This window comes from Dama dama, chromosome X, assembly GCF_033118175.1.
Source record: "Dama dama isolate Ldn47 chromosome X, ASM3311817v1, whole genome shotgun sequence".
Classification (NCBI taxonomy): domain Eukaryota; kingdom Metazoa; phylum Chordata; class Mammalia; order Artiodactyla; family Cervidae; genus Dama; species Dama dama.
This window is the reverse complement of record NC_083714.1, coordinates 125,435,852-125,507,940: the sequence shown is the minus strand read 5'-3', so window position 1 is coordinate 125,507,940 and position 72,089 is coordinate 125,435,852.

The following is a 72,089-nucleotide window of genomic DNA, read 5'->3' as shown; positions in this document are numbered from 1 at the left end:
GGAATCTCCATACCATCTTCCATAGTGGCTGTATCAGTTTACATTCCCATCAACAGTGCAAGAGTGTTCCTTTTCTCCGCACGCTCTCCAGCATTTATAGTTTGTAGACTTTTTGTTGATGGCCATTCTGACTGGTGTGAGGTGATATCTCATTATATATTTGATTTGCATTTCTCTAATAATGAGCAATTTTGAGCATCTTTTCATGTGTTTGTTAGCCATCTGTAGGTCTTCTTTGGAAAAATGTTTGTTTAGGTCTTTTTACCACTTTTTAATTGGACTATTTGTTTCTCTGGCATTGAGTTGTATGAGCTGCTTGTATATTTTGGAAATTAATCCCTTGTCAGTTGTTTCATTTGCTATTATTTTCTCCCATTCTGAGGGTTGTCTTTTCACCTTGCTTATAGTTTGCTTTGCTGTGCAAAAGCTTTTAAGTGTAATCAGGTCCCACTTGTTTACTTTTGCTTTTATTTCCTTTACTCTAGGAGGTGGGTCATAGAGGATCTTGCTTTGATTTATGTCATCAAGTGTTCTGCTGGTGTTTTCCTCTAAGAGTTTTATAGTTCCTGGTCTTACATTTAGGTCTTTTATCCATTTTGAATTTATCTTTGTGTATGGTGTTAGGAATTGTTCCAGTTTCATTCTTGTACATGTAGCTGTCCAGTTTTCCCAGAACTATTTATTGAAGAGGCTGTCTTTGCCCCATTGTATATTCTTGTGTCCTTTGTCAAAAATAAGGTACCCATTAGGTGCATGGGTTTATTTCTGGGCATACTACCTTGTTTCATTGGTCTATATTTCTGTCTTTGTGCCAGTACCATACTGTCTTGATGACTGTAGCTTTGTAGTATAATCTGAAGTCAGGAAGGTTGATTCCTCCAGCTCCATTCTTCTTTCTTAGGACTTCTTTGGCTATTCGGGGTCTTTTGTGTTTTCATATGAATTGTGAAACTTTTTGTTCTAGTTCTGTGGAAAATGCCATTGGTAATTTGAGGGGGATCGCATTGAATCTGTAGATTGCACTTGGTAGTATAGTCATTTTCACAATATTGATTCTTCCTACCCAGGAAAAAGGAATATCTCTTCACCTGTTTATGTCATCTTTGATTTCTTTCATTAGTGTTTATAATTTTCTGTTTACAGTTCTTTTGTCTCCTTAGGTAAGTTTATTCCTAGGTATTTAAATCTTTTTGTTGCAATGGTGAATGGGATTGATTCTTTAATTTCCCTTTCTGATTTTTCATTGTTAGTATATAGAAATGCAAGTTATTTCTGTGTATTGATTTTATATCTTGCAACTTTGATAAATTCACTGATTAGCTCTAGTAATTTTCTGATGGGATAAGACATCTTGAGAGAAGATCATCTAAATGAAAAAGGAGAAATATGTAAATGGCTGCAATAAAAAGCCAAAAGTTGAACTCTGAGATGGACTAGACTAGTGGATTCCAAGAGGTTGGTAGAGTAAAATTTTTCAGTTATGCAGCACTTATTGAGTAAACTAGGATGTCAATGTTCTTAGTAATGCTGTTGACAGTTCTGGCTGCTGCTGCTGCTGCTAAGTCACATCAGTCGTGTCCGACTCTGTGCGACCCCATAGACAGCAGCCCACCAGGCTCCCATCCCTGGGATTCTCCAGGCAAGAATACTGGAGTGGGTTGCCATTTCCTTCTCCAGTGCATGAAAGTGAAAAGTGAAAGTGAAGTTGCTCAATCTTGTTCAACTCTTCACGATCCCATGGACTGTAGCCTACCAGGTTCCTCCGTCCATGGGATTTCCCAGGCAAGAGTACTGGAGTGGGTTGCCATTGCTTTCTCCAACAGTTCTGGCTACATTTCATTTAAGGACATGCATGACCCAAACACTTGGCCAGACTTCCGTAGTAGTCCAGACAGCATTTTTCCCAAGGAGATTTATATCCCATACATAGTCTTGCTGTGGTGAGGAGTTCCTGGAAGTTTACACAAAGTCACTGAACTTCAGCTAGGAAGTCTTCTTTCAGATCTTGGAGCACAGGGTCAGCTACAAGATAACCTAGAGTTCCAATAAGGGAATGGGTAGTGAGGTTTAAGTTCTTAGTGACTCCAAGTCAGGTAGCAGGGAGAAAAATTAGAAATCTTGGTTTAGAAGATTATAATCAGATATTGATAGAAACATGAAGAGTTGAAAATCTGGTAAGGTTTGACAATTTGGGCAAGGTAACAGAATATAGTCAAATTTGCAGCTAGATACTAAAACTGAGTTTTTCCATGGTGAAGTGAAGTGAAGTTGCTCAGTCGTGCCCGACTCTTTGTGACCCCGCGGACTGTAGCCTACCGGGCTCCTCCATCCATGGGATTTTCCAGGCAAGAGTACTGGAGTGGGTTGCCATTTCCTTCTGCAGAGGATCTTCCCAACCCAGGGATTGAACCCAGGTCTCCTGCATTGTAGGCAGATGCTTTACCGTCTGAGCCCCAAGAGAAAGTCAATACAGTCTCTACCAGGCAAGACACTTAAGTATCCATTAGTTACCACAATTTACAAAAAGGAGCAAAACAGATCAAAGACAATGCATATGACTGAAATAGGTTAACTCAGAAGGATCTGATACAGATAATGCATAGTTTCCCACTGAAACACAAAGTTTCTCTCTATAATCTCCACTTTTTTCATCAAAAGTAATCGCAAAGAAAGATTACTCTTCTTTTTTTGTTTGTTTTGGCTGCACCACACACCTTGTGAAATCCTAGATCCCCGACTAGGGATCAAACCCAGGTCCTTGGCAGTGAAAGTGTGGAGTTCTAACCACTGGATCGCCAGAGAATTCCCAAAGAAAGATTATTCTTTTTTTTAAATTTTATTTATTTTTGGAGGGGCTGTGTCTTCATTGCTGATTGAACTTTTCTCTAGTTGTGGAGCTACTCTTTAGTTGTGGCACATGGGTTTCTCATTGTGGTGGCTTCTCTTGTTGTGGAGCAAGAACTCTAGGGCACTCAAGCTTCAGTAGTTGTGTCTCATGGGCTGAGTTGCTGTGTGGCATGTGGGATCTTCCCAGATCAGGGATCAAAACTGTGTCCCCTGCACTGGCAGGCAGATACTTTGCCACTGAGCCACCAGGGAAGCCCAGAAAGATTATTCTTAACCATAAAGTAAGATTGGTCTCATTAGATTTGGCCTAATTGCTTACACAGGTGAAGCAAGAATGTTCATTTACCCTATAGGTCTTTTAAAGTTTTTTTTTTCTGGAAATATTCATAATTTATTTTGACTGGATTTTATTGAAACTCAGATTGGATTTTTCTCCCCCATTTTACTGAGAAATAATTGACATATATCACAATATAAAATGAAGGTGTACATCATGATGATTCTATTTACATGTATTGTGAAATGATTACCATAGTAGGTTCAGCTAATATACATATTCTTGTAATGATACAATAAAAATAAAAGGAAAAAAAGGGAAAAAAATTTTTTCCTTCTGATGGGAACTCAGGATTACTCTCTTAACAACTTTTCTTTATACGATACAGCAGTGGTAGCTATAGTCACCATGTTGTACATTACATTTCTAGTGCTTATTTGTCTTATAACTGAAAGTTTATACCTTTTCACCACCTTACTCCAGTTCTCCCTCTCCCACCCTACACCCCTGTTAACCACAAGACTGATCTCTTTTTCTGTGAGTTCACTTTTTTTAAAGTGGGTTTCTTTGTTTGTTTCTAAATTCTACATGTAACTGAGATCATACAGTATTTACCTTTCTCTGACTTATTTTATTTAGCATAATAACTTCAAGGTCCATCTATATTATTACGAACAGTAGGATTTCTTCATTCTTATGACTGAATGATATTCCTGTGTGTGTGTGTGTGTATGTGTGTGTGTGTGTGTCAGATACCACAACTTATGTTTTATTGGATTGTACTTTTTCAAAGCCTTGAGACAGAGAAGCCAAGACAAGAACTCACAATAAGGATCCACCTGTAGTAATATAGATTTGGGCAAATTCTTCCCTTCTGTTTCCTGGGCCTGCCAGGAAGTGACCCTCCTTCTTTACCAGTAACCTTAAAAACCCTGTAAGCCAGGCATCAGACTAGTTTCTCAGGAGGGCTTTGTAAGTATTGGTTCCATAAAGTCAATGTTATTTCATCACAAGTGTCTAGTCATATTTTATTATGTAAGTATCACTCTTGACTATGACATTCTAGGTAAGATCTAGGTTGGATAACCAATGTTTCCAATTATATCCTATTTCTGTGTAATATCAAACCAAGAAGTATTAAGACCTTGATAAGTAGAAATGTTCTATAGACAGTCAGGGTATTGAAAATTTTATAGAATTCTCTAGGAACTTCCCATACTGCATATCCTTGCTGAAATATTATTAACAGTCTACCTATACATATTTACTATAGAGAAGGCTAAGCATCCCTTCTGATTTGACAATGCTTCCTGGGCAACTCATCAATCAAATAAATCAATAGTTAGCTATCAAACCTCATAAACCTAATTACATTGAGTACCTTTCCAGGGTGAAAGAGCAAATCCATTTTGATTTTCTAGGGGCGCACAGGCAATGAATAGTATGTCTGAAAAACATCAATTAGGATTCCATTTTGGGAAGGCAAAAGTAACAAAAGGTATTAAGATAGGATCATATGCTATTAAGAAAAAATACTTAGATGTCTGTTCAAACCAAAGTGATGAATATTTGAAAAATAAACAGAAGAGGTAAAGAACCTTAGCTCTTTCCTAAGTGAGAAACCTTCGTTTCTTAAATAATCAAGAATTTAATAAAACCAACACAAACAATAAAAGATTATTCTGTGAAGACACAGAATCTTTGCTGTCTTGACAGACTATATAAAAGATAAAGAATAATATCTTACACCAAGCTCACAGAGAACAGATTGGCAGTTGCCAGAAGCAAGGATTGGGAGTCAGAGAAATGGATGAAGGGGATCAGAACACAAAAACTTGCAGTTATAAAATAATTAAATGATAGGCATGTAATGTATAGCATGGTGACTATAGTTAATAGTGTATTGCACATTTGAAAGTTGCTAGGAGAGTAGATCTTAAAAGTCTTCATTGCAAGAAAAAAAGGTTTTGTAATGATGTACGGTGATGGGTGTTAGCTAGACTTCTTGCGATCCTTTCACAATACATGCAAATGTCAAATCATTATGCTGTACACCTGAAACTAACATAATGTTATGTGTCAATTATGTCACAATAAAAAATAACTATTTTAAAAGAATATTTTACAACCTCTTATTAAGAGCAGACTAATGATCCAAGACAATTTTATCATCTTAACAGAAAGAAAATCAAATTCCAATCTTGTGTCAGTATAATATTTGATGTGAAAGCTCTTTTTGAATATATTCTTTAAAAAACCCATCATATCTTGGCTAGCTTTAACCACAACAGATAAAATTCCTTTTCTGAAAATCTCCTACAATTGTTTATATACATAAATTTCCCTTATACACTATCTTCTCAAAATGGCAGTGATGAATCTGTTCATTAGTAGATGCAAATGTCTATAATCTCAGTATAGCATATATAAATAAGAGAAAAGTATATAAATTAAATTATGTTAACTAATCATCTTCACAGTATTTCATTTTACTCAAGAATTATCTGGATACCTAATGAACATCTATTAATTAGTTCAATTTAGTATCAGTACAAGATTTTAAATTACCTAAATCTTGGAAATTATGTTGAAGTTAAAATAACACAAAACATAATTGCTGTTGAAATACAGTGTGTCAAAATAATGATACGATTTGGGTAAATACAATTTACTTCTCTTAAACATTTTCTTAAACATTATCTTAAACATTTGATAGAAGCAATTCTAGCTTCATAAAATAGATAAGCCACACAGATTTTCTGTATAGCACAGGGAATTATAGTCAATATTTTTAATAACCTATAATAGAATATGATCTGAAAAAATAACTGAATCATTTTGTTGTATATCTGAAAGTAACACAATATTGTAAATCAAATATACTTCAACTAAGGAAAAGAAGTAATGCTAGCTTATCTGATCAGTAAGCTTGTATAATTTCAGGAACATCAAACCCAAGCAGAATAACAATACATAGGTATATTATACTTAACACTGACAAATCAGAGAAGATATAATTTTTTATTAAACCAAAAATGTAAAGCTAGTCTCATTTGCTGAAGATTTACCTAAATTATGTAAATTTGAATTCTTAATGCATTTCTGAGTTGATTTCTATAAGGAAATTTTACCTTTAAAAAATTTTTAATATATATATTTTATTGATGCATAGTTGACTTAAAATGTTTCAGGTGCACACAGCAAGGTGATTCAGTTATATATATTATATATAATTTTTCATATTATTTTCCATTATAAGTCATTAGAAGATATTGACTATAGTTCTTGTGCTATAGAGTAAACTTTTGTTGCTTGTTGTGTATCTTTTTTTTTTTTAATTAGAAATCTAGCATTCTATTCATACTAAGTTAAACAGGCAGAATCAAAATGTCAATTTTTTAGCTAGGCAAAAATTAATGTTTTGTATAATATGTACATACTATTCATATATATGCATACAAAAGCTTTTATACTATGCTTGATAAAGGCTTGAGAAAGAACATTAAAAAAAAGAAGAGATAGAGAAATTGGAAAACATAAACTAAATGAAATGGCAGCACTGAATATGAAATAGAAAAAGTGAAACTAGATAAAAGTAAAAGATCATCATATAGTCCAGTTGTTTTTAAACATGGCTGCTCACTAGAAACATATCTGGAGCTTTGGAGGAAGAAAGCAGTACCTGGGCATTTGCAGTTTTCAAAACATTCCAAGATAATTCTGATATGCATATGGATTTTAAAAAGTGATTATAGGCTTTTCTATTAAATGGCAGCTTTGGTGATATAGAATTCTATTATTTTCTGTTGACCAATCATGATACAGTGGTATTAAGTGAATAATAGCTACATAATCACAATAGTAAAAGATGTTGATCAGTTTTCACAATTAACAACCAGACAAAAAATAAAAGATAATTGCAATTGCAAGTCATAATGGAAACATGATTAACCTAACAATGTAAAATAATTACAAACAATTTGGGGGGGTTCAGTAGAGTGATGTGGTAAGTGGAAGTACATACATACACATGTTTTCATCCACCCAGCCAGTCTTTTGGTTGGTGCATTTAATCCACTTACATTTAAGGTAATTATCTATATGTATGACCCTATTATCGTTTTCTTAATTGTTTTGAGTTTATTTTCTTTAGGTAGGGCTTTCTTTTTCTTGTGCTTCCTGCCTACAGAAGTTCCTTCAGCATTTGTTGTAAAGCTGTTTTGGTGGTGCTGAATTCCCTTAACTTTTGCTTGTCTGAAAACCTTTTGGTTTTTCTATCAAATCTGAACAAGAGTCTTGCTAGGTAGAGTATTCTTGGTTGTAGGTTCTTCTCTTTCATCACTTTAAATATGTTGTGCCATTTTTCCATAAGGAAACTAGTTTTGTTTATTTATTTATTATTGATACTATCTAGAGGTAGGGATATATTATACACACAATAAGGGGTAAATTATATGAGTTACAGACACACAAACATGTAGACAGACACAAAGAAAGCATAGCTTCAAATCTAAAATTCCAGCCAAAGATCAAGCATTAACACAGAATCATAAACCTTATCAGTCTAGGTATCCACTTTCTGGTGGACAGGGAACTCTTCATTGACTTGGACTCAACACAGTCAAAAAAACAAATAGAAAACACTAACAAACCAGATTTATGTCATCTTTCACCCAACAGAGACAAAATCTCTATAAATCAGTAATTCATTTACATAGATCTCAAATGGTCAGAGCATGAAACCAAACGAAGCCAGCATCAGAAATCAAACAATAATCAAAAAGAATCAAAAACAAATCTTCACAGCAGACAAGAAAGCAGAGCACAGGAAAAGGAATCAGACTCATCCTGTGTCTCAGATTGCCAAAACTCAGAAACGGATTACAAAGGGGTCTAAGAAGCCTTTATATTTGGGTGGAGTAAATGAGGATGCAATGTCTAATTCCATATGGTCTTGGTACTAAACTTTGAAAGACAAAATGAAGTGTACAATTAAGGGGATTATTTTATTCAGGCTACCGTAATAGAGAGCACATTCATTAATGAGGAACATCTCAAAGAAATAGAAGGAAATCTAGGTTTATGGAGACAGGTAAACAAGGAAGTCATCAGTAGATCTTATGGGAGCTATCAAGAAGGATGGAGATAGGTCTCATATTCCTCATTAAGGAAGAGAAGGAGTAAATGTTATCTCAGATATTCAGGTGCAGTGTGGTCCTTTAAAGGTGTATCAGAAAACAAAACGGTGGGGAGATCTCTCAACCATTCCTGCTTTGGGGAAATAAAAGTAAAGTTCAGCATTGTCACTTTAAACCTCTGCAGCTTATTAAAATTAAATCATATAAACATGGATTACTTAGACTTATAATTTGGTTTGTAATTATCATTGAATGTCTATATCTATTTGTAATTATCATTGAATGTCCATATCTCTATCAGACTAGGAAGTGCTACCTAGTGTAAAACTACAAATCCCTTAATATCATGTCATGTACATAGTATAAGTTTAAGAAATACTATAAGCTTACCCATGGGCTAAACTCTTCAGTTTCTTCTTACTTCTTTAATTAGAAGTTGTGATCAACTTTGACCACTTTTCAGATTTTCAATTCCATAAATTGACTGATTGGTTATTTTATTGTTAATAGAAACCACACTTTAATACATGTACATAGATATAGATATAATGCTGCTGCTACTGCTAAGTCACTTCAGTCGTGTCCGACTCTGTGTGACCCCATAGACGTCAGCCCACCAGGCTCCCCCGTCTCTGGGATTCTCCAGGCAAGAACACTGGAGTGGGCTGCCATTTCCTTCTCCAATGAGTGAAAGTGAAGAGTGAAAGTGAAGTCAATTAGTTGTGTCCTACTCTTAGCGACCCCATGGACCGCAGCCTACCAGGCTCCTCCATCCATGGGATTTTCCAGGCAAGAGTACTGGAGTGGGGTGCCATTGCCTTCTCCGAGATATAATGCTAGAAAACCCCTATTTTGGTTTTATGGCAAAGAAAAACCAAAGTTATTGTCTCATAGCAGGAAATCATTCTATGGAAACTTAAAATTTAAGTTGGCAGGTCAGAGATGTATATATAGTTTCTTCCTCCTTGCACTTATTAATATTGTGCTAAATTACGAGCAAGTATCTTTTCCAGCCAATTACTTTATAATTTGCCTGCTACCCAAGAAGAGAGTATTTGTCCCCACTCCATAAACTTTAAGAAATCATCTAAGATGAAATGCTGCCCTAAGAGGAGATCTCAGTCTTTTCAAAACCAGCAATTTATTCTGGTTCCTAATTACAGGACACCATTAAGTCCAAGAAAAGAAAAATGCTGGAGGGCATTTTTTATACCTATACATATATCATTAAAATTAGTTGAATTAATTTTATTTTTTAAATAGTTTATTTGACAAATTTTCTTTATGTGTAAGTATAAGGAAGGATGATGAAAAGTAAGAAAGTAGAGGGTCAAAGACATGCAAAATGTAAGTTGTCAGTCCTTGAAAAAATAAGGATCCACATAACCAAAACTCTTCAATTATTTTCCAGCTCTTCAAATAGTAATTATCTTTGTGAAAATCTGTTTTATTATGAGTCCTCCAATTGACTCTACATGAATTAATTAATTCAATTTCTGATTTGTTTGATTGCAGAAAAATTAGTTTAATAACAATTTATTATTTTTAAAGTTCCCCAAGATGTTTTCAAGATAGATGAATTAGGAATTTACAACATTATATTATCTTAAATATAAATATATTTTATAAGCTTCAGTTGAATATAAAGATTTATAATAAAGCTCCACAGCATGAATATTTTGTTAAAAATCTTTTCAACATTTTAAATGATAAATTAAATGTAAGACTCATGTGTGGATACAGTTTTTTTTTAATGCATACGTACAATACATATTTTATACCCATATTAGAATTTGTCTTTTAGTAAAAAAATATACAATAGAGTGATATTTTACTTCATTTTCTTTTAACTTATATGAGAAAATGTTCCCTAGGAATCTTCTTAGAGATGATAGCCAACCTTAATGTGTTCTTTCAGGACATAACGGACAGTATAAGGTAAGTCACAAAACTCCCAAGAACTTATCTTTTTCATGACTGTGATTTATGCCTTTGCATTAATAAACTTTGCCTTTGAAATTTCTGAGTGAATAGAGAGTTTTACCCCTCCCAACTAACCTAATGAGTTAATTTAAAATTTTCTCACCTCTTTAGCATAGTGGCCAAGATCCATAAATTTTGTGGTGATGTGATTTAATCCAATTAAAAGGTCCCTTCTTTCCTACTGTGAGGTAAGCTGCACCTCTTTTTTGTTCCAATTTTCTGGTATTCTTCCCAAAGGGTGCCAGCCCTAGATTAATTAACAACTTTGTAAGGCCTTCCTACACTGAAGTGACTTCAGGACAGCATACTGAGTCTTTCTAAGGTCAAAGGACTAAGAGTTTCAATCTTTTTTTTTTTTGCCACATTGAAATGTTAAAGTTATATGTGGGTGTTTTTCCCTGGTCATTAGACATCATAAGTCTGTACATGAAGATTATTAAAATGTGTCATGGAATACCTTTCCTAATATGCCACTAAACTTATTTAATAATATTGTGAGCCAATTATGGTTTATGATGATGAAAGAGGATCTTATCAGGAAGTTATAGGGCAATATTTCATCTACACTAATTTGTTAAGTTGTAACTTTGATGATAAAAGTCTTTTATCATTTGACAATTCAAGAATGTAGTTGTCAACGGTGATCAATTCATTCTAACTGAATGGAAGATATAGCTCTACAAAGCACAAGATTTAAACAGTTGCTAAGTATCTGCTTCTTAGAAATGTATCATCTTCCCTAAAGTGATAGTCCTTAGACAAGGATGAGGACTTCCTCAAGTCTTGTCAAGGGTGAGCGAGTGAGTGAGTGAGTGTGTGTGTGTGCACGCCCAGTTGCTAAGTTGTGTCTGACTCTTCTGTGACCCCATGGACTGTCACCCACCAGGCTCCTCAGTCCATGGGATTTCTCAGGCAAGAGTACTGGAGTGGGTTGTCATTTCCTTCTCCAGGGGGTCATCCTGACCCAGGGATGGAACCCACATCTCCTGCATTGGCAGGTGGATTCTTTCCCATTGCACCACCTGGGAAGCCCTGTCAAGGCAAGGGTGAGAGTGTTTTACATAATTATCCCCTACTCATGGTGTTAAAGTTAATGGTTTATGTTTATTTGATAATGTTCAGAAAAAGGTAAAATCACAACTCTGAAATGGATATAAAAATGACCACATGGTAAAGATTTTCTCATGTGAGGGAATCAGATGTTATAACTAGCTCAAAGGAAAAGTCAAAAAGCACAAATTTATATGGGGCAGTGATCCCCAACCTTTTTGGCACCAAGGGCAGATTTCGTGGAAGACAATTTTTCCACTGACTGGGGGTGGGGGTATGGTTGCGGGATGACTCAAGGGCATTACATTTACTGTGCACTTTATTTCTAATCTAATGCCACCGCTGATCTGACAGGAGGTACTGGTCCGTGGCGCAGAGGTTGGGGACCCCTGGTGTAGAGGAATTGAACTGCAAGTGAAGGCAAAACTATAGTTTTTACAGGGCTGAGGGTATGGATATGTGTGGTGACGATGAAGATGGGACTTAAATCTCCATCACAGAGGCTAAATTGTACACATACATTTGTATCTATAGCTTAAAAGCCTGTAAAATGGCTGAAAGGTAAGGAATAAGGCTAGAATCCAATAACCTAGAAGTATGTATAGTTTTCCATGGAAAGATAACATTTTTTTCTACAGTAACTTCCTGATCCTATTTTCCTTTGATAATTTTTTACTGGATTTATATATCATGCTCCACTTATTGGAGTTAGAGTGAAAAGCAAGAATTACATATTCAATACTGGGCTCTAATCCCCTATGTTACATATTAAACCAAAAAAAGGAGAGCTGTTTCCAGTGATTAGGAAAATTCCTCAACAAATCTTTCAAAAAAAAGGATTAATATTATTAAGATATTATTGAGCAAAAGAAACATGACATAAAGGAACATATTCAACATGATTTCATTTTTACAGTTCTAAAAACAGGTGGAACTATTTTGTTTATGAATGTAATCCTATGAAATTTAATACAAAGACAGCTAAGGATATCAGTATCATAAAACCCACACATAAGAAAAGTTTCTATTTTTGAGAAGTTCTTATTTGAAATAAAATTTTGTGCTGATAAATTATTATTTTTTAAATAGTACATCAAACTGGAGTGGCATATGAACAGCATAGACATACTGCTTCCCATTCCCATATCCAGGTACCATGGTCTAATTTCATGTTTTTATGTTATTTTATATCCCGTGCATGCCTGATGCTTCTTTGTTTATTTGTAGGGATAGAAGAGATGTTTTTTACCCAGTCAAGAAGTATTCTAATGGCTTCTTCTTTCCTCACACATTCCATGCTACCATTTTAACAGAAATCATGCAGTAACAGATGCACTCAAGCCTGGCCCTAAAGCTCTGTGCTATAGAGTTTTACTCCACAAGGAGCAGAGGCTTAAATTCAACTATAAAAGTAAGAGTATTATCATACACATTAAGAGAAGACCAGCTGCACTCTAGATTTAAAACTCACTGGATTCTGCGGAAGAATTGAGCCCAGTAGGTTATTTAGAATTTCTCAATGGGGGTGCTATTGACATTTTTTGAGCAGGACAGTTCTGTAATATGAATCATCTGTGTTCTAAATATTGCATGATATTTAGCATCCTTGCCAGTTGGGCACAAAATGCCAGTAGCACCCAAGTCACTGTGACATCCAAAAACCTCCGCACGGTTCCAGGTGCCCTTGAGGGATGTGCTACCTCTGGCTGAAAATACTACCATCTATATAGCAGTTTAATTCATGATAGTCAAAAGGTGGAAGCAACCCAAACGTCCATCAGCAGATGAACAGATAAACAAAAAAGGCCATATACATACAATGGAATGTTACTCAGTTTTAAAATGAAAGGAAATTCTGATACAGACTTTGGATGAATCTTGAGGACATTACACTAAGTGAAATAAGCCAGTCACAAAAAAACAAATATAGTATGATGCCACTTATATGAGTTATCTAGAATACAGGCATCCCTCATTTTATTGCACTTCAAAAATATTGGGGTTTTTTTTTTGGTTACAAATTGAAGGTTTGCGGCAACCTTGTATTGTCAGATGATGTTCAGCATTTTTTAGTAATAAAGTGTTTTTAATTAAGGTATGTACACCGCTTTAGATGTAACGCTATTGAACACTCCAAAGACTACAATATAGTGTAAACATAACTTTTATAGGCACTGGGAAACCAAAAAACTGTGTGACTTGCTTTATTGCGATATTTACTTTATTGCAGTGGTCTAGAGACAAACCTACAATATCTCCAAGATAGCCCTGTGGTCAAACTCACAGCCACAGATAAGTAGAATGGTGGTTGTCAGGGGCTAGCAGAGGGGGAAATGAGGAGTTGTTTAATGATAAAGAGTTTCCATTTAGCAAGATGATAAGGTTCTTGCAATTGATTGCATGACAAAGTAAAGATAATTAACACTACTGAATTGTATACTTCAACTTGATTTAGATGATAAAATTTATGTTATGTGTGTTTTATCACAATTTAAAAAATACTACCACCAATCTGAAATTTTAAGGAAAACATTTTTTGATATATATGATATTATATAGCATCATGTAACATATCACCAAAATAGTGACTTTTTATGAATGAATTATAACTTTACAATCTGCAAAGGAAAATGATTTCTCATACTTTTCAATATTTAAGGAAAACACTTTTAAATATATTCTTTACAGTATCAGTTCTCCACTTTCTGGAGTGGCCTGGAAAAATATTTCATAAAGTCCTAGGAGTTTTTGATACAAGTCATTTTATAGAACTTTGGCCACCTGAATGCATTCAGGGCTAGATCTGGACAAAAATGCGAAGTCATATTAAAATACTATGCAGTCCATGGAATTCTGCAAGCCAGAATGCTGGAGTGGGTAGCTGTTCCCTTCTCCAGGAATCTTCCCAAACCAGGGACTGAACCCAGGTCTCCTACATTACAGGCATATTCCTTACCAGCTGAGCCACCAGGGAAGCCCAAGAATACTGGAGTGAGTAGCCTATCCCTTCTCCAGTGGATCTTCCCAAACTAGGAATTGAACCAGGATCTCCTGCATTGCAGGTGGATTCTTTACCAGCTGAGCTACCAGGGAAGTCCCAAATTAAAATCTATTAATAGAATTTTCAGAACTTAAAAGAATTATTAACAAGGTTTTATACTCCAGAGAGCCTTGGATAATTTTTTTCATGCCTCAGGTCTTATCACAGGTTGTTCTATGTTCTTACAAGCCAGCTCTGCATGTGTCATACTGCTTGTATAGAAACATGCTGTGGTCAGTCGCTTCAGTTGTGTCCGACTCTTTGAAACCCTGTAGACTGAAGCCCGCCAGGCTCCTCTGTCCATGGGAATCTCCTGGCAAGAATACTGGAGTAGGTTACCATGTCCATCTCCAGGGGATCTTACCCACCCAGGGATTGAACCTGCGTCCCCTACGGTTCTTGCACTGCAGGCAGATTGTTTACCCACTGAGCCATCTGGGAAGCCCAGAAACTTCCTAAGGAGTGATATTTCTTCAGAATGGAACTTCTTCCTCAATTCATGGTCAGGTCTCCCAAATAGTATTTCATTTAACCAAATGATGTCAAATCTTGAGTTTTCTAGATGTCACATTAAGAGAAAAACAGAGCATATTTAAAAAATAATATACCTGCCTCAAGGGATTCAAGTTTACTTCAGTAAGATTAGGTTGTGTGTTCAGTCACTCAGTTGTGTCTGACTCTCTGTGACCCCACATACTGCAGCCCACCAGGCTCCTCTGTCCACGGGATTTTTCAGGAAAGAATACCAGAATGGGCTGCAATTTCTTCCTCCCGGGGATCTTCTTGACCCACAAATCAAACCCACGTCTCCTGTGTCTTCTGCATTGCAGATGGATTCTTTACCTGCTGAGCCATCACGGAAGCCCAGGATTAGGTTAACATTTAGGCTAAAAGCAAATTAAAGGCTCACCTAAGATGTCAGTGTCTGAGAAAGACCCAAGATAACCCCATCGTGTCCAATTTTGATATATGAACTTGGCCCTATGCTGTGCCATGCTAAGTCGTGTCCGACTCTTTGCGACCCTATGGACTGTAGCCTGCCAGATTCTTCTGAATTTGGCCCTAACATAGTACTAAAATGTATACTAGGTTTTCTGAGGGAAATTTTTTATTTGACATATCTGGTTCCTATCCTCCACTGATGCTTAGACTATCCTTCATGTCTACTGATTCTTTCTTTTGCTATATTCCTATCTTCAAGGAGTGGTGCAAAAATGCAGATGTAGGGGAAAGAGGGTTACGATCATAAATGTCGTTATTTATTTATAAGAAATCATCGAGTTAAAAACAGATAGCCAGTGTGGTGTCAAATAAAAAAAAAAAACAAATGTGAACTTAGGTAAGGAGAGATTCTATTTGAAAGACTTGCAACAAGAGGAGGGCAACTATTGCAATAGGGAAAATATTGACCAAATGATCTGTAAGTATCTCAAATGGGAGGCACATGGCTTTTCTTTTACATGGAGGAAGAAACAAGTCTAGAAAGAGCTGGGTGTGGGGATATGGAATAAGCAGGAGGAACAATGGTGCAGTTAAGCAGGAAATGTTTCTCTGGAGGTCAGCTGATTCCCTGGAAGGGACCATGAAGTGTAGTGGGTTACACATTCAATGCTTGCTTAAGTTCAAAGGTGGGCCAAAGTTCAGGGACCTCTGGAAGAAGAAGAAAGGCTTAACTAGAGTTTGGTCTTGTCAAGTTATTAAGTACTCGTCCATTTGTCAGTGGGGACAAACAGTTCAGCTGACCATTTATGAAACAAAGAGTGGGAAATTGGAGGGCCTGTGGCTGGTCTTGTTATAGGTAAACAAAGGGGGCATTTGGGGTCTTATCTTAGTCTTATGGAGAAGAGTGGTTCTGTGTAGTAATTCTTTCTCAGGGTTACTTAACTGTCAGTTTTCCAAGAGCAGAGGGTTCAGGGAAAGCTCAATACTGTCAGTAACATAGAGGAATACACACAGATTGTTAAGCAAATCACTGAATTGAAGTCTTAGTTCTCCTACCAACTGGGAAATTTTCTAATAGTCTTTATGGGCTTAACGGTAGCAGATGTCACCCGTGGATTAAGTATTAATGTTCATTCCCTTAAAATGTGCTTTAACTTCACTTAAGGTGCTTGCTACCCTCTGGTTTTTGGTCCAATCTAGTCTTGTAACTCTTCACCATGCAGATGAAATAGGCAAAGGTCTTTTCCTCATTCACAATTACACTCCCGAAATGTCAGCTGACAGTTCCTGCTGCTGCTGCTGCTAAGTCGCTTCAGTCGTGTCCGACTCCATGCGACCCCAAAGACGGCAGCCCACCAGGCTCCTCCGTCCCTGGGATTCTCCAGGCAAGAACACTGGAGTGGGTTGCCATTTCCTTCTCCAATGCGTGCATGCATGCTAAGTCGCCTCAGTCGTGTCCGACTCTGTGCGACCCTATGGACAGCAACCCACCAGGCTCCTCCATCCACAGGATTCTCCAGGCAAGCATACTGGAGTGGGCATAGTTCCTGCTAACTGGGCCTTATTGAGGTCTGGTATTGTTTATAACACTATAAATTGCATCCCAGATAATATAAATTGCATACTATAAATTGCAGCTGAAACAGATCAACCTCAGAAATATCAGTGTTGGGCTCAGGCCAATCGCCATCATTGTTACCTGACTTCTTCCTTGTATTTCATATACTCTGGATGGATGGATCCTGCCTAATCTACCTATCTCTGGGCCTCATTCTCACTAAAGATAATGATACCTGCTCGGCTTAATTCCACAATTGTTGCAAGGATCAAATGAAAAGAACAGGAGATGCATTTTGATAGGCTAAATGTAGTTGCTACTCAGGCCTTTTATGGTGTAATCTTCCTGGTTATCCTTTACGCCTGAAAAAATCAACTCTCACATGTTCAAATTCTATACTGCTGCTATGAAACCCAATCCAGACATCATTATTATAGATTATCATTGTTTTGGCTTATAATTTTTACTTGTTTACTGTGCAGTGAAACTCTTAGAGGGCCATAAAAACTGATAGGACTGATTTTTTAATATTCATCCATTTATTCAATTATCATACTTTCATTGATTCTGAAGAGAAAAGCTCCTAGACACACAGGAGAGAATTGAGCTCAGTATGTCATTGGTTAGGGAAGAAAGTGCAGTATTAGAGGTTAATAATGAGACTTCACCATGTCCTCACCCACATGATAGAGTTATGTAAATATTTTTACATAGGATTTACAGTACAGCACATAAACGGAAGCACTGTAATGATTTTGGAGATGAAAATATCTAAGGCCATAATATATGTTATAATAAAATTGATACTTATCAAACTTTAAAGTAAAAATTAGCTTGTTTTCTCTGCAGAACTGATAACATTTCACTAATCAATATGTTGAGAACTTACTTCAGTGCTATAAACGTTCATAGCCCAGTATATCTTGGGTCATTGGGGCCCTTCCTTTTCTTTCCTATCAGTAAGTACCAATATAGTTCTTGAACTTATTATTGGCAGGCACTACATTTTATGGAAACCTGGTAATGAAGGGCAGCTGAATATGCCTACCCAAAGTATGCCACTTTGCCATATTATTATTTTGAAACGAAGACATTTGAGGAAAAGCAGATATAAGAAAAGCTCTCTGCCCTCCTTTTATTTGCCTAAAGCAAGACATAAATTTGTGAAGATGTCCTTTCTCCCTTCACTGCCAGGAAATAGACAAGTTAATGACCAGAGACAACTCTAGACCTTTGTCAGCCCAGAGATAACATCAGAGGAATGCTTATAACAAACTTTGCTAAAACTAGCCCTTCTCTACCATTATTTTTCCCATATATTTGCCTTCCAACGATTTGCCACCCTTAGAAGCTCAAAGTCCTTTTACTTTGTCTAGTCACATCTCTACAAAATTATTTTTCTTTGATAAGATGCTAAAGAAGCTCAAGTTCTAATGATCCAGTTGAGTTACTCATCACAGCATATTACCATGTATACATGTCTTGCATTCTTTTAAAAATTTCTGTGTGTTTTTCTTTGTTCATCTTTTTTTCAGTCTAATTTTCAGGGCTCCAGCCAATAATCCTAAGATGAATAGAGGAAAAATACATATATTTCCTCCCCTACAGCAGAAAGAGAGCTTAGAAAAATGAAAAAAAGTTATCTATCATGTGATCATGACATACTGGAGCACTTCTAGCCTTCACTACTGAATCAGCCACTCTAGGAAAATTCTTCTTTAGACTTCCTTAGATCTTGAATCATCAGCTCTTCCCAGAGGGGTTGGTCTCTCTTTTATTCCTATGATTCATGCATAAAACCTAGTGCTGGCTTCTCCCTGCTCAACTCCATCCCAAGAAATGAGAAGGCATTTTGTTCTAAATCTTAATATGACCTTTTCTGTACTGTGACCAAGATGAAATAAAATTACAGCTTCAAAAAGAGTAAAAGGAAAAGCAAGTCCATTCCAAACATCTTGCCTTACCCAGCATGGTTCCTATGGTTCATTATTACAATTGCTCCTTAAAAAATGCTACCAACTCCTTTGGACTCTCTCACTGTTTTAATTACTCACTTGGCAGAGTGATCTCTAATCTTTGACTATTTTCACCCAGGCAGCTTAAAATTTCCAGGAAAAAAATAAAATCCACACAACTTTGCTGACCATTCCTACTTTAAATGTATAACAGCAATCCAAGAAAGCCTAATACACTGAAGCTTAATATAATTTTCTAGGGAGTTTATTTTCCCACTTTCCAAAATGGCCAGTTTACAGCTCCTTCACTCTTTAAATCTCCTACTCTCACCACCCACCACATTCTCGGCTGCTGAGTCTGCCTCCTACTTCATGAGTGAAAGGGAAGCAATCAGACGGTTATCTTTTTCATCCTCCACACTGATGAATATCTCAGTGTCTTCACTCTTTTTACAAGGCAACAGCACCTCTGCTCCCACCCAAAGCCACCACTTGCAGTTGAGCTCTGAGTGCCATCCTTTCTGCCTTCTCAAGATCAATCCCTCCAAGGTCAATCACATCAACGTAAAAAACACTTTCACATCTCCCTATTTATAAAATGGAAGAATTCTCTATCTTATATCCTCCTCCAACCAACACTCATTTCCCCTGCTCTTCTTCAGATAAAGACTTTTCAAACACATTGTGATTTTGGATACCTCCACTTTCTCACTGCCCATCCCACCAGCTCATCAAGACTACATTTGTCAAGGCTAACAGCTTCCATATTGCCTTATCCAAAGGTTCTCATCTTATTCAACTTCTTCATATTTCTTAACTCTACTGACTTTCAATCCTTCTTAAAACACTTTCCTCTGTGGAATCCAGACTCTTAGCTTTATATCATTGTTTAAAATATCATGTTTGTTTGCTTCACACCCCTTTTCTGTTCTCACCCATTCTCTACCTCCACATAATGGAGTGGTCCAGAGCACAGCCTATCTACTCTCTCAGTGGTTCTCAAACCTGGCTGCTCTTTCAAATAAGTTCGAGAGATTTTAAAAATATGGTACAGGGACTATCTCCTCAAATAGTCTAATTTAGTTGGCTTGAGACAAAGCATGGGTTCTGTATTTTTAAAAATCTTCCTAGATGAGTCAATAGCACAATCAGTATTGAGGAACACTGTCCTAGAAAATATTGAGGCTCATAGCTTTAAACATCAATTATATGCTGATGATTCCAAAGAAACCACCATCTCAGACCTTTCCCGTGAACTTTAGACTCTAGCTACCTATTTGATATCTCCACTCAGACATCTCCACAAGCATCTCCAAAGAAACATTCAAAATGGAACTTGATGTCTTATTTATCTTCAATCCTGCTTCAATCCTATACGGCTAATTAATCGAGTATCACTGACCTCCTATCCAAAAGATATCTTGAATGTATCCTTTTTTTTTCCATTTCCACTACCATTTCCCTACTTCAAGGTGCCCTGACTTCATGCCTTGATTACTACCACAGCCTTTCAACTGTCCTAGCTCCCATATCCCACTTCTCTCCATTCTCCATACAGTAAGTAGACTCTATTAATGTCAATCAAATTAGGTATCTTTTTTGTTTTAATGTCCTCTAATTGCTTTGTATAGCTCTGACAATAAAATACAAACTTCTTAACTATGGTTTAACAAGGCCCTATATGATATACTCCAAGGTGATTCCCAAAGCAAGTTTTACGTGCCAGTTTTAGTTACTCACTACAATCCAACTCTACTACCTTCTGTTCTCCAAGCATATCATGAGTTTTCTTGTCTGAAGACCTTTGTACTTGCTGTTATCTCTGATCTCTAATTTGCCCCTTCCTTTGAACCTCATCTGTCTACAGTGAGGCAACACATCATTTCCTCAAAAATAACATAATGATTGATAACACTGTTTCTGCATCAAACTACATAGGCTAAAATCCCATCTTCATAATTTCTTAATAGTGTAGTCTTCAAAGAGTAAAGTAGACAATGTATCTCAGGATCTGCATATTTAAAATTATGATGATAACAGTACCTGTACCATTAGTTTGTGAAATAGCCTCATCTGTGTGATGGTCAACAGAGAAGTATTTGGTACATGATAAGTATTCAATAAATGTTAAGTATTATAATTTCAACCTTATATAAAATGTAACACCTAGTCTATAAGGTATCTACTCTATTCCCCTGTTTTCTTCACTTCAAAAAACTTTTCATCTCCATTTTCTCAATTAATTCTTTAAGTAACTTTATAAGTTTTTCTTTTCTATCTTCACAAACCACACCTACCACTAACTCAGGCCCTGCTAGATCTTAAGTTCCATGAAGGCAGGAATCTTATCTGATTACACAGAACATACAACAAGAACCAGCACTAACTATGCAGAACATAGATAACAACCCGGCACAGGGTATGCACTTAGTAAATGTTTATTAAATGAATGGTTGGTATAAATAGAGTGTATTTTTAATTTATGTTCTTTTTAAGGGAGGGTTATGTAGGAATACAAATCAGTAAACATCAGTAAATATATTCTAAAGATCAATGGCTAGTTTGTTGAGTATAAATCTGACTGCCTACCTATTTCTAAGGCAAGACTTTCAGTCACTCAGAAGTGGCATATGACACATTACCTCCATAGGAAAAAAAAAATCAGTTTTTCAAGAACTTGCTATACATTTTCCACAAAGATGGTAAAACCAATTGTACTTTATTTAAAGGGCACTGTGTTAAAATAAATTTAATTTTTGGTAGTCAAAAGGAAGTATTGTAAAGTAATATTTTTAACTAAAAGTTGTGAGGTCAATTCATTTTGGAGACAAATATGTTCATGCAATCCACAATAATTTCATTGGAAGAGAATGACCTATAGCTTTTGTTGTTTACAATATCAAGACAAATACAATCTTTAAATTTCTTCATAAGTCATTTTTTAAAAATAATGTCAATTTATCTTGATTACTACTTCACCATAGAAACCATATTTTCTGCTTAGAAAAGGATATGAACAGTATAAGGCAAGTTCAAAGACTCTCAAATGAACAGAGAATCAGTCACATTGAAGGGGGTGCACATTTCAAAATGAGTTTTCAAGAGACACCATATTCTTCACTGTATTCCCACCAGTTTGAGTGGATTCTGAAAAATCATATGGGAATTTCAAAAACAAATGTCCCTTTTATTACCTAGTAAAAACCCCATAGGTTCATTCCAAAACATCATTCTATATTTTTATTGAACTTGAAAAAGTGAAATGAAAGAATACAAATTTCTTTGTTCTGTGCTATTATTTCAGAACTAGGTTTATAAATTGTCACCACACTTCAGCAGTGTGTGCTGCTATACAAAGACTAATGAATCTCTGCTCTCCTCAGTTCACTCTGTGAAATCAGGTTGAATGGCGAAGTAGTCTGAATTGCTCATTTATTTGAATCACGATAGCTGCCTAAGAAAATCCTAAGTAAAGGTAGGTTGATGCATAGGTTTTCTGTTCCCATACTGTTTTCTTAGACACCAGTGCTACAGTAATTTCTGCCAAGAGGAAAGTGCAAAAAGAGTTTGAATCACATTGCAGATTTAATTTCAAGGACTTGGATCTCACCAAAAACCATACAGTCTTACCTTACCATTAGTTTTCTATTTCTAATGATCTGTGAAAGATGAATTACCCACTTTGTACACATATGAAATTATTCTCTTTATCAAAATTGTTTTTGAAAGCTTTTAGGACACCAGACTTTACTGCAATGGATTGATGACAATTGGGAAGAGACTAGTTCACACAGTTTGAGGTATTAATTGTCCAACAGTAACAAATACATGTTATTTTGGAACAACTCATATGTTAGAATAATTTATGAGTGGGTTACCTTTTTAAACAGTGTGTTGAGAAGAAAAATAGCATTTTTAAACAACAATTAAAAATTTTATAATTATATAAAAATATTTGCAGGAGAATATATCATTCACCTGATTCTAAATACAGGTGATACTTGAACAACGCAGGTTTGAATTGTAGGGGTCTACTTATACACAGATTTTTTTCACTAAATATGCTTGGTTGAATCTGCAAATGTGAAACCACAGATATGGACAGCCACCTATAAAGTTCTACACCCCGAATCCACATGCTGTTCAAGGGGCAACTGTAATAATTCAACAAGTTCCTCTCCAACTTCTCCCCACTTGGTCCATCTATTATTTAGTAACTGTATGCTTGAATATCAATATTAAAATGCATGCATGCATGCTCATTTGCTAAGTTGTGTCTGACTCTTTTGCGACCCCATGAACTGTAGCCTGCCAAGCTCCTCTGTCCATGGGATTTCCCAGGCAAGAATATTGGAGTGGGTTGCCATTTCCTCCTCCAGGGGATCTTCCTGACCCAGGGATCAAGGTCGCATCTCCTGCATTAGCAGGTGGGTTCTTTACCACTGAGCCACCTGGGAAGCCCATCAATATTAAAATAGAAGAAGTTAATCCATAGCAGGCTTTATGTGTGAGCAGACTTAATGGAAACATGCCAAAAGACACTCTGCCTCCAAAGATATCACCCATTTTACCTCATCTGAAGTGGGAATTATTGATTATTTAATTGAGCACCATCTATAGAAGAACTTGTTTACCTCCATATATTGCCGTTTGGAATCACGATGATTTATTACTTTAACAAAAGTACATTTCTCAAATTAATTAATCTGAAAATCCAGGGAACCAATCCAAAAGATGTGATATTAGAACAGAGACGTTTCTATGCATCGTGTGAATAGCATGTAGGAAGTTTCTCTTGTTATTGGTTTAAATAGAGCTTTGATTCAAGAAAGAAAACAGAATGGAACATTCCAGACCATGCTGGAATTTAGAGGTTTACAAGAGTCACTTCTTTGACCTAATTAGAAAAGTCAGTTACCCGATACATAGTAGGAACAAGTATACACGCAGGAAGAAGGAAACAAACAACAAAGGAGAGAAAGCTTGGGTGGGAGGAGGGAATAAAAAGAAACTAGCTGGAAGAGTCCAGAAAGAGCTGTTTCTGGAAAAGGCTAGAAAAAGTAGAAATCTTGGTGACATTGAATTTCAGCCATTCTACTTTTGAATATTTGGGTATATGTCTCCTGCTAGGGAGAAGAATTTTGAGAAGGACAAAGCTATTCAGAGAATTTTATATATAAAGCTAAAATAGTGTTTCCCACCATTTAGACTGTGGGCTCTTGGATGGCTTTGAGTTATCTCCCCAATAACTGAATCCTAAAATCTACACCATATCAATTGGGAAGCCGTGAACAATTTTGATATTAAGAACAAAAATCTGCACAATAAAAAATGTCAGAAGGCAACTGCCATGGTAGACAATCAAACACTAAATCCCAACCCTTAAGTTCTGTTCTCAAAATCCAAGCCCAAGGGTGATGCATATCTAACACACAGTAGCAGAGTGCTTTTTTCTTAGAAGCCAAAAAGGGGATTTCTAAAGGAACATGGCAAAAATAAAGGCTGGGTTGATGTGCTTGTACATACACAGTAGAATAGGTGCTACAGATATTTGAGTTAATGGCCCAGAGACACAATAATATCTTGAAGAAAGTCAATGTATTTGCTTGCAATGGCTAAAATAATCAAACTGTACCTTTGTTATGGGTTGAATCATGTCTTTCCACAAGAGATGTTGAAGTCATCACTCCGATTGCCTCAGAATGTGACCTTATTTGGAAATAGGGTCATTGAGGATACAATTAGCTATGATGATACTAGAATAGGGTAGGTCCCTAATCCAATATAACTGTCCTTATAAGCAAATGTAATCTGGGGACTTCCCTGTTGAAAAGATGCTTGCTCCTTGAAAGAAAAGCTATGACCAACCTAGAGAACATATTAAAAAGTAGAGATATTACTTTGCTGACAAAGGTCTGTCTAGTCAAAACTATGGTTTTTCCAGTAGTCATATATGGATGTGAGCATTGGACTATAAAGAAAGCTGAGCACCGAAGAATTGATGCTTTTGAACTGTGGTGTTGGAGAAGACTCTTTAGAGTCCGTTGGACTGCAAGGAGATCCAACCAGTCCATCCTAAAGGAGATCAGTCCTGGGTGTTCATTGGAAGGACTGATGCTGAGTCTGAAGCTCCAATACTTTGGCCACCTGATGTGAAGAATTGACTCCTTGGAAAAGGTTCTGATGCTGGCAAAGATTGAAGGCAGGAGGAGAAGGGGATGACAGAGGATGAGATGGTTGGATGGCATCACCGACTGGATGGACATGAGTTTGAGCAAGCTCCAGGAGTTGGTGACGGACAGGGAAGCCTGGAATGCTGCAGTCCATGGAATTGCAAAGAGTCGGACACGACTGAGCGACTGAACTGAACTGAACTGTTGGTCCAGTGGCTAAGACTCTACACTCCCAATAAGGACCTGGGTTATATCCCTGGTCAGGGAACTAGATACCGCATACAGCAACAAAGCACGTGCAATGTAACAGAGACCCAGAGCAACCAAAATAAGAAAAGAAAATAAATTTTAAAAGAAAAAAATAAAACGTCACCTGAAGACAAGAGACCAATAGGGAATAATCCCATGTAACAACACAGGCAGAGACTGGAGCTATGCAGGTACAAACCAAGGAATGCCAAGGACTGCCAGCACACCCAGGAGGTAGGGAGATGGGAGGAATGATTCTCCGCTGCAGGTTTCAGACACAACATGGCCCTGTCAACATCTTAATTTCAGACTTCTGGCCTCCAGAGCTGTGAGACAATAAATTGATCCTGTCCTAAGACACCCCAGTGTGTGGTTCTTTGGTAAAGCAGCCCTAGGAAAGGAAAGCAGCCACCTATGCTGGAGAAGAAGTCTTTAGGCCCTCGGCTCCTACCTTAGTTTGTCTTCCAGATCCTGTTCACAGTGTGCTTGAGGCTCTAAGAAAATTAAAAGTTTCAGGAAGTTATCTTAGGTCATCATTTTCTAGGTCTCATCTTGCCTAACTCACTTTATGCTCCAAAAATTCCTCTCTACCTCTGGGTCCTGAACTCATGATGTTCCTTCATACTTTTCACCTTCATGCATATTCATCCCTCTAAATGAAATGCCCTCTGCATCCACCTAGGTCTCCCTTCCCCAATCTTACCACAACTAAGTCTTCCCTTGAGGCTCCTTTCTTCATAGCATTTGTTGAATGAATAAATGAATTTATTCCATCAAAATCTACAGTACATAATATAAGCAATACAAAAAATAGTTGAAAATAGTTGAAGATTGTAAACATATTAGGAAGCCTCATACAATTGTCTCGTCATTATTTAAGTAAAAACTAAGTAAGCTGTAAAATATTAAACTTTGAGGGAAAAAAAATCTATGGTATTTACATAGAAAGCCTCATAGTTAAATATTCACTGCTTATGATACAACAAAATTAGATATAAGTTGGAAGGTGACTAAAATAAATACTTTAAATTTAAGAAAAAATGGAAAGGAAAAAGAGAAATTAAAAAACTATCTTAAAGGAAAAGAAAAGAAAAACACTCCATATAAAAATAAATGAGTCATCTAAAGTTGTACTCTCTTTCTCTATGTGTATATGTAAATACACATGTATATATATTATATATCCTTAATATCCTTAAATGCTTCTGTTACTATTATTAAATTTCAATAATATTCCATTATTATTGAAAAATAATTTTTAAAGGACAAGTAATACTCATGGAAAGAAACTAAAAACATAAAGGAAACACTAGGAAAAGGAAATTAGCATAGATAAAATATAGTTAAGAGCTTAAATTAATTAAAAACAGGATAAAGAAATTTAGAAAAGCAGAATCTTAACAAAGATTTTCTTTTTGCCTTATAAGTCTACATAGGGAAATCATAGAAAATCATTGTATGTAAATTTAAGAATAAGAACTGGTGATGTAACAAGCATAGATGATAATTAAAATAATGATAATTTTATAACACATATAGTTCTATGGCACCAACTTTGAAAGTCTAGAGGAAGTCAAAAAAACTTTAAAAAAGGAAAAATAATAAGAAGATAAAATTATTTTTACAATAATACAAAGAATTCATTTGTCTTTTTCACTCTGCTTCTTCCATGAACATACAGGAGATTTTGTGGCAGATTGCAGAGGCCACGTGACATATTTTATTACAACAGACTCATTGCAGAAGCCCAGGTGAGAATAAAGCTGTTTCCTATTCCCTAGACCTTAAAGTGATTTGCAAATATATGAAACAAAGCCAGCCCCAAATTGGTTTTGTTTTATAATTTTTTCATAAAAGATATGTCATTTATATTAACTTGCATTGGCTTCATTAGTGTTATTTTTAACAAAGTTTAAAACTTTCTGGTTCAGTTTTTAACATGGTTAATATTGATGAATATAACCTACATAAACAAAAATTCTTTGGGCATTCTTAGTTTTTAAGAATGTAGATAGATCCTGTGACTAAAATATTTGAGAACTGTTGGGGCAGAATTTTGTTTCCAAATGTTTGAGAAATGCAGTTTTAAAGTCATTATTTGCAGACAACAGCAAACCATACTAAGTTATTCACTTCCAACCATATTGGTCATTTCTTTTTCACTGAACTGCTTCCTCTAGGAGTGCTCGGAAATAGTGTGTCTGAGTAATAAGTGTTACGGACATTTTCTTCCCTTTTTTTTATACTATTAAATTTATATATTTCAGTGGAGGTAAAATTCTAGGTTCAGTTTTTTTCTTGAATTTTTTATTATTGTCTCCTTTCACCTACCATTTTTTTTGTAAAGTTTGATATCAACCTAAATCTTGATTCTTTAAAAACTTACAACTTAGAACTGTAACAACTTAGAACTGTAACAACTTAGAACTGAAAAAAGTGGTCTTAATATTTTGAAAATATGGAGATAATTATGTATATGTAAAATATGGAGAGAAAACACAAAGTTATTACAAGTTTTGTCTCCAGCTGGGATGAGTATATGAATTTTCATTTTCTTAAGCTTTTCTGTATTCTAAATTTATGAATATAAATTTCTTTTATAATCAGAAAAATCAATTTCTCTACAACCTCCCTGAATAAGGGCAGGAAAAGGGAAGAGGAGGAAACAAGCATGATTTACTGGGTAGCTACCATGTATCACATGCTCTCTACTGGATCCTTTTAAATTTTACATCATTTGATCATCACATGAACATTGTGAAACAGGCCTTACTAAACAACAGCACTGTCATTTTGTACTTGGGCTTTTGTAGGCTTCTGATGCAAAGTATGTATTTTCCCTTTCACCCACAACATGAAAAATCTAATTTTGGAAATTTTTTTTAAAACAGGTTTTTAGCAATAGTTATTCAGATAATGATAATTTTAGAGATTGTGTTCCCTCCTTTGCATTTCTCTTAATGTATCACTATTGTTTCCAGTGAATCATGATAATGTATATTCATATCCCAAAATGGAAATTTTAAAATACTTTGAAAATGACAAGGATGGAACTGTTAAACACCATTTTGTGTCCCTTAACCTATAACTGTCATTGTGTAACTAAAAGGAAAAAGAATCAGAAAAAAAAAGATCTATAACCCCACCAATGTAAAGAGAACTTTATCAAAATTTTTTTAAAAAACAGCAAAGAGTGACAAAAGCGGGGAGGGATGTTAAGCTTTCAGTCTGCAGTTATGGACCATATTATGTTGGTTTATATATATAGGATCATAAGATTGACAAAGAAAGTGATTACAGCAGCAAAAATACAGAGAAAACTTCTCACATGTCAAAGCAAACTTAGGAAATTAGCAGCTCATAAGACAGAAATGAAGGTTGGTAGAATCTTGAAGAGCAATCTTTACATGATAATTAGGCAGTGAAATACATACAGAAGAGGAACACAATCAGAAAATAAATCTTCACTCAAGTGTCAATGTATATTGCACATTACTAAAGAAAGTACAGGGAAAAGAATAATTTCTTGGAGTAAAATTGAGCAGCCTTAAATCCAGAGCTCATGTTCTATTCCTGCTAGGAACCTGAGTCATTGTTTTATCACAAGCAAGTAAGTCATTTTGCTTCTCTTTGCCTCAAATTACTCATCTATAAAAAGCTATACTTTCAGCTTTCTTACAGGCCATCCCATCACGCCTCTTCTTTATCCACAGAGTGCCGGATATCTACCCGGGAAGCAAATTTAGGAATTAATTCAGAAATAAAAGCTCCAACTCCGAAACATAAAAATAAAGATGGAACATAATGAACAAGCAAACTCCGAAAGTTCTCAGTTGTATATTTCATTTTAGTTCATGGATATGACTGACATAACCTTTAAAAAGTATTATTTACTGTTGTTCAGATTTAATATCACTTATGTTGAAACTAGACTACAGATATAGAGAGAGCCCACATTATCATCATACTACCCTAGGGAAAACTATTATATATTTGGTTCTAAAGAATTTCATAATTTTGTTTTTGTTATTATTATTTTACAAAAAGCAATGAATCCTAGTCTGGTATATGTAAACTCAAGCCTTTTTCTTCAAGTTGTGCTTTTTATCAATGGAAAAAAAAGATTTTTAATATAATGGGAATAACCATTCAGAAAAAGAAGTACAAAACCACAATGAGATATCACCTCACACCTGTTAGTATAACTATTATAAAAAAAAATTAAAAAAAATTAAGTGTTGGCAAGGATGTGGAGACATTGGAACCTTTGTAGACTATTGTAGAATGTAAAATGGTATAGCCTCTATGAAAAACAGTATGGAGGCTCCTTTAAAAAATTAAAAATAACCACTTTACAATACATGTAAGTCATTATGCTATATACCTTAGACTTACACAGTGCTGGATGTCAATTATATCACAATAAAACTGAAAGAAAAAAAGCAATTCCAAATTCTCTTTAAAAAAATAAAATACAAGGGAAAAAAAGAGACGGGAGAGAACCTGGAAATAGTAACTAATCACAATACTTTATTTGGACTCTGATTCAAACAAAATGCAAAAGAAAATCATTTTTAACAGCATTTGTGTTAGATTAATTATATTAGTAAGCTCAATGAATGGCTTTCCTGAATTAAAAGAATTTTAAAACAGGAATATCATACGATCCAATGATCTGCCTTCTGGGTATATCTCCAAAAGAATTGAAATCACAATCTTGAAGAGATATCTGCACTCCCAAGTTCATTGCAGCATTATTCACAACAGCCAAGACATGGAAACAACTCAGGTGTCCATCAGTGGATAAATGGATGAAGAAACTGTGATACATGTATATATACACACACAAATTGGAGAAGGAAATGGCAACCCATTCCAGTATCCTTGCCTAGAAAATTACATGAACAGAGGAGCCTGGTGGGATACAGTCCTTGGGGTCACACAGAGTTGGACATGACTGAACATGCACGCATGGCACACACATGAAGTGTGATACATCTATCTATCTATCTATCTATACATACATACATATATATATATATATATACACACATTATTCAGCCTTTAAAAAAAAGAAGGAAATCCTGCCATAAGGGAAAACATATGAACCAGGAAGACACTATGCTAAGTGAAATAAATCTGTCACAGAAGGACAAATACTGCATGATTCCACTCACATGGGGTATCTTAAAAACACAAGCTTTTAGAAAGAGAACAGAATGGTAGTTGCCAAGGACTGAGGAGGGATCAATGGGGAGTTACGCATGTATGAAGTTTCAGTTATACAAGGTGATTAAGTTCTAGTAATCTGTTATACAATGTATTGCCTAGAATTGATAATATTGTATTGAACACTTAAAAATTCATTAAGAGAGTAGATCTCATGTTAAATATTCTTACCACAATGAAAAGCACACACAAAATGATGCTGGAAGGAATTACTGCCTAGCAATGTTAAATTTATTAAAAGACTAAATAATAAAGTGAAACTACTTCTGGACTTATTTTCCCTAGTCTCATTGTCAGGAAGATGGCAATGACCAGAGTGCACTTGGATGCAACATACCAAGGACGGAATCTCCCTAATAGCTCTAGATCACTCACTTCCAAATGGTCCTGTATGAAAGAGATCATTACCTGGTTTCTTTGTGTGGGAAAAAAAAATAGTAAGAAAATAACTACATCAAAAAGGCTGAATAGTGAAAGGATAACTGCAGAGCCATAAAGTTTGGTTTCTTCAAAGATCTACTGGTGAAGAGTTACTAGACAAATCTACTCACATCTCTAGACTTTGAGTTCCTTATTGGTACAATGAAAGCACTGCCAAGGTTGGTCATTTGAAACCTGTGCTCAAAGAATAATTTAAGGTAGCACAAAATTTCCCTAGGATAACAAGGGGAGGTATGATAGGAATCTCAGACTTCAAGCAGACTAGCTTTTACTTGTCCAAAAAGTAAATCGGTAAATTAGTTAATTGATACTGAATTAAACTATTTTTTAAATACTGTAAAGCATTACTGCTAAAAGGCAATTACTTCCAAGATCCTAAAATTTAAGAAGAGACAAGATGATGGAGTAGAAGGATGTGAGCTCACCACTTCTTACAGAAACATGAAAATCATGACTAACTGCTGAACAACCATCAACAAAATAACGCTGGAACCAAGATACCAATATTTATAATTATGTATGTCTCAGAAAATTAAGAATAATAGGCATAATATACGACTATTCTCTAACACTAGGAAACGTTTATAAGAGTCACTTCTGAACACTCTATTTTCATGCATATCTTTGCATCAGTTGGGGTGATTTCATCTGTTAGTAAAAATATGGAATTTACTTGCTCCACTACTTGGAAGTCTAGAGTTAGAGTGGTGGAAGGAAGAGCCTCTGGAGTGTTTCCCTGAGAGGTGGATTCAATGAGAAGTTGATCAAGCTTATACTTTAGAGGCTATCACTTGACCCTTTTAAAGCCCTTCACCTAATTCTGTATACAGATTTTTAAAATTAATTTTCTTGATAACATCCCCACTTCCCCTCATAAATTGTTTAATCTTGAGGCCCCAGAAAACCTGGATCGATGCCTGGCTCTGACATAATTTCCCAGCAAGAGTCCTAGCAATGCACTCCTGATGGGGTTATCTTTGTTTACCAGCTAACTTGCCTCTGGATTTCAAAATGGCTTCTGAAAGCTAACCAGGTAATGGGTCTTCTCATTCTCTTCCAGGCATTCACTTACAGGCATTTTTTTTACTCCTTGAAAAGCATGGAACATGTGTCCTTTCTTTTGTAATGATGAACTGTGTCCCTGGTTTCTAGGATGATGTCACATGCTAATTGACTTAAGTCTAGATTTCAGAACCTACTTACTGGCAAAGGAATGGATATTGCCCAATTCGTTCAGACAAATATAAACTCACCTCAGGGAATAGGGTTGGAATTAGCTCACCCAGCGGGCCATGGGCTACAGAGGAGAGTGCTGATGCCTGAACAAATTCAGGTGTGGGCTGACTTAAGCCTGTGTGAGTCAATGACACTTGGGAAAAGCCTTGCTAGGGCATTCCTGGGGTGGGAACTCACTCTTAAGAGAAAGGCACAGAAAATCATTCTCTATCTCTGTCCGTATCTGTCTGTCTGTCTGTCTGTCTGTCTGTCTCTCTCATCTGTTGGGTGTGAACATGAAACTATATTACCCCCAGAAGCTATTGGCAGCCATCTTACCATCATGGAGAAATTGAAACAAAACACAAAGTTCATGTACACTATAACACACACACACACACACAGAGAAAGAGACATAGAGACCTATTGTTTTCTATAGTAAATCGACCCAACTTCTATAATTTCAGTTACATGGGCCAGTAAAATTCTTATTTTTAAACAAGCTTAATTTTTTTTCCATTTTCAGACACACTCGATCTAATGATAAATTCACTAAACTTCGATCATTCTACCTACATCAGAAAATGATCATTTTATTACAATGGAATTGATCCTTTTATTTTCTACATAAATTAAATTATCAATTAAGACTGTAGCCTTTTTATTCATATCTTTTCTATTGTGTTATGAATTCTACCTTCATGCCTTTTAGGTAGCCAAATAGAGATATGGGGAGGACTACTAGACATGACAGAAAAGTTTCGAGAGGGTTCTAGAAAGAGCTATAAATTTGGGGATCATCTGCATATTTAAAGCCAGGTGTCCAGATGAGATCACCTAAGATGTGAGTGGTTTAGTTTAGTTGCTAAGTCATGTCTGACTCTTTGTGACCCCCATGGACTTTATTTTTTTTTTATATTAGTTGGAGGCTAATTACTTCACAACATTTCAGTGGGTTTTGTCATACATTGATATGAATCAGCCATAGATTTACACGTAGCCTGCCAGTGAGTACAGATTCAAATTAAAAGAGGTCCATGGACTGCATCTTTCAAGGTAAAATAAGACAATCTGGAAACTCCAGCACAAAAGAGAAACATCATCATTGGTTAACCACTAGGTCCTTCCCATAACAGATCAATTTCTCAATTTCCCTCTTAATGCAATCAGGATAAAATCCTCTCTTCCTGACTGCCAATCATAGTGGTACAATTACTGAACAGATATTAATTTAGTCCTCACTGTGTTCTAGGTCTCTGTGAAGATCACAGGACGGTCACAGAAACTGATGAATAGAAAAGAATCTCATACTAAAGGGTGTTTTGGGGACTTCCCTGGTAGTCCAGTGGTTAAGAATCTGCCTTCCAATGCAGGGGAAGTGAGTTTGATCCCGGGGTGGGGAACTAAGATCCCACAGGCCTCAGGGCAAGTAAGCCCGCCACCACAACTAGAGAGAAGCCTGCGCTGCAAGGAAGGCCCAGTATAGCCAATAGTTTAAAAGAAAACTTTTTAAATGGTGTTAATAGTTCTAAAGGAGCAAGGCTAGAGGAGAGGGGGGAAATAGAGAGCAATATAGGGAGACAGATGAACACACTGAACCACAAGCAACCATCGATGGTTCCCCATTCTGAGGGTGCCAGGGTCCAGTAACAAAGAAGTAATTAATCATGTTAAAAAAAATCTTCAAAGCAATTGCTTTTCTGTAAATATAATAACATATACAAAACAGGATTTTTGTAAGTTTGCTTAATCATGTTAGAAATTAGAAATAGGATTTAAAAAAAACGGTCTCTTAGGTGGTATTTAAATCTCCTATTGCTGCCTACCTTTCTAAAGAAGCAAAATGGAATTTCAAAGAGGCAAGTGAATCTAGAAAGCAAAGGATCACAAAACAAGTTAGCAATGGCTAGAGTTCATGATTATTTTTCTAAAAATGGTGACTTGTATTTTAGAAATACACAAAGGGTAATTTAAGAGGCTTTTTTAAAAATAATAAAATATATGTCAAGCCCACATTGCAAACCAGATTTAAACTCAGTGAAGTGATCTTTCATACATTATACAGTGGCAATTACCATGTAAATAGATTTTAAATAAAGTGATGTATTATTTAAAACCTCAGTGTTATATAAAGCAAGCATGGGGAAATGCTTGATGTCTATTTTATTTTCAAATCAGCAACCCCTTTCCACATACAGAGAAGGGGCAACAACTGCACTACATAATTTTAATTATATTTCTCATAATAAAGTTCTGTAGCCCCTATGATTATAGATTTCCCCAACATTTGTGGTAAACATGATAATATCCCCTATATAATCAGAAGTCTGACATTTTTCCCATTTGAGGGCACTTTCCTTTCAGGAAATTTTTAATGAGAACTCCTAGAGAACACATTTAATCCAGACTGTTATAAATGACCTAAAATAATAAAAATCATGATGAATGAGAGCAAAAATTTCCTCCCATATTAGAGAAATTTTTCAAGGTGTCCTTGCAGGAGCCAGTTAGAACAACGGAGAGGAAAGGAAGGGAAAGGACTTAGGGAGGGCTGCATGGGCTCTACAGAGGAGTTTGGATCAGAGAGACCAAGGCCAGGGTCAGAGTCTGCTGAAAACCAGGCCTCCTGCCAAATAGGTACCATTTGTACCAGCACCTGAGGGTCACATGGGAGTTGCGTAAGTTACATTCAGGCTCACCAGGTCTCTACCCAAGTAGGAGCTGTGCGTGCATTCTTCTCTCCCTGCAACTCTTCCTCTGTGTTCCTGACTCTGGGCTCATTGCCCATTGGCCTTACCCCCATTTAGGCCACGCCCATAAATGGAGAGTGAGAGAAGGTGGGGACAGATGGGTCCCCAGACACCAACTGAGTTGACAGTGATGTGGAAGGGAGGACTCCCACACTTTCCCTGAGGACACCCAGCTTGAGATTCACCTCTTCTACTCACTTCCCCTCACTTGAGAGTCAGAGCCAAGGAAAAACACATTCTGGAACATATTGTACATTTCTCAACTCAATGATCTCGTCCTGTCAAAGCAAAAAATACTCTACTTATTACTTGGAAATTGGGAACATAAGTCTCTAAGATGTGTTCAATTGATATTTATCATCTAATAACCCCTGAATTCTCTTTGTCTCTTTCTTCTCCTACTCATCATCTAAATTTTCAATTGGATTACATCTGTCTTTGTTCCCAATGGTACCCTCCTATCCATTTTGTATCAGATTACTTTAATAGCCCACTATCCATTTCCCTGACACCAAATGTCCTTTTGCTCAACAAACATATCTGAGCTCCTCCTATGGAGATCCTGCAGAATGAAGAAGATGGAGTAGGATCATATTCTCAGAGTTTCTCATAGTTTTCATCCCTGCATATATGACCAAAGTTCTAATCCATCTTCCTAACATCATCTTTCAACTTAGTTTAACTCTACAGTGCTTTTTAAAGAACAGATACCTGTATATGTATAACTGAATCACTTTGCTCTACACCTGAAACTAACAGCAACATTGCTAATCAACTGCACTCCAATATAAAATAAAATTTTTTCAATATATAAGTAGATCAAATGGAAACATTTCATCCTTGGCAATCAAATCATCATGTACTTATCTCTATCTCTAAACACTAGCAAACTGTAGTTCATTTTAAAGAGTGTCAGGCCAGGGTATGAATTCATACTGTTGCCCTGGACGCAGGACTTAACCTCTCTGTGATTCAGTTTCCCAATTTCTAAACTGGAGGTAACAGTTCCTCCTTTACAAAACTTTTGGAAAACTGCAGGCCGTGATGCCAATAAAAATTATTTTGCAGTGGTAAAGGGCCATATCAAGATAAGTTATTATTTTAAACTATCTTTCACATTTAATGTTCCCTACCAACACCAGACCTAAACTGTATTGGGACCATGACTGCCTGCCCTTTGCTTTCTACCAAATCTAATGCAATCTTTTGTAAATCTAATGATAGCTTCAAAGTCTATTTCAAGTTCTATTCCTCAGCATTTACAATAGCAATAATAGATTACCCCTACTGAAAGTTTACTAGGTGCTATAAATAAAGGACTTGTAATGCATTATATTATTTCTTAACAACCTTAGGAGGTGATACTATTAGAATCACCATTGTATATAAAGAAAGTGAGCATTAGCTAACTTCAGGAACTTGATCACAGCAGCACAACTAATATACAATAGACTCATGAGTCAAGTGAGTCGGAGTCTTCAAGAGTCCAGTATCATAGCCAGTACACTATATTTTACTTCTGTGGCCTTCTATCAAATCCCTCTCTTGTACTTCATACATTCCCACTTCTGGATTTCCATAGCAAAGACTTTTTATTCAATTTTTCACTTTACACAGCCTGTATATAGTAAGCTTTATTTCTCTATAATAGTTATCAACTCCTAAAGGAAAGGAGCCATGGATTCACATTCACTGATGTTTTGCTCCACAGATCCTATTATACCCCTGCATGGAAAGCAAAAATATTAATAAATAGACAATGCCTTTACTTGACATTATAAAGAGACCAGATGAAAGAGAGAAAGATATATACAATAAAGAATAATGAAATAACAACACCTATTATTGAAATAATTTAAGAATTAAAATCCAAAGACTTTTTAGTTTATTTTCCTTTACTCATTTATGGTTGAGGATTTCCTTATATTTGAAAGACATCACCCTATAAATAAGCTAGGTTTCCAGTAATATATTTTTTTTGCCTCTTCTGGCTTGTGTAAGCAGTATACCTTCTGAGTTTGTTGGTAGTGGCCCATTTAAGCTATCCTTTTTTGTGTCATGTTAAGGAGACTTGATGAGTACTTGTTTAATATGTTAGTGAAATTATAATCTGTCATGCTATTTAAATGCCTGATTTTGTAGTGTGTGTTTGCATGTTTGTGTGTGACAATGATCTATGTGAAGTTGTTCAAAATTGAGTTAGTTATCACTGAAGAAATGATTACTAGTACCCTTGAGGAAAAGCAGGGAAATAATTTTGATTTTTTTTCTTCATTAGGCCTGGGAGACTTAGTAAGAAACATCTGTTTGTTTGATGTGAATGTTACACTCTTAAAAGGGAAATTCTGTATAATACATTTATTTCTAAGTCTTCTTGTACACATATTTATTTAGATATAAACATACACATAGCAACTGATTATTTCTTAATTAAAAGATGTGTGCAATCTAACCAAGCACAATAAATGAAAGAAAGCACCCTATTACACATAGCTTAACCTCTCTATCAATATTCTCAACTTTAAAAAGTAGATGTTAAATTCCACCTCACAAGACCATCACAAGAATTCTGTGAGATAAGAAAACAATGATTGGCATGCATTAAACATTCAGTAAATGTGAATTCCTCAGTTCCTATGACCAATCCTCTCCCACAACATAAAACTGTTTTTAAATCTCTCATATCGTGACAAATGATGAAAATTGCACATAACAATTACTTCCCCCCAGAAAAGTGAAGAACAAGGAAAGAAATTAATGCACACATACATGACCTTTACCAGTAATCTTCCATGAAAATATGGCTATCCTTCACAATCTAGCAGTCTTTGAAGACCTCTCTAGAGACAGATGGGAAAGACGGTGTTTGGAGCAAACCAAAGGGAACAACCTATAAGATGAGATCCTTAGAGTCAGCAGATAGGTTCTCTGTTCATTTGACTTTATTCCTTCTCCTTTGTCCCACCATGAAACATGAGAAGTAAATACTAAGAACTGGCACTCAGAATCAAAATGCACACATAAAGACCAACATACATATTACAAATGTTACTATGTGATCATTTTTACTTATCAAACTTTCTTAGTCCCCAGGCTATGACTAAGAAAGTGGGACATTAACTAATAATTAGTCAAAAGACCTTTTCAGTGAGTACTTGACCTGTATTAATAATCACCCTAGGCACTGTGAGGCATAGAGAAGGATAAACCAGAGTTAAACCCAATAAATTTCCACTCAGCTTAACATACATGCAGGAAGAGAGTTGTAAAGCATTCCACAGGAGATTCAAAGACAAACCAAGACATTGCCTTTGGCCTCAAGAAGTATTTGGCCCAATAATGGATTATAGGAATGCTATTTGGCATACGTTATAAGGGTTACAGATTTTGAAAAGAGAAAACTAACACTGAGTTCAAATGGGATTTTGTAATATTTCATTATGTAAATGGGAATTTAATCTTGAAAGATGGTATCATTTGAATGGATGAAGTAGACATAGGGCATGATAATAGGTCATCATGGAAGAGTGAACAAGAAGAAAGGATTTACTGGGACCTTCCTAACTGCTGACAACTCTTTCCAGAAAGATTGTATGGGAATGCTTAGTGATTTGATAGCAATTGTGAATCATGAGGTGGTTTGTCTTTTGTTTTTTAGTAGCTAAATCCCAGTGGCCAAAGAGTAGTGTTTGTCTACAATTGCCATGAAGACCTGTGGTTAGACAATGTAAGTATCCATAAAAGAAAACTACCTATATGCTCCAATATCTGAGTCCAGAGATGACTCTTTTATCAGAGGATTTATCACTTAAATTGGTCATCCATCTTTCAGAATACAACCACTTAGATGAGTTAAAATGCTTACACTTGACCCTGGAACAACATGGGTTTGAATTGTACAGGTTCATTTATACTTGGATATTTTTCAGTAATATATACTACAATACTACACCATCCATGGTTAGTTGAATCTGCAGATGTGGAGGGATCCCCAAATACAAATGGCCAGGCAGCCTACTATAAATTTTACCCAGATTAACCCCCATCTTATTCAAAGATCAAGTGTATATGATTTATGGACAATGGCTAGTTTTCAAGCCCACAGAAAAAAATATGACTTTAATGTTTGATTATATGCACATATTCTGACTCTCACCTCTGTACAACCATTTAAAGAAAAATATTTCACTTTCATAGGAAAGCACAGTGCAGATTTTAAACAACCAGAAATACAGACGATCTCTATATTTACTCTTAATTATGTTTTCAAACAGGGCAAGTTCTTGGCAAATCTTTCAATAGTGAACAATAAAAGGCTGGATATAAAGAACTTGACACTATAATTATAAACTCAAATTTCTTGTAGACATTTTTAATGCAGGTCATGTGGGAAGTACCAAGAGATCTGTCCCAAAAAAAGGTACAGTCATATGGAAATAGATGAAGACCACCCAGAGGAGAAAAAGTAAACATTATTTATTCAGAGCTTTCTCTATCAAGGGAATTAGCTCAAATCATTTGGATTTGGCAGAATCCAAGGCAAGCAGTGGAGTGGGAAAGCTTTATAGTGGGAAAAAATGGAAGTCTTTAGGTGTCCCCTGATTGAGGCTAATGACATGGGGAAATTGGAGGTGAGCTAACTTAAAGTAGGACATTTTTGGAGATAGGACACAGGAACATATTTAGCCTTCTCTGCTTGGTTCTAAGTTTTAAGTGGGGACAAAAATTAGGGAAGCAAGTGGTTACTGATCAAATCCTGACCATTTGGGGCCAATTGCTGCAGATGTTGTGATTTTGCTTCTTGGACTGCCTGCTCTACAGATTGTGGGTCAGAGATCTGTATTTACACGTGATCTGACCATAGTCCCTTTGAATATCCAGCCTCTCAACCATTAGTCTCCAATTATTTGGACTTAATGTTATAAAACAGGCTTTTACTTGGGTGAAAAAAAAATTGTGACAACTCATCATGACACAAATTTCTTTTTCTCTTATTCAATAAATTCAACAGTTATAAGCCCATATGTCATGAAAGGTAAATCTAAATAATCACTAAACCTTCCCAGGTGGCTCAGTGATAAAGAACTGCCAATACAGGACACGCAAGAGATGTGGGTTTATCCCTGGGTTGGGAAGATCCCCTGGAGGAGGACTTGGCAACCCACTCCTGTTTTCTTGCCTGAGAAATCCTATGGACAGAGGAGCCCGGTGGGCTATAGTCCATGGGGTTGCAAAGAGTTGGACAAGACTTAGTGACTGAGCAAACACACAGAGAGAAGGGGAATGAGGGATTAAGAACACAGAAGTTTCGGAAGAGGTAAGTCTACATAATCAAAATCAATCAAAACTTTTCACAGAGGACTTTTTCAAGAAACATCTTATTCCAAGGCTTAATCAAAGAAAAAAAAAACATCTAGAATACGTTTTGTGGCAGAGTGTAAGACAATTCTCAAAGAATGATGAGAATAAGTCAAAAGGAAGCTAGCTATTTTTCTAAAATATATTATAAAAGTGGTCAATATTCTTTTTTTATTGAACTATAGTTGGTTTACAATACTGTGTTAGTTTCAAGTATATAGCAGTGATTAAGTTATATATAATTTTCTATTATAGTCTATTATAAAATATTGAATATAGTTCTGCATTCTATACAGTAGATCTTTGTTGTTTATTTTATATATAGTGGTGTGTATCTGTTAATTTGTCACTTGGGCAGCAAAGAGATCAAACCAGTCAATCTTAAAGGAAGTCAACCCTGAATATTCATTGGAAAGACTGATGCTGAAGCTAAAGCTTCAATACTTTGGCTACCTAATGCAAACAACTGACTCATTAGAAAAGACCCTGATGCTGGCAAAGATGAAGGCAGAAGGAGAAGAGGGCAACAGAGGATAGGACAGTTGGAAGGCATCACTGATTCATTGGGCATGAACTTGGGAAAACTCTAGGAGATGGTGAGAGACAAAGAGAAGCCTGGCTTGCTTCACTCCATGGGGTCACAAAGAATCTAACATGACTTGGTGATGACAACAACAACTGTTAATCCCACACTCCTAATTTATCTTACCCTCTCTTTCCCCTTTGGTAACCATAAGTTTGTTTTCTATGTTTGTGAGTCTGTTTATGTTTTATAAATAAGCTCACTTGTATTATTTTTAGATTCCACACATAAGTGTTATCATATAATATTTACACTTCTTTGTCTGGCTTACCTCACCCAGTATGATAAACTTTAGGTCCATCCATCTTGCCTCAAATAGCAATATTTCAATTATTTTGTATGGCTGAATGATATTCCATTCTGTGTGTGTGTATGTACACACACAATTTAGCATTATTAATAATAAAGATGCAACAACAACACCGCTAATATATTATAACGTTTTACTCTTAAAATTAAAAAAAAAAATGCTTTTGGCCACACTCTATGGCATGTGGAATCTAGTTCCCTGACCAGGGATCAAACTGGCACACACTGCATTGGGATTATGGAGTTTTAACTACTGGACTACAAGGGAAGTCCCTATAATCTTTTTAACAAAATAAGTAGTTATGGGTCTATAATTAGAGTGGAGAGAGAAAGAAAGGTACAGCGCCTCCTTATGTTAGAATATCAGCTAATAAGTATATGAAGAATGATGGAGTAAAAGTTAATATTTGGGGGCAGTTTTAAGTATTCAATATTCAAATAAAATATCAATGGATGCTAAAATTAATGAATGAAATTTTGAGAGATAACAGGACACACAGATACCTTTAAAAGTCTCTCCCATATTACTTAGTAACTATAATGAGAAAATGGTAACAATATCATAGAGAAACCTGGCAGGAATCACCATATTTAAGTGATCAAAATCAACATGAGCAGTAATTAAACCAATATCATGTGTCTCCTCATATAATGCACTAGCAAAACACAACTCACATATAGTATGCCTGCCAAAAATACAGATCCTAAATCTAATCAGGAGGAAAATTTAGACAACTTAATATTGAAGGACACTCTACAAAATACCTGGTCTTAACTCTGCAAAATGTCAGTATCATGAAAGATAAAGTAAGCCTTAGGAACTGTGCAAATTAAAGGAACCAAAGAAACATGACAACTGAATACAAAATCTGATCCAGGATTGGATCTGGACAGGAAAAAAAAAGTTGTTATAAAGGACATTATTGAGTGAGGCCACCATCACCCTAATTCCAAAACCAGACAAAGATACCACAAAAAAGAAAACTACAGGCCAATATCACTAATGAACATAGATGCAAAAATCCTTAACAAAATTCTAGCAAACAGAATCCAACAACATATTAAAAAGATCATACATCATGACCAAGTGGGCTTTATCCCAGGAATGCAAGGATACTTTAATATCTGCAAATCAATCAATGTAATACACCACATTAACAAATTGATCTCATTTATTGCATTACTCATTTTTAATTGACTCTCTTATTTCTTATAGGTCCTTATTAAACATTTCTTGCATCTTCTCAATCTTTGTCTCCAGGCTATTTATCTGTAACTCCATTTTGTTTTCAAGATTTTGGATCATTTTTATTATCATTATTCTAAATTCTTTTTCAGGTAGATTCCCTATCTCTTCCTCTTTTGTTTGGCTTGGTGGGCATTCTTCATGTTCCTTTACCTGTTGGGTATTTCTCTGCCTTTTCATCTTGTTTAGATTGCTGTGTCTGGAGTGGGCTTTCTGGACTCTGGAGGTCTGTGGTTCCTTTTTAATGTGGAGGTTTCACCCAGTGGGTGGGGTTGGACAATTGGCTTGTCAAGGTTTCCTGGTTAGGGAAGCTTGTGTCAGTGTTCTGGTGTGTGGAACTGGATTTCTTCTCTCTGGAGTGTACTGGAGTGTCCAGTAATGAGTTTTGAGATGGGTCTATGTGTTAGGTGTGACTTTGGGCAGCCTGTATGTTGACGCTCAGGGCTATGTTCCTGCGTTGCTAGAGAATTTGTGTGGTATGTCTTGCTGTGGGACTTACTGGCTCTTGGGTCGTGGTTGGTTTCAACCAGCCTCTCTGGTGGAGGCTTTTGGATGGTCTCTTATTAGATAACGTTCTGTGTAGTCAGGAGTTTTCTGGTGTTCTCAGGTTTTGGCCTTAAGTCTCCTGCCTCTGGATTTCAGTTTTATTCTTCCAGTAGTCTCAAGACTTCTCCAACTATACAGCACTGATAATAAAACTTCTAGGTTAATGGTGAAAAGATTCTCCACCGTGAGGAACACCCAGAGAGGTTCACAGAGTTACATGAAGAAGAGGAGAGGGAGGAGGGAGATAGAGATGAGCAGGAGGAGGAAAAGGGGGACTCAAGAGGAGAGAGACAGATCTATGCAGTTCTCTGTTCCCAAAGTGTTCTCCGTAGCCCAGACACCCACAGAAATTCACAGAATTGGATGGGGAAGAGAAGGGGAAGGGAGGAAATAGAGGTATTCTGAGGTAGAAAACGGAGAGTCAAAAGTGAGAGAAAGTAATCAACACACTCCTGAGTAAAAATGGGTACTGAATATTGGATTCTTAAATGTCCAAAATTGATATCAAATACTGAAAAGCAAAGATTAAAATCTAGAGTAGAGGTTAGACTCTTAAAAATACAATATTATAAACAAAAACACAAAAAATTTTAGAAATATATATGAAGTTTGGTTTAAAAATATGACTTCTCCTTTTTTTTGCAAGATTATAGTGAAATGAAAATGAAAATTAAGGAGTAATAGAGGAGTAATAGAGGACTTTAAAAGAAAATAAGAGAACAAAAATAAAACAAGAAAAAAATTTTTTTTCCTAATTAAAAAAATAGTAAAAATATATGAAAATGAAAATGAAAGTTAAGGAGTAATGGGGGAGTAATAGGGAATTTTAAAAGAAAATAAAAGAGAGAAAATAAAAAAAGAAAAGAAAAAAATTTTTTTTAATTAAAGAAAAAGTAAAAATATATCTAGGAATTTCTCTGGAGCTGTTACGGTCAGTGTGGGTTCAGTTCAGTTTCAGATAGCTCCTCCTTCCAGCTTACACTTCTCTATACCTATAGGCCCCTTCTGCTGTAGTTGGTGTTATCTACAGGGATTTTAATCTGTTGCACCAGTACCTTCTGAAGCAGTTCCCTTTGTTTATTTGGCTTCTGTTTGCCGGTCTCTTCAGTGTCTAATTTCTGCCCTGACACAGGCGGGCGGAGGTGGTCTCTTGTTTAAGTTCGCTTGTTCAGTCATGCTGCAGGGAGGGAGGGGTGCTGCAGACAGATATCACTGGCCTGTGTGGGTGGCACTCACAGTGTTCTGGGCACACTGGGTTTGCCCCCGCTCACGGGTGTGTGCTCTCCCCATCTACACTGCTCAGACTCCCAGCTGCTCTATATGGAGAGGGCCCTGCATTGTGTGCGGTTCCAGTTTTCAGGTATTCCACAAAAGCATGGACTCGGTTGGGCCTGCGTTTTGTGCCTTCCCTGGCCTGAGCAGCTCAGGCAGCCAGGAGCTTGACGGGCGCACTCTCCCCGGGTGCGGTGCGCCTTCTCCCCTCCGTGGTCCCTGCCTCAGTTTCTGCGTGCGCGCCAGTTGGGTGCATGCGCCTTGTGTCTATTCTTGGGAGCTGGCCTCTAGCCACAACCCTCCCGGTGGATGTCGACCATCCAGAATCTCAGGAAGTCTTTGGTTAGAAACTGGAGGCCTGTTTGCAGTTTGGTAGGGGATGCCATCTCTGGGGCCGGGTTTGCCCCCTTTCCCTCCCCCCTGTCTCCTGCCTCCGGCGGGGATGGGCCAGTCCGCAGCCAGCTAACTCTTCTCTGGAGTTGCTCAGTCCCTTCGTTCTGTGAATGGCCGGCAGTGTGTTCGGGCCAGTTAATTTTCTCTCTCTCTCTTGCTATCCCACAGTTTAAGTTGCTATCTCACGTTAGCTCCCTCCGATTGCCCTCAGGGCATTCAGGCCTGGTTCTTATTGTAAGCAATGCCACCTGCTCCTCTCCGTTCCGCCCCCACTTGCTGGTGGCGGATGCGGGCGTCTGGGGTACTTTTCTGTTGGGAGTTGCTTTCAGGCATGTAATCTGTGGGTTTTATTTATTTTTCCTCCCAGTTAGGTTTCCCTCCAAGATTCGAAAACTTCCCCCAGACCTGCCCGTGTGAGGGTTTCCTGGTGTTTGGAAACTCACTCTATTATGACTCCCTTCCCGGGACGGGTCTCTGTCCCTAGCTCTTTTGTCTCTCTTTTTATCTTTTATATTTTGTCCTACCTCCTTTCGAAGACGATGGGCTGCTTTTCTGGGTGCCTGATGTCTTCTGCTAGCAGTCAGAAGTTGTTTTGTAAAGTTTGCTCAACCTTCAAATGTTCTTTTGATGAATTTGTAGGGGAGAAAGTGGTCTCCCCGTCCTATTCCTCTGCCATCTTGGCTGCCCCCCCCAACATTAACAAATTGAAAGATAAAAACCATATGATTATCTCAATAGATGTAGAAAAAGCCTTCAACAAAATTCAACATCCATTTATGATAAAAACTCTCCAGAAAGCAGGAATAGAAGGAACATACCTCAACATAATAAAAGCTATATATGACAAACCCACAGCAAACATTATCCTCAATGGTGAAAAATTGAAAGCATTTCCCCTAAAATCAGGAACAAGACAAGGGTGCCCACTCTCACCACTACTATTCAACATAGTTTTGGAAGTTTGGGCCACAGCAATCAGAGCAGAAAAAGAAATAAAAGGAATCCACATAGGAAATGAAGTGAAACTCTCACTGTTTGCAGATGACATGATTCTCTACATAGAAAACCCTAAAGACTCTACCAGAAAATTACTAGAGCTAATCAATGAATATAGTAAAGTTGCAGGATATAAAATTAACACATAGAAATCCCTTGCATTCCTATACAATAACAATGAGAAAACAGAAAGAGAAATTAAGGAAACAATAACATTCACCATTGCAACAAAAAGAATAAAATACTTAGGAGTATATCTACCTAAAGAAACAAAAGACCTATACATAGAAAACTATAAAACACTGATGAAAGAAATCAAAGAGGACACAAATAGATGGAGAAATATACCGTGTTCATGGATTAGAAGAATCAATATTGTGAAAATGAGTATACTACCCAAAGCAATCTATAGATTCAATGCAATCCCTATCAAGCTACCAACGGTATTTTTCACAGAACTAGAACAAATAATTTCACAATTTGTATGGAAATACAGAAAATCTCAAATAGCCAAAGCAATCTTGAGAAAGAAGAATGGAACTGGAGGGATCAACCTGCCTGACTTCAGACTCTACTACAAAGCCACAGTCATCAAGACAGTATGGTACTGGCACAAAGATAGAAATATAGATCAATGGAACAAAATAGAAAGCCCAGAGATAAACCCATGTGCCTACGGACACCTTATCTTTGACAAAGGAGGCAAGGATATACAATGGAAAAAAGACAACCTCTTTAACAAGTGGTGCTGGGAAAACTGGTCAACTACTTGTAAAAGAATGAAACTAGAACACTTTCTAACACCATACACAAAAATAAACTCAAAATGGATTAAAGATCTAAATGTAAGACCAGAGACTATAAAACTCCTAGAGGAGAACATAGGCAAAACACTCTCCAACATAAATCACAGCAAGATCCTCTATGACCCACCTCCCAGAATATTGGAAATAAAAGCAAAAATAAACAAATGGGACCGAATTAAACTTAAAAGCTTTTGCACAACAAAGGAAACTATAAGCAAGGTGAAAAGACAGCCCTCAGACTGGGAGAAAATAATAGTAAACAAAGCAACAGACAAAGGATTAATCTCAAAAATATACAAGCAACTCCTGCAGCTCAATTCCAGAAAAATAAATGACCCAATCAAAAAATGGGCCAAAGAACTAAACAGACATTTCTCCAAAGAAGACAAACAGATGGCTAACAAACACATGAAAAGATGCTCCACATCACTCATTATCAGAGAAATGCAAATCAAAACCTCAATGAGGTACCACTACACGCCAGTCAGAATGGCTGCTATCCAAAAGTCCACAAGCAATAAATGCTGGAGAGGGTGTGGAGAAAAGGGAGCCCTCTTACACTGTTGGTGGGAATGCAAACTAGTACAGCCACTATGGAGAACAGTGTGGAGATTTCTTAAAAAAAACTGGAAATAGAGCTGCCATATGACCCAGCAATCCCACACATCAAGGAAACCAGATCTGAAAGAGACACGTGTACCCCAATATTCATCGCAGCACTGTTTATAATAGCCAGGACACGGAAGCAACCTAGATGCCCATAAGCAGACGAATGGATAAGCAGAAAGCTGTGGTACATATACACCATGGAATGTTACTCAGCCATTAAAAAGAATACATTTGAATCAGTTTTAATGAGATGGATAAAACTGGAGCCCATTATACAGAGTGAAGTAAGCCAGAAAGATAAAGACCAATACAGTATACTAACACATATATATGGAATTTTAAAAGATGGTAATGATAACCCTATATGCAAAACAGAAAAAGAGACACAGATGTATAGAACAGACTTTTGGACTCTATGGGAGAAGGCGAGGGTGGGATGATCTGAGAGAACAGCATCGAAACATGTATATTATCAAGTGTGAATCAGATCGCCAGTCCAGGCTGGATGCATGAGACAAGTGCTCGGGCCTGGTGCACTGGGATGACCCAGAAGGATGGAATGGGGAAGGAGGTATGAGGGGGGCTCAGGATGGGGACCACATGTAAATCCATGGCTGATTCATGTCAATGTATGGCAAAAACCACTACAATATTGTAAAGTAATTAGCCTTCAACTAATAAAAATAAATGGAAAGAAAATAAAAGACATTATTGAAACAATTGGGGTAATTTTAATATGAATGCAGTTAGATGACAGGACAGTATCAGTGTTATATATCCTGATTTTGATTATCATACTGTGATTATATAAGATTATATTTTTGTTCATAAAGATCACACAGTGAAATGTGAAATGTTTAGGCAAAATGGGGAATGATGTCTATAAACAGCAAATCGTTATCCATACATAGATATAAATACACAGAGACAGAGGGAGAGAGGAAGCATGAGTGGCAAATGATTAATAATGAATCTGGGTGAAGATGAGGTATAGGTAAGAGTTATTTGTACTAATATTACCACTTTTAAATTGCTTTAAATTATTTTACTTTTAAAACATTAAAAGTTGGAGTAATAACAAAATTGCAAGATAAAAACTTTTTCACAGCCACGTTAATCTGCTAGTAGAGCTCCTGAACCTTATTAAGCTAAAAAAGTCTTTCCCCCTTCTCCAACCATAAGATTCTTTAAAAATAGAGTCTTTCTTTCAAACCATTGCTATCCTGTGGATTCTAAAGACTTGGGAAAGATGTCAGTTAGTCAGTTCAGTCACTTAGCTGTGTCCAACTCTTTGCGACCCCATGGATTGCAGCATGCCAGGTCTCCCTGTCCATTGAGTTGGTAATGCCATCCAACCATCTCATCCTCTGTAGTTCCCTTCTCCTCCTGCTTTCAATCTTTCCCAGCAGCAGGGTCTTTTCCAGTGAGTCAGTTCTTCACTTCAGGTGGCCAAAGGATTGAAGTTTCAACTTCAGCATCAGTCCTTCCAGTGAATATTCAGGACTGATTTCCTGGGAGAGATGACTAGATCCTAAAGTGATGCACATAAACATTCTCCAAGGTCTCTATTTATAAACAGATTAACAAGAAAACTGCACTACTCTTTTCTTCTACCAGAGGGACACAGCACTGGGGTTAGTGAACTAGGCCAATAATGATAATTTACCTGAGCTGTAATTAACTTATTTTCCTACCACTCTGAGAGCTTGTCTTCTAAACCAGGAGTCCCCAACCTCCAAGATCTAATGCCTGATGATCTGAGGTGGAGCTGATGTAATAATAATAGAAATAAAGTGCACAACAGATGCAATCATCCTCAAACCATTCTCCAATCCCAGTCCGTGGAAAAATTGTCTTCCGTGAAACTGCTCCCTCATGCCAAAAAGCTTGGGGACTGCTGCTCTAAACTCATGATTATCTCTTTCATATCTATTAATATGTATTTCTTGTGTATCTAATCTTAAATGATTGGACACTCATCATTTCATCTCTTTCTCAGACACATCTCACATGAAAAAGAGACCAAAATCATCTTGGTCATTCAGCAAGCATCAGGGTGCTCTATTCAACTTCTTTACTACTTCCATACTATCTGATATAACAATAAAATTAAGTCTTAGAACTAATGTTGCTCTTTGTATAAAACTTTACTTACAATCAGGCATGGAGTCTGTTTTGTAGCTGAGAAAAGGCCCACTCCTCTGGACAGTAGCTCAAACTGATGGCATTAGGATGGTGCGCTTACTATAATCTTATTGTTTTCATAAAAGGGTGTTGACTTGTGTAACACTGCCAACTACCAACCGCCTATCTTGAACTATTTCTCTCTTTCTCTCTCTCAAACACACACACACACACACACACACACACACACACACACACACACACACACATCTATATATCTGTGTATTATGGGAGAAGGGGAGGGAAGGAAGTTGTTCTTAGAAAACAAAACAAAAAAACTAGGTTAAAACATTTGGGACATCCCTGGAAGTACAGTAGCTAAGACTCCACACTTCCAATGCAGGAGGCACAGGTTCAATCCCTGGCCAGGGAACTGAGATAAGCACATGCTGCACAGCATGACCAAATAAATAAATAAATCTTTTAAAACCACAAAAAACATTGAACAGTGATGCAGTGATGCAGACTGCTCCCTCTGGGCCCAGCCCAGCACTTATATTTCCTCTTAGAGCAGCACTGGGCAAACATTTTCTGTAAAGGATCAGAGAGTTAATAGTTTTAGGCTTCATGGGTCCTCTGGCTTTTGTTGCTACAACTCAACTCTGTCCCTGCAGTGCAAAAGCAGCCATAGACAATACAGAAACAAAAATAGCAGGGCTATACTCCAACAAAACTGCATTTATAAAACAGGGAGCAGGCTCCAGCTTGCTGACCCCTGAACTGGTGTAATAAGGCAGATTCATACACTGTGAAAATTTTAGTGATGGCATGAAATACCATGGGTTTTCCTCACAGCTTTCTCTCAGGCTCCTCATCTTTTCTTAACTTATCCTATTGTGCCTTATCAATTTTTTTCTTTCTTAATCTTAAAAAAGAAAAAAACTTCTTTATTTGGCTGCACCAGGTCTTAGTTGCAGTACACAGGATCATTAGTTACAGTATATGGGATCTAGTTCCCTGGTCAGGGATTGAACCCTGGCCCCTTGCATTGCGAGCACAGAGTGTTAGCCACTGGACCACCAGGGAAGCCCCTATCTCACTGTGCTTTTGCCTTTTCTTACTTTTCTATTCTTGTAAATGTCATGTCTCTTCTCCAAAACTAAATCCTAACAGAGTACTTCAGAATGCACAGGGAGGGACATGCAAGTAGGCAATCTACAGAAATGAATTTGCTTTCCTTCCCTAGCTTGATCAAAAAGGTTGCTCTTGTCTATAGACTGTATATTGAATAAATTATCCCCTTCCTTATCAGAGTTAAATATTGATAGAGTCTCTTTGCATAATAAAAAACACATTTATGTGTAAGTTATTTTTATTGAGGCCCACAGCTTAACTTTATTAATAATTAAAATGCTGCCAATATGTATATTTTGCAGCTGGCAAAGTTTTTTTTTCCCACACACATAACAATTTTGTGTGGTAGAAAAGGTTAGTACCAATGTTCTTTAAAAGATTAGAAAATTGAGGCCTGCAGACATTCAGAAATCTGCCCAGTCTCTAAAATTAGAAACCCATCCTGTCTTCAGCTCTTTCTGCTATAATATAGAGCACTGGAAAGCTCACTCTAGGGACTAAAGATAAGCTCAACAGAAATTCAAAAGTTTAGAACATTTCATTCTTCAGAACCATGATGAAATCGGGAGTCAGAAGAGAAAATGTCAAAGACCAAACCTGGGAAGAGTTGAAGACACAAAGTCTAATTGTTGTTCCTTAATTGCAAAAACATAATTTGCCTTTTGTCATTCATGGCAACAGCTCCAGAGTTTTGCTCATGAAAAGTATTCCCCTTAGAAAAGAACAGGATACTGTGCTCATGAGAAGTCTCAATCCTTATTCCCCAAAGCAAAGAATTAATGCAAAAGAGAAACTGAGTTAAAAACCAAAAAAGAAGCAAATAGTTACTGCTGTTGTGATGGTAATATTCCAAATGCTACTAAAAAGTTGGAAGACAAAAGAGATATCACTGTAGTTTAGCTAAGAAAAAATAAGTTTGGAGGAAAATATTTTATAATTTGCTTCAATAATGCAGTGATACTCTTCAAAGATTATAGGGATTCAACTGTTTTCTTCCAAAAAAATGTTTATAAAGTAAGTCAGGAAGGTATTCAAGAATTTAGTTTCTATACATCTATTACTGCCTAAAGAGATTCAAGCTAGTAAATCACAGATTTGCAATTCATTAATAAACTCTCAAACTGTGTTCATTAAAGGAGTAGTGTTCATTACAGGAAGGTGATCTTTATTCAACTATTTTCCATTTAAAGAATTTAATTAAAAATTCTCTATAAAAAGTTATCCTACCATCATACAGAAAATGTATTATTATTGTAGATCTTATTAACTAAGCATATCAAGTATCTTCAGCCAACAGTTTATACTCTGTTCACTATTCATATCAATCAAAGATTGGAAACTATCAATTAGCAGACATTTTGACAATTAGATGCACACATTCATTCTCTCAATAGGTCAGATCATTACTCTCATGTTTTTCTTCAGCTTTCTTACCAAATTTTCTTTATGCATTTATTGCACTTGTGTTGGGTTCTTATTCAGATAACCTGGATTTCAGTCTAGCGCAAACATTGCTCTTTGCTTCATTGGTAACATACTATATTTCTTGACTTGATAAATTTGTTTAGGACTGAAACGCATGGATTCCAGCTGGGAATTCTGGTACAATGGTTTATTTTCCCCAACACAAACTTGCATTGGATCAAGATTTTTAAAGAAAGAAGTACCAAGAAAGCCATAAGAGGTAAAAAATTCCTTCCATTCAATTTTAGATAGGTCTCTTACCTTTTAGCTGTAATAAAGGTGTTTTAAACAAAAAAGAAGACAAAAAAGTAGACTGTCATAAAGAAATACTGTGAATTTTACCTAGTAAAAAAAAGTTTCTCAAAATAACCTTTATGAGCCACATCACCTAAAAAGTATATTTCATTCAAATACTTGAGTGTCTCATGATTTACAAATGCTTTTATCTACACTTTCTCATTTGACTCTTGCAGCAACCTTGTACTGTTAGATTCTTTTACCAAGTGAGAAACTGAGGTTCAGAATGGTAAAAACTATCTCTAACAGAATAACAAAATTAGCAAAGCCCTGAGCTGAAATTGGAAGGTGGAAGATCCATTTAGCTTGAGTTGTGTGGTTAAATTGAACATGAAAAAGGTCAGGCATATTAAAGCTGCCTGAAAAGCAAGAGCAGCAAGCAGGTTAATTCTGATGTGCTAACTCTGATTGAATCATGGTAGCTCTCCAGACCTGGGGTCAACAAGCTGTGGCCTAAAGGCTGGCCACCAGTTTCTCTAAATATTTTATTTTATTGGAATGCAGTCATGCCCATTTGTTTATGAAGTGTCTGTGTCTGCATTTGTGCTACAAAATGTACTACGATGGCAGAGATGAGGAGTTCCAACGGATACTGTGCTGTCAACCAACATAAAATATGCACTATGTGACCATTTAACAAAACGTTTGCTGTTCTAGATCATCCTGGTAAGGAGAATTCCAAAGTTGTACTTAGTTTTCATGACTGATTATCATTGTCCATCATGGACAAGGGAAGAAAGAAATTGCCTGTTATCTTCACATTTTTAGCTACTGTGAATAATGCTGCTATGAACATGGGTATACAAATATATTTTTGAGCTCCTGCTTTCAGTTCTTTGAAATACATATTCAGAAGTAGAATTGCTGGCTCATATGAGAAGTCTTGGAGAAGGGAATGGCAACCCACTCCAGTATTCTTGCCTGGAAAATTCCATGGACAGAGGAGCCTGGTGGGCTACAGTCCAGGGGGTCACCAAGAATCGGACATGAGTGAGATTTTCATGCTGTTTTCCACAGTGGCTGCATCATTTTACATTCCCAAACAGTAATACACAAGGGTAAGGTATTTTCTCCCATTCTGTGGGTTTCCTTTTCACTCCATTGATAAGAGACCTTTGAAATACTTATTTTTTTTTTAAATTGATGTAGTTCAATTTATCTAGTTTTAATTTTGTTGTGTTTTTGGTGTCTTCCCTTAACATTTTAACCCCAATGCCTATTTCACAAGAGACACCTGATAAACATTTATTTAATTGAAGATACAGAAAGATTGATAGAGCCATAGATATGAATATAATCGATTCCCATTATTTGCATTAGTTATGAGCTGTAAAGTCTCCGTAAGTAATGAATTACTAAATACTCTTAGCATTCTCTTAAGGGAAATCCAGGGTTAGGGTCTTACAAGCCTCTGTTTACACCATTTTCATCAACCAATCAATTCATAATCTTGATTTATGTGTTTTTCTGTTCAAAGACAATTTATTTAATATATATTGTTGACTCATTAACATTGGACTTATGGCCAAGAGCATTATAACGCACGTCTAAATGATGTTTATCTAATACACATATTTTCTCCATAAGGCACCATCCCAGCTGTCTTATATTTAGAAGCACTAACCTGTACTTTAGCTCTATGCATGGGGGCTATTTTGAACAGCAAAATCACCAAGAAAAAAGATAAAAATTACCCAAAAGGGCACTAAATACACTGTGAAAAGAACACATTTACACTGTGAGAGCTGAAGCAAGAATACAGTATCACCTTGCTTGATCTCAGCAGGGAACATGTGTGTAGCATGACTTGAATTTTCTCACTACTTTTTACATGTCCCCAAATGGTCAGAAAAGCACTGCAGGTATTGATTTTGGAGTTACAAATAAATTTCATCAAGTGGGAAAATTTACAAATATAGAACCCATGAGTAATGAAGCTCCACTATATTTATATAGATATATCAGCAAAGACATAGTCACAGACATATATAGATATCAACATAGACATACACAAACATAATATATGAACACAGCTATAGCCATTCCACAGATGCAGATACCAACACATACAGACACAGACTTCAATACACATGTACATATATCTACTTATCAAATTGACAAAGATTGATAATATATAATATTGGATGAAATGATTAATTAACAACTTCTTTCATGCAATCTTAATTTGAATACAAATTACTACCAACATTAGAAAGGGTATGTGGAAATAGCTATCAAAAATTTAAAAGTGCATGCTGCTGCTGCTAAGTCGCTTCAGTCATGTCCAACTCTGTGCGATCCCATAGATGGCAGCCCACCAGGCTCCGTTGTCCCTAGGATTCTCCAGGCAAGAACACTGGAGTGGGTTGCCATTTCCTTCTCCATTAAAAGTGCATATCCTTCATCAAAAAAATCTTCTTTTAGAAATCTATCCTATGATGTAAGTGTTGTTGTTTTTCAGTTGCTCAGTCATGTCTGACTCTCTGCAACCCCATGGACTGCAACATGCCAGGCTTCCCTGTCCTTCACCATCTCCCAGAGCTTGTTTATACTCATGTCCATTGAGTTGGTGATGCAGCAATTTTACAAGTATCTTTGATCTGGCACTGTTTGCAATCATGAAAAATTAAAAATAGTCCAAATGACCCTTGAGGAGAGCTGGTTAAATACATTATAGTCCGTCTACACAATGGAACATTATGCAGTTGTTAAAAATAGTGATCTGCATGTGGCAATGTGGAATGATGCTTGTAATATGTGTGAAAGAGAAAAAGGAAACTGCATTATAGTGTGTAAAGTGTGAAGTAACTTGTCGAATCCAAAATATATGTTTATATGTCATTCATTTAGTGTAAACATTTTATTTTATTTATGCATACAAGGTAGCTGAAGTGATGTCAACATTGACAGTCTCTGAGTTGTGGGCTGGCTTTTTGCTCTTGGATCCTTCCTCCACATCTCTCTGTCCTTCTCTGCATTACAAGAAACTACATATCTTTGTATCCCTGTATCTCTGTTTCCAAAATATGTTCAACATTGGAAGCAATGTCGCAAGATAAGATGGTGAAAGGAGGGGAGAAGCCAGGATCTTCCCTCCCCTTACTGTCTGCTTTGGGCCATGTAGCAGCAGTAGTTCCTCTGCTCTACCTCTGAAGTCTAGTGAGACTTTTCCTTGTGGCTCCATTTCCCACCAGGCTGACCTATTATAGTTCTGGCTTCCAGCATCAGCATCTCATCTTTAATATCAATGCCCCCTCTCTTTATCCTGTCAGCCTCAGTTTGGCAGCACTTTCTGCTTCTGCTAAGGTTTAGATTGCCTTATGCTCCCTCTTTAGATGCCCAGTTCATCACTGGCCCTCTAAGTAAGTCTTTGTATGAAATTGTATCTGTTTAAAATACTTAGAGTGGTTTCTCTTTTCTAACTGGAACATGATTGACACAGGTGATTGGATGAGGAGGAGGGAAGATACCTTTCAATGTTGTTTGTTTGACAAAATGATACAATACCAGGGGGAAAGGGGTCATTTAAAATTTTTCCTTCCAAAGAATGAAAATCTGAGGAAACTTCATGTTTTAGAGTGATCACAGTGTAATAAAAGGAATTCCCTTCCAATCATAAACATTATGCAACAAATGACTACTGTAATCCATGATCCTTCACCACCCTAAATGATAAACTTCCCTTAACATTCATTCACCGTTTCAATTTAAACCGAAACAAATCAGACCTTCCACTCTTTGGTCCTGTTTTCTGAGGCATCATGTTTTCATGTGGCATGTTGTTCTGTCTCCCAATTTGGCTGATGTGCTGATCTTAGGGGAAAGACCTACCCAGCTATCCCTGGAGGGTCACATCAGGTTGGTCAGAATTAAAATGATGGATGATGTCTAATGTGGGTCAAGGTAGGCGAATACCTGGACTTAAATACATTCATCTGGCATCTTGCAAGATTTTCCTTAGTCATGGCTATACTATAGATTCTTAGAGAGCAAGGACCATTTCTTTTCTTTCATAAACTCAATTTACAGCACACTGTCTTGGACTTAACCAGGTGTTCCAAAAGACACTGTCTTCGTGCGCTCTGTATTTCACTAAGATACCATTCCACTCTTGATCAGGAAAGGGATCACATTTTTCCTCTGCTACCTTTAGGGCTTAAATAAGCATCATCAAAATTAAAATGTACTGGAATGGGGATGCTATCCTCAGTCTTAGATACTCTTCATCACATCCTGAAATATTGAAATATCACTTGATTTCCAGGTTCAGCTTATATGCTACTTCATGAAATATTGCTGATTATCTTGGCCAAAACTGATCTTTCTATCTTCAATCTAAATTATTTTTATAGAACTTATCATTCATTATCTACTTTAAATATTTTATACACTTCTCTTCCTTACTGAATTATAGGATATTCCAGACACTTAATAAAGACAGGAAGCAGGTCTAATACATTATGAGACCTTCCAAGTACAAGTACACTATTTGCTAATATAATTTACTTGCTAGATGAAAAATGAATGAATGAATGACCAGAAGAGGCACAGATTAGTCCAGACAAAGAGTTCAAAACCTGAAAGATAAAAGATCTATTATGTTTAATTCAAACTTATGCAACATTTTTAATAAGTAAAATATTTAATCATTTTGGTAGCACATTTTTCATAATTGCATGAATTTTCACATCTTTATAATGCTGTTAAATTTTTGAAAATATTTTTAGTATCATTATGAAAATGTCACAAAGTGAAAATTGTTATTGCCTCCCACACCTATAATTTCTAAACATGGTTAAAATCATAATAACAGGAGTTTATAATAAAATGCATTTTATATCTGGAGTTGAATATTTTGCAAGCATTCTTCTGTGATATTATAGCAATGATGAAAATGTTAATATATTTGTTGTCATTTAAAAACACTTTATCTGATTAACCATTAATCAACATGAGTCATTAGCCTGGAAATAAAGAGTACATCCCAGACATCATTTATCTAACTTTAACCTGGTATTTCTTAAGATTTCTCATGTTATTGTTCTAGGCAAGATGAAGGAACACAGGCTGGATGAAAATACAGTTAGGTTGAATTTATAGTGGTTGGACAACCAGATCCAAGAGGTATCAATTTCTGGACTGGTCACCATGGATAGAGATCGCTGGTGGTCTGTCCAATCACCTGTTTCATCAGTGTGCTTGATGAATACATTGACAGAATGCATATTGGTTTATAGATTAATTCTAAACTGTCGATACAATAGGAAAAACAATTCCTGGTTCAAAAGTTTTTAGAAGAATAGAATTAGTAGTGTTCATGGTATTTAGTGATCCCATGGTAAAGGAAATGGCAAACCACTCCAGTATTCTTGCCTGGAGAATCCCATGGATGAAGGAGCCCACCAGGCTCCACAAGGTCACAAAGAGTCGGACACGACTGAGCAACTTCACTTTCACTTTCATGGTATGTAGTAAGCATTCATTAATGGTACTATAATTATTGCTGTAGTGCCAAAAATAAATCTAAACAAAAAAAAGGTAGTTAGAGCCCAGTTCAATGGAGGTGATATACACTGGCCTGATCACATCTGGAAAATTTTGCCCCATCCTAGACACCACATGTCTGAAGGAATCCTGGAGAATATCCAGAGAAAATCTAGATCTATCCATTTACATAAAGAACTTTTGAGGAAAATGGGTATTTTTGTCTTGAGAGGAAAGCCTAAAGAAACATGATAGCTGTCTCCAAATATTTTGAAGTACTATGTTGTGGAGGAAGTAGTATTTTTAGTCACTGTTACTCCAAGAGGCAGAAGAAAGACCAATACTTGGAAGTTTTAGGAAAATTAATTTTGTTATGATAGAAGGACCTCTCAATAATGGCATCTGTTCACCAATGAAGCAGGCTGCTTCAACACACACCATGCTCCCCTTCTTTTAAATATCAAGGAAATTATAAATAAAATGCATGGTTCAACTGGGGAGGCATTTTTAGATGTGTTTTATTTCTTAAACTGCTTATTAACCCTGTAAGTCACGTATCATCATTCTTTTCCCCATTTTCAGATGACAGGCTATGTTTGACTTGTCCCCAAATCACACTGAAAAATAAGTATCAGGTTCATATTTTCAGAGTTCCTAATCTGCGCTTATTTCAGACTATAAACGTGACTGAGGGATTTATAAGCTGGATGTGAATCTGTTAAAGAAGACATCTACAGTCTTAAGAATCATGAATTAATCATCAATATATTTAAGTTTTCAGGCCACATCCAGTCTGATTCCACTCCAGGCTACAAGCAGTTCTCCCTTTATGTCTACTATGCATCGAGCATGGAACATTTGTTATTTCCTTCAATTTGCACAGCAGCCCTGTGAGGCAATAGAGCAGGTGTTATTGATGCTTTATGTGTAAAGAAACCAAAATTGTGAGAAGCTAAATGATTTAACCAAGATCACAGAGCTCACTAATGACAAAGAGAGGGAGGAGCTAGATCTTTTGACTCTGGACATACTGTACCTTCCACTATACCACTTACCATAAAATGAGTTAAAGATTCAAGACTTCTATGACGGACTAGGATGTGTGGGTACAGATCATCGCTGCAAAAAACTAATGTGGAACCAACACCTTAACCTAAAACTATTTTTGTCAATAAATTCTTTATATGCAATATACTTGACAAAATGTCAATGTTATAGAACTGCAAGGTAATTTTTCAATTAAATAGAAAGCTACATAAATGTTTCTTTAAATTGTATTAGATGACACAATGGATCTGATTAACATATTCAGTATTTCACAACTCTTAGAGTCAGGAAATGCTTCCTAATTTATGACCCAAATTCCTGCTGCTCCAGTTTCCATCACATTCCCTCATGGCCTGCCCTCTGTGGAAAAAGAAACAAACAAAAAAGCTTCTTGTACATTTCCTTTCATCTCTATAATCATCACTAAATTATTGAAAGAAGCCTTCACTATGCTAAACCTTGCTTTCATATTCTGACACTGTCACCTATCCTGCTTAGATCTCTCTTTATAAAAATATCTTTATTTGCTCCATTCTTTCATTACCTAAAACACAAGGTCATTTGGACCAAATTTTTAATTACATGCTTTCTTTTCCCAAGTAATTTATTTTCCCAAATAACTTCAGCTCCCGTGTATGATTGTAAATGTTTGAGTAAGGGGTAGAGATTTTTAGAGTTCAGGTAAGAACCTTTGCTATAACTGAAAGCTACAGAGTCACACTTTACTTCCTACAGTCTCAATTCAAGATGCCCAAAAGAAACAAAGAGTGAAGAACTATATTGCATTATTATGATTGTGTAACAAATCACTCCAGAGTATGGTGGGGTAAAACACCATGCATTATGCTTAAAATTTTATGGATCTGAAATTTGGATGGAGAAGACGAGGGAGAAGATGTTTTTGCTCTACAATGTGGAGCTGGAAGACATGGAATTTGGGGACGGGTATTATCTGAAGGCTCACTCAGTCAAAGGTCTGGCTTTGACGCTGTTGGTTTGGAGCTTCAAGGGGTCTCTCCATCTACATGGCTAGTTTGTGCTTTCTTACAGCATGGAGGCTGAGAACCAAAGATAAACTTTCTAAGAGTAAGAAAGGGCCAGGATAGGCTGTAAAACCTTCTGACCTAGTCTTCAAAGTCCCACAGTATGACTTTTCAGTTCAGTTCACTTCAGTCGCTCAATCGTGTCCGACACTTCGTGACCCCATGGACTGCAGCACGCCAGGCCTCCCTGTCCATCACCAACTCCCAGAGTTTACTCAAACTCATGTCCGTTGAGTTGGTGATGCCATCCCACCATCTCATCCTCTGTCATCCCCTTCTTCTCCTACCTTCAATCTTTCCCAGCATAAGAGTCTTTCCAATGAGTCAGTTCTTTGCATCCAAAGTAATGGAGTTTCAACTTCAGCATCAGTCCTTCCAATGAATATTCAGGACTGCTTTCCTTTAGGATGGACTGGTTGGATCCCCTTGCAGTCCAAGAGACTCTCAAGAGTCTTCTCCAACACCACAGTTCAAAAGCATCAATTCTTTGGCACTCAGCTTTCTTTATAGTCCAACTCTCACATCCATACATGATTACTGGAAAAATCATAGCTTTGATTAGATGGACCTTTGTTGGCAAAGTACTGTCTCTCCTTCTTAATATGCTGTCTAGGTTGGTCATTGAGACATTACTTTGCCAACAAAGGTCCGTCTGGTCAAGGCTATGGTTTTTCCAGTGGTCATGTATGGATGTGAGAGTTGGACTATAAAGAAAGCTGAGTGCCGAAAAATTGATGCTTTTGAACTGTGGTGTTGGAGAAGACTCTTGAGAGTCCCTTGGACTGCAAGGAGATCCAATCAGTCCATCCTAAAGGAGAACAGTCCTGGGTGTTCATTGGAAGGACTGATGCTGAAGCTGAAACTCCAATACTTTGGCCACCTCATGTGAAGAGCTGACTCATTGGAAAAGACCCTGATGCTGGGAGGGATTGGGGGCAGGAGGAGAAGGGGACGACAGAGGATGAGATGGCTGGATGGCATCACCGACTCGATGGGCATGAGTTTGAGTAAACTCTGGGAGTTGGTGATGGACAGGGAGGCCTGGCATGCTGCAATTCATGGGGTCGCAAAGAGTCAGACATGACTGAACTGAACTGAACTGAGGTTGGTCATAGCTTTTCTTTCAAGGAGCAAGCATATTCTATTAACTGGAGCAGTTACCAGCCCCAGATTCATGGGGAAGAAATATTTGTTTCCACCTCTTCAGGTGGAATGCTGGTCACATCGTAAGAGAATATATGGAAAGTATGTCTGCATACATGCAGCTATACATGGAAAGTATCATCCGCCACAGTGAACCCTCTGGCCATAACATTTTGCACCACACCCACATGCAATATACATTCATATATTGTCAAAAGATGTCCCATGACAATATTAGAGCCAAGTTCAAGGTCCAGAATTTCACTATCTAGATCAGGACCAGGTGTGGATGAGATGCCTCAGGTATGGTTCATCAAGTACAGATCCTCTAGCACTGTTTCTCTCAGTTTGAGGAACTATAAACCAAAACCAATTTATCTGCCCTTCTCCATACACCCAATATGCATTAAGTGGACAAGCTGAGGAAAGTCACTACAGACCCATCAGGTCAAAAAGAGGAGAAACTGGAGGCACACTGGAGTCACAGGTCCATAGCAATTTTGAAATCCAGCCAAGCACATGTTGCTAGTTTCTCAATTAGGTCTTGGTCCTACTGCCTGGGAATGATTCTTGCTGCATGCATGTGTGCTGAGTCGCTTCAGTCATGTCAGATGCTTTGTGACCCTATGGACTGTAGCCCACCAGACTTCTCTGTCCATGGGATTCTCCAGGCAAGAAAACTGGGATGTGTTGACATACTAGGGTCCAGGGGAACTTCCCAATCCAGGGATCAGACCTGCATCTCTTATGTCTCCTGCGGACAGGTTTTTTTTTTTTTTTTTACCACTAGCACCACCTGGGAAGCCTAATGATTCTTGGTTCTACCCTCTAAATTCTTGATTTCACCTTTTCAGCCCCCAAGTCATCCTTCCTTCCCTATATAGAAAGGTACCCTGGGTTTGCAGTTTGTAGTTTTTGCATCTTGTTTTCTACCTGTAGATATTTGGAGAGCAAATGGTCTTTTCATTTAGTGCTTTCTCTGTCCCTTTCAGTCCAAAGTGATATAATTTTTTTTTAAATTGTACATTGCTTGTCAATCAATTTATAATCTTCCCAACAAAACCATACTCAGTAAATCTCTTCAAGATAAGCCCTCTCTACTTTGGTGAGGAACAATGCCCTAAAGATTGTTAGACACTTCACTGTTACTCTTCCTGTGTGAACTCCATGAATGCAAGAGGCCCCTCTCCACTTTTCTTCGCTCTTGTAGTCAGATGCCCACCAATCAGAGTCTTAAATATATTGTAGACACTAAATAAATAATTTTGTGGGAAAAAAAAGATTGTGAGACTCTTAATCCTATTATTTATCAGAGAGATAGAATGGTCCTCAAAGGTACCACCTTAGATCTTTCTGAGCTCTTAACAAAGTATCTTATAGTCTCATTTGGATATAGTCTGCTCTGAAATCTTTTCTTTATTTAAGAATCTTAGAGTGACAGCCTTTTTTACAAACGTAATAATTACTAGCTCTTCTATATTTAATAGTAGTTCCCTTAGTTTACCTGTTACATTTTACTGTAAGTATCAAAAAGAAGTAGTGAATTCAATATTCTGTCTGGAAATCTCTTAGCTATATCATCCAACTCATTAGCTGCATTTTTGACTTTCCATGTTATCATAGGTAATAGCACAAAGTTTGCTACCACTACATAACAAGGATCACTGTTAGAAGAAAGAAACCTCTTTCCTCTAACTTCTAGCAATCTTTTCCTCACTTTCCCTTAAGGTCTCACTGGCAGGGTTCCTCAGGGCCTTAATAATCTTCTCAAGGTTCTTGCAACTTCTGCCTGTCTTCTTGTTCCAAATCCACTGCCATATTTTAGGGTTTTGTTGTATCAGCATCTCACAGCCAGGTACCAAACCCTGTTGCAAATATATACTGGTATAATACGAATTATTCCAAAACTTAGTGTTGTGAAACAACCACTGATTGTGCCTCAGTGTCTGTATATAAAGAATTTTGTCAGGCCTCTAAAGGGCATTTCTTCCTCAGGGTTTCTCATGCAGCTGCAGTTAGATACTGGTTAGGGTTGCCTTCACCTGAAGGTTCAGCCAGAACTGGAAGGCCTAGTTCTAAGATGGCTCACTCACTCCCAGGCTAGCAATATTGAAGGGGACCCCAGTTTTTCTCCAGTTGGGTCTGTCCATGGGCCTGCTTGGGTGTTATCACAGTATGGCAGCTGGCTTTCCCAGGAACAAGGGGTCCAAGTGGCCAAATCAGAAGGTGTGTTGTCTTTTATTACTTAATCTTGTAGTCAATGCTATGGTATTTCCAGTAGTCACTGTATGAATGTGAGAGTTGGAATATAAAGAAGGCTAAGTGCCGAGGAATTGATGCTTTTGAACTGTGGTGCTTGAGAAGACTCTTGAGAGTCCCTTTGAACTGCAAGGAGATCAAACCAGTCAATCCTAAAAGAAATCAACTCTGAATATTCATTGGAAGGACTGATGCTGAAACTGAAACTCCAATACTTTGGCCACCTGATGCGAAGAATTGACTCATTGGAATAAACCCTGATGCTGGGAAAGACTGAAGGCAGGAGAAGGGGGTGACAGAGGATGAGATGGTTGGATGGCATCACTGACTCAATGACATGAGTTTGAGCAAACTCTAGGAGATAGTGAAGGACAGGGAAGCCTGGCATGCTGCAGTCCATGGTGTCACAGAGTCAGACATGACTTAGCGATTGAACAACAACCTTGAAACTAGCACCATCATTTCCACTGTGGTCCTGATTCAGTGTGGGAGGAGTTTACTTAAGGATCCAAATCCCAGGAGGTACAGATCACTGGCAATCCACTTGGAGGTTGTTTACCACAAATTGAAAGTGACTCCAATTAAAATAAATAAATTTTTTAAAAAACAGAAAAAAAGGGGAGGATATATACACACACACACACACACACACACACACCTATGACTGATTCATGTTGCTATATAGCAGAAACCAATACAACATTGTAAGGCAATCATCCTCCAATTAAAAATAAATTAAAAAAAATATGATCCTCTGCACCCTCCAATATACTAAGACATCTTTGGATTCTTTGCATCATTCAATATGCTGACTCTCTCCCATCTCTCCTTCCGTTGGGCCCTCTTTCCTGAGTCATATTTCCCTGTCTTCTCAAATCTGTTCTAACATTTGATCTTGCAACTAATATTAATGCGTAGCCAGAATTGAGAATCATTGTTCTAAGCCAGTGCTTCTCAAATATAAATCATTCAAATGTCTTGTGAAAATGGTAGATTCTGAATCAGGAGGTCTGGGGATTTGGCTAAAATTCTACATTTCTAAAAGGTTCCCAGTTGATAGGGATTTGCTTGCCACAGACCACATTTTTTCTTGCAGGACTGTAGATTGGTGGTTCACTACCTTGGTTGCATCTTTGAATCATCTCAGGGGTTTTAAAAAATACTGATGTCTTGGAGTCCCATCTGCAGATCTCCAGAGATCCTGATTTAACTGTTTGGAAGTTAAGGCCAGGCATTAGGCTTTTTTGTATCTTCCCATATGATTGTAGTCTGGAAGCAAGGTTGAAAATCACTACAGTAGTCTAAAATTAGATCACGCATTGGAGGAGAAGCTGAATACTAGTTAATAAGAGTTCCCAGAAACCGAGAACTGACTGTGGTGGCAGGTCCTAAAAGAGGAAAAACCTCCACCCAGGAAGACTCAGGTCCCCTGAGATGAGTTCTGTTCATGTTCCCAGGGAAACAGTAGAGCTGAGTCACTGAGATATGCTATACTAGCCATTCCATTAGCTAGCATTCATTGATGACGACTTTGCCTGGTCAGTATTCTGCACATTGCCAGGGGACTTCAACAAGACTGCTTTCATTCTAAGGCTTGGCCTTGTTGTTTTTGTTTTAGTTGCTAAGTTGTGTCCGACTCTTTGCAACCCCATGGGCTGTAACCTCCAGGCTACTCTGTCCATGGTTTCCAGGCAAGAGTACTGGGCGATTTTCCTACTCTAGGTGATCTTCCTGACCCAGGGATTGAACCTGGGTTTCCTACATTGACAAGGGGATTCTTTACCATTGAGCAACCAGGAAAGACTTTAGCTGGTCCCTTCCTAATCACCCTGAGTGGAAACACCCTCCCATATACCAAATATAGTATAAGAACATCTAAGACCAAGAGAAAGGAATAATACTCAGAACATTTTCTGCAATGGGAAGGGTCAAACCTAGTAAGTACAAGATTTCCTGAACAGGTTACCTGCTATGTACTGGTACTATGCTATGCTAATTTTTTATATGTATCATCTCATTCATTCCTCACCAATATACGGTAAGATGTGGGTTATCCTATTTTACTGACAAGGAAACTGAAATTCAGGTGGTTACTAATAGGACTACAGTGGTAAAATCGTCATTTCTATCTGATTTCAGCATCTAGTTTCTCAACCTTTGTTATAATGTGTCTGTCTAATATTTAAGTGAATATTTGTTTGGCAGCTCTAAGTAAAGATAGATGAATTTTATATTCAACATGAAAACTACACAGACTTAAATAATATAATGTAATTGTGATTCATAGAAAAATGTCTACCATTATGTCCCGCTTCCCTTGTAGCTCAGTCTGTAAAGAATCTGCCTGCAATGACCCGGATTCGATTCCTGGGTTGGGAAGATCTCCTGGAAAAGGAAATAGCAATCCACTCCAGTATTCTTGCCTGGAGAATCCCATGGATAGAGGAACCTGGCAGGTTACAGTCCATAGGGTCACAAGAGTCAGACACGACTTAGTGACTAAACCACAATGTCCCAAGTTCTATTTTGAGAATTGTGTAGATAGAGGTTTTTGTTAAATGAAGTTCAAGTTGAAGAAAGGTTCAAACTGGGAAGAGAAGGAGTTTCATTTGTTACACCTTGAATTTGAGGTGTTGAATTGTCATACGTGGTGGAAGATACCTACCAGTCAATAGCACATTTAGACCCAGATCTTTTATACTGTGGTTGAAAATGAGATGTGGATGAATATACTGGGAGAAGCGACTTGGCCCTAAAAACTAAGTGCTCCTCAGAGAGAATACAAACCAGATCTTCCAAACTTAAAGGAAGGCAAGAAAGGAGGAATCAGCCAAGTGACACTGTAATTCAAGGAAAAAACTGGGTGTCATGACATGGAAGCAGAAAAAGCATGCATGTGTTTGAAGATGGAGTGAACTGTGCTGGTTAACTGCCCAGTGTCCAAGTAAGTTCAGAGATGGAGAGGGTTTGCCTTTTGAGAAGGAGGTTTAAGTTTAAATGGGAGGGAGGGGTGACACAAATATTATAAGCACTTCAGAAAGTTATGTCTGGGTCCCTTGTAATGTGTTCCCTAGATGTGAGCTAGGGATTATAAATACCCACATAACAGAGCAAGAAACATGCACAGTGATGGAGTGCTTGACACATAGTCATACATCTGGGACACAGCAAAATCTGGATGTGAACTCAGATCAGTTGGGTTTAAGATACTTGCTCTTTTTGGTAGAGGTTTTTTTTTTTTTTTGAGATAAAATTTATCTGACATAAAACTCACTATTTAAACTATATTTATGTATACAATTTAGTGGGTTTTATTATATTCACAATGTTAGGCAACCATCACCAATAACTAGAACATTTTCATCACCCAAGAGAGAAACTCTGCACTCATTAAGTAATTACTCCCCTTATCTCTTCACCCCAGCCCCTGCAAGCACTAATCTATTTTCTATCTTTAGGGGCTTGCCTATTCTAGGTATTTTATAGAAATTGTATCATATAATATGTGACGTTTTATGTCTGGCATCTTTCATGTACCATCATGTCTTCCAGGTTCATCTATGTTGCATTGTGTGTCGGCACTTTGTTGCTTTTTACAGCTAAACAATATTTCATTGCATAGATATATCACATTTTATTTGTCCATTCACTCATTGATGGACATTGGGTTATTTCTGCTTTTAGCTATTGTGAGTATGCTGCTATGAGCATTCGCATACACAGTTCTCTGTGAACACTTGTTTTCAGTTCTCCGGGGTATACACCTAAAAGTTGAATTCCTGGGTCATATGGTAAGTAGCCTTATGTTTAACTTTTTGAGGAACTGCCAGAATGTTTTCCAAAGTGGCTGCACTATTGCATCCCACCAGCAATAGATGAGAAATTGAATTTCTCCACATCCTTGCCAATACTTAATTCCTATTGTTTAGGCTATAGTCATCCTAGTGGGTGTGAAGTGGTATTTCATTATGTTTTTTGTTTGCATTTCACTAATGACTAACAATGTTGAGCATCTTTTCAGGAGCTTATTGGCCATTTGTATATGAGCTTGAACAAATATCTATTCAAATCCCATGTCCTTTTGAAATATCCCAATTTTGTAAAAACCATATTTTTGCTTTCTGGCAAAATGAAATGTCCCAGTTTCACTTTATAATTCACCTCCCCCAGAGTTGAGAATCAGGGATTTTTCCAATGAGCCTTAGTTCCTATTATGGGGAAAAGTTATTCAGAAACAACAACGTATGTTCAGTATTACTAGAATGATGTTACTTCTAAACCTTTTCAATGAGCAGAGTTACAAAAATGTTTAAACCATTGTTCAGACTGATACCTCCTATTCACATGTAATAACACAGGCTTTTCCTTCTTTTCCTCTACTTCATCTTCTTTTCCCCACAATGGTAAACGTGTTTCCCAATAAGTTCTATATATTTATTCACTTGCTTTGTCCTACAATAAACACAAAATACTTGCAGATTTACTATACCAATTCCATCATTAATAAAAACGTACTAAGTTCAAGAATATATAGCACTGAGTTTCTACAATTAGATTCCTTAACCAAAAGTTACTTCAAATAAGTCTTTTCTTTTTTCCCAGTGTAGTAGTAAACAATTTTACATAGATACATTCATATTTTTTAGTTTGGATGTAAATTTAGTGTTTGACTCTTTACAGTCCTTTAAAATTTTTTATTTCACTCTTTGTATAGAGGGTTTTTTTTAATACTTTAAAAATGGGCTCTCCAACAATGTTGACAATGACCAAAACAGGAAATCAAAAAATGATGAAAAACCACCTCCCCAGTTTAGACTGGGTAACATAAGAGGTAACACGCACCACTCAGGAAACCTAAACTGTTAGGTCCACTTGGTGGGTTGGTATGTCCTATTTAAACTAACAGAAACCTTGAATTGTGAACCTGTCAGTTAGTGAATTATAAGATCTACATATACTGTTTTCAATTATATTTATATATATAGACACACACACACATAGAGAAACACATACACACACGTATATATAGACACACACAAGTATATGCAAAAATCTCACTACTTATGCTGCTTACTGGAATCACCTCGGGGTTTTAAAAGTCACCAGTATCTTGGAGTTCCATTTTCAAAGACCCCAATGTAATTGTTCTGCAGTAAACCCCAGGCATCAGGATTTCTTAAATCTCCCCAGGTGCTTGTAGTTATAGAAGCAAGGTTGAAAATCACTGCTCCAGTCTAAAATTAGGTCAGGAATTAGAGGCGTACTAGTTAATAAGAGTCCCCAGAAGCCAGGAGCTTAGTGTGGTGACATGTCCTAAAAGGTGACAGTCTCTGCCCAGGGAAGACCTGGGTCCCCTGGGATGAGTTCTGAGCATGTTCCCAGGGAAACAGGAAAGCAGAGTCACTGAATCTACTAGCTATTCCTCTAGGCAGCAACCAGAAACAACTTTGTATGGCCGGTACCCTGCACATTTGATTCCCACTTTTTGGCTGCACAAAGAATAAGCCTTGAAATGGCCATATCCTTTTATAAAGGTCAGGTGAATGTCTTAGGCCAAATATCATCTAATCCCTATAAGCAGAAGGGAGATGAAATAAAGCTTTAGTCTCTGTTGCAGGACCAGTGATGTTGAGAGGCTCTGTCAGTCACATATATGTGACATTCAGCAGACAGACCAATATGTAAAAATCAGGAATACACAATATAAATTGAAAATAAAGTTTTCAAATTCAGGACAATTCTTATTAGCAAGAAACACATGAAATGTTTTCTGATTCAAGTGGAAATAGATGCCATATAACAAGAATAAATTAGGTGGGTAAGCAATTTTTATGTTAATAACAATGTGACTTAAAAAGAATATCCTCTGGATGCAAATAATTATTTTAAAATAATGAGCCCATGATAACAATCTGCATTAGGAATGTATGTTAACTACAGAATACATTTTGCTTTCACAAATTTACCTGTCTTAATTAATTTACTATTATTTCTGACCTATTTTATTTTATTGAACTGAAAGGTGCTATTGAGAACAGAATTGCAAGTTCCTGTATATGTCTCCATTTCATTTGAGAAAGATTATCTATGGATATCACTTGAATAAAATAAGAAAACTTTCGAGGAAACTCAAAACCAAAGATGATTTTCAGCATCTACACATTTAAATGTGATCTGAGGTCAACTTTAACTACAGAGATAATCCTCATGATATTAACCTCTATATTCCATAGGCCAAGACTCCATTAATCAAATAAATAAATGATAATTCTGAGAAAAATATATTCAGATAAGCATGTAGCTCTGTGGTTAATATGGTCCCAGCAGGCTACAAATCAACATACAAAAATCACTTGTGGTTCTACACACTACAAACAAATTCTTAAAGAAATAGAGAAAGCAATCTCATTTTCAACAGCACCAAAAATTATAATAATTAAGAACAAATTTACCAAAAAGGTGAAAGATCTGTACATTGAAAACCATAATACACTGATGAAAGAAGCTGAAAAAGACACACAAAAAATGGAAAGATCTCATGTTCTTGGATTGGAAGAATTCACATTGTTATAACATCAATATGACCCAAAGTGATCTACAGATTTAATGAAATCACTATCAAAATTACAAAGGCATTTTTCACAGAAATAGAAAAAACAATCCTAAAATTTGTATGAAATCACAAAAGACCCCAAATAGCCAAAGCAATCTTGAGTAAGAAGAAAAGTGGAGGCATCAGACATCCTGATCTCAAACTATATTACAAAGCTATAATAATCAAAACATAACTAATAAAACATAGTAATGGAATAAAAACAGACACATAGACCAGTGGAGCAGAATAGAGAGCCCAGAAATATATATACACACATACAGTCAACTAGGGCTTCCCTGGTATCTCAGCTGGTAAAGAATCCACCTGCAATGCAAGACACCCCGATTCAATTCCTGGATGGGGAAGATCCCCTGGAGAAGGCATAGTCTACCCACTCCAGTATTCTTGGGCTTCTCTGGGGGCTCAGATGGTAAAGAATCTTCCTGCAATGCAGGAGACCTGGGTTTGATCTCTGGGTTGGGAATATATCCTAGAGGAAGACATGGCAAACCACTCCAGTATTCTTGCCTGGAGAATACCCATAGACAGAGGAGCCTGCTGGGCTACAGTCCATGGGGTTGCAAATAGTCGGACAGGACTGAGCGACTAAGCAAAGAACAGTATGGTCAACTAATCTTTGACAGGGGTGCTAATAATAAACAGTGAGGAAAGAATATTCTACTGAATTAACTGTGCTGAAAATCAGATATCCATGTGCAAAAGAATGAAACTGGACTCTGGACCATTCACAAAGATTAACTGAAAATGGATTAAAGACTGAAATATAAGACCCCAAACCATAAAACCCCTAGAAGAAAATACAGGAAAAGGTCTCTTGACATTGATCTTGGCAATGATTCTTTTTGATATGATATCAAACACACAGGTAATAGCAGCAAAAATTAATAAGTAGGACTACATCAAACTAAAAACTTTCTGTACAGAAAAAGAAACAATCAACAAAATGAGATGGCAGTGTATGGGATAGGAGAAAACATCTGCAAGCCACATATCTGATAGGAGTTAACCCTGAAAATATACAGTTGACCTTTGAACTCTGTAGGTCCACTTGTACACAAACTTTTTAAAAAATGTATATATATATATTCATATGTATAAATGTATATATACAGTCAGCTCTTCATATCTGCAGAACCCACAGATATGGAGGGATGACTGTAAGCAACTTGAGACTCTACAGATTTTTGTATCTGTGGGGGTTCCTGAAACCCATCCCCCACAGGTACCAAGGAACAACAGTATAAGGAATCCATACAACCCAATAGCATAAAAAGAAATAATCTGATTTTACTTTGGGCAGAGGACAAGAATAACATATTTTCCAAAGAAGACATACAAATGGCCAAAAAGTACATGAAAAGAACTCACACTCATGAATGTGCTCAACAACACTCATTATCAGGGGGAGGCAAATCACAACCACAATGAGATATCACCTCACAACTCTTAGTATGTTGTAATATGTAAAAACTCCCCCCCCCCCCCAAAAGGCAAATTCATAGAAACGATTCTAAAATGGTGGTTGCCAGGTGCTTAGGGGCAGGAGAAATTTGTAAATGTAGGCCAAAGGGTAAAATGTTTCAGTTATAAAGTGAATTCTGAGACTCTAATAAACCTCAATAAAGTTGGGGGAAAAACATGGCTACAAATTATTTGATCTTCTTTCATTGAGAGGTGAGGTCTATACCCCCTCCCCTTGAATCTGGGGAGCTCTTGGCTGCTTGGAACAACAGAATAGTACAGAAGTATTGCTGTGTCAGAGTGTGGGCTCAGGCATCAAAAGACTGGGCAATGTCTATTTCCTGATTCTCAAAACCACATCCAGGGGCAAATCAGCTGCCATATAAGGAATTCAACTACCCTGAGACTGCCAGGTATTCTAGAAGCCCAAGCCACAATGAAAGGCCATGGAAAATGAGATCCCTGTAGAAGACAGTGGGAGACAAGGAGCACCAAGGCTCTAAGTTTGTGAATGACAAACCCATCCTGGTCCAAACTCTCCCTGCGGAAACCATGGGGATCAGAGAAAATGTTTCAGTCAAGCCCTTCCTGAATTCCTTACCAACAAAACAGTAAGCAAATAAAATGACTGCATTAAGCCACTAAATATGGGAGTCATTTGTTAAACAGAAATAAATGCAACAAGCTTAGCTGCTTTCTGATTGCCTAGCAGAGATGTAATGAAGAGCATTAATTTGGACTTATCAAGGGTATATGTTACCACTTCCACCTGAAGAGGGGATGGAGTACCTTTAGGTATTTTTGGTATCTGTATAAAAGTGTACCTCAGAAAATAAGAGTATGGTCAGTGGGACTATCTTTTTCATATCTTTAACTTTCTTGGGGACCTGTTCCATTTACCTGATCCTAAATGCCCTTAGAAACCCAGTTTCCAACTTTATGTTTATGGTCCACACTCATACTCACGGTGGTTATACATCTATTTGTCCAACTTTCATTCTGTGAATGAAAAAATGGTTAACGTTAATAATTATGAATATATATATATATAT